Raw genomic sequence first — 72,089 nt, 5'->3', positions numbered from 1 at the left:
TTTTACTTTGCTGGTGGGGATGCTGAGCCCTGCCAGCCAAGTAAATAGACTACTGCTGCTCCCCTCTCCTTGTTTCCAGCTCTGAGCAGCAGGCTGGGACTTCTCCAGCATGTGTGAGAAGTTTCAGCATGCTGCTCAGAGCAAGATGTTGGGAGTGGTGGCAGTCCATTTATTGGCTGCCAGCAAAGGTATGCCTAGCGCAAGTGTTGCGCCCTCCCCCCCTGGCCACCCCAGGCCCTTCCAACTGCAGAGCTGGCTACAGTCCGGAAAAAGAGCCTGTTGTTAAAAATTTACCAGCACACCCCTGAGTGAAAGTCTAATAGTGCTGAGGAAATGATAAGTAGTAGTAATTATAATAGCCTTTCCTTTGAAGCTGTTCACAAATCAAAGCTCAGCTAGCTGGAAAAATCAATTTTCCTCGTCAAGACATGTTAACAATATAGAAAGCAAATATCTGCTTCACTGCTCTCAATCTGCCCAATACTTCTTTTGCCGTTACCTTTCAGCTTTATTTTTCCTCCTATTAAAAAGGGAAAGGAGATGAGATTTGATATACCACATTTCTGTAGTTACAATCAATGGCGTAACCAGAGGGGGAGGGGGTCCAGAGTTAACATGGGGGGGGGGGGGGGGGGGAGACACTATCCAGCTTATTTTCGAAAGAGAAAGACGACCATATTTCGACCCAAATCGGGAGATGGGCGTCTTTCTCCTGTGGGCGAACAAATCGGTATAATCGAAAGCCGATTTTGGTCGTCTTCAACTGCACTCCGTCGCAGGAACGAACAAAGTTGATGGGGGCGTGTCAGAGGTGTGGCGAAGGCGGGGCTGGGGTGTGGTTATCGGCCGAGGAGAGATGGGCGTCTTTAGCTGATAATCGAAACAAGAAGGGCGTTTTTGACGAGAATTTGGTCCGCTTTATTTGGACCCTTTTTTTTCAGGTCCAAGTCCCAAAAAAGTGCCCCAACTGACCAGGTGACCACTGGAGGGAATCGGGGATGACCTCCCCTGACTCCCCCAGTGGTCACTAACCCCCTCCCACCGAAAAAACCCCCACTTTACAAACTTTTTTTCCCAGCCTGTATGCCAGCCTCAAATGCCGTACCCACCTCCATGACAGCAGAATGTGTTCTATCCTTTGACAGCCTTTCCCTGGTTCTGATAAGGGTCTCGGGTGAGTGTGACACCTTTTCTGTTAAGGGCACTGCAAAGTCACATCAGCAATGCATTGTGGTGGGTGTAGGGTATTGGGCTCCGTGATTCCACTAGCTTGTGTTACATGCTCATGATGTTGGTAGTTGGTAGGCTCTACTCCCATGGTGCTTTCCCCCCTGCTTACTGGGTCAGAATGTGCCCTGTTTTGTTTCCGGTAGTCCACGAGGTAGTGGCCATTTTTGTAAGACAGTTTTAGATCCCTTTCATGTGTTAGCCATGTTACAGAACTTAGTTCTTACCTTGAATGTTGCTGAAAGAGGGCATTGTACACCATTCTGCCAGCTCGGACTTACTGCTAATCTCAGTACCAGCGAGACTCATTGCCAGTGGGGCACAACCTCTGATCTGCAGTTAACTGTGAGTAAACGTGCTTATTCCAATAAAGGATGTTTTCTGAGACATTAGTCTTCAGGTGTCAACTGGTATACCAAGATTATACAGCAGCAACAAGTCCTAGAGGCCTGCATGTACTGTATGCAGGTCCCTGGGGCACTTTTAGTGGGTACCGCAGTGCACTTCAGGCAGGCGGACCCAGGCCCATCCCCCCTACCTGTAACACTTGTGCTGGTAAATGGGAGGCCTCCAAAACCCACTGTACCCACATGTAGGTGCCCCCTTCACCCCTAAGAGCTATGGCAGTGTTGTACATTTGTGGGTAGTGGGTTTTGAGGGAGGGAGGTTGAGGGCTCAGCACCCGTGGTAAGGGACCTATGCATGTGGGAGCGTTGTCTGAAGTCCACCGCACTGACCTCTAAGGTGTCCAGTTGGTGTCCTGGCATGTCAGGGGGGCGAGTGTACTACGAATCCTGGCCCCTCCCACGGCCAAATGGCTTGGATTGGGACGTTTTTGAGCTGGGCGTTTTTAGTTTCCATTATCACTAAAAAAAACAAACGCCCAGCTTGGAAACGACTAAATCCATGGCATTTTGGCCCGTTCAAATCGTATTTTCGAAGCGGAAGATGGACGCCCATTTTTTTCGAAAATACGGTCTGTCCCACCCCTTCACGTACCCGTTCTTAGACATAGCCGCCCATGGAGATGGGCGTTTGCGTTCGATTATGCCCCTCCATGCATATAGGTGTGAGTAGTTCTTGATATACTCGTAAATAATGCTGTAGAGTACACTTGATGATGGATTTCTAAGTTAACAGTCAGTCCTGCATCAACATAAAACCTAACCACAGGAGTGGAAAGAACAATAATGTCCCAAGCAAAATCAAAGCAGCAGGAGGGGAGTGGGAACAGAATCAGGCTCTTCAAGGAACAGACCAAGGACGTCCTTTTTATGTAGAAGTTAAGTTTATTAAAAGAAGATTCTACAAGGTACCATGTTTCGGCACTGTAAGTGCCTTCTTCAGGAGTCTCGGTAAACGTGTACAAAAAGTCCTAGTGGACCAAGGCTTCAGAAGTAATTCTTTAAATTAATTTAATAAAGTTTCCTTTATTTTTTCTTAGTTTTCTCATCTTTTTAAGGTTCTTTTCTTTTTCGTCGCGGCCGCGTTCCTTTTTCCCTTTTTTAGTGCCTTTTTCTTTAGCATAATCGCGTCGTTTAATTTCACAGATGCTATATTCCTGCCCATGTCCTCGAAGACTCCCAGTGGCTTCAAACGCTGTACTCACTGCAACCGGACTATTTCGTGTACCGACCCTCACGCGTGGTGTCTCCAGTGCCTCGGGCCCGATCATCTTCCAGCTGCTTGCAAGCTGTGTAAGTTAATGAAGAAGAGGACCCAGGTGGCTTGAGAGACTTTTTCGGATCGGTCCGGTCCTTCGACGTCGGCATCGACATCGGTACCGAGGTTGGCGGTGTCGACGTCGAGGGAAGCAGCACCGAGAGTCCAGGTAATTGGCTGCCGAGAGACCACTTCGAGCTGGGAGCAGCGAGGCATTGAGTGGGTCTCCACCCCTGGACATCCTCAGCATTAGCCAGGTAGTGCCATGGTGGTCAAGCGTGATATTTAGCAGCTCTATCCAGTTAGGTGCCACTGAATTTCATGTTGTGACCCAGTCAGCAGGAGTTAACTGGACAAGAGCTGTTTCAGCCTGATTCACTGCCACTGAATATCGACCCCAAAGGATTCTAAACTGAGGCATAATATAAGGGGTAAATTTTGGTATAGGAAGGACGGGAGTTACCTAGAATAACTTCTCAACGGAGGTGGTAGAGAACATAATACTAACAAACTAGAAAGGAAAATGAAAGAACAACAGATCTCTGGATGTGAAATGAGGGAACAGCTGGAGGTCAGGTGTGTTTTGTGGATTTACATCAGGGATAGGTATACTAGGCAAGGTTTTTACCTGCAGCCATTTCTACGTAATTTCTTTCTGTAAGTAAAATGATTTTATTTGGTTTTACACCCTTTTCAGTAGTAGCTCAATGCATTTTCCTATAGTTTCTGAAGTCTGCTAAATATTTGATTATTTCTTTTATGTCTCCCTGTTCCCTTCCTTTTACACCGGAGTTCCTTGAGGCCCTCCAAGATTTATATATTGCGGGCGCCTCACTATTCTTGGTAGCCCTTCTCTGAACTGCTTCCACTCTTACGAACGTATGGCCTCCAGAAATTAAACAGTACAGGTGGTGGTGGAGGGGGTCTCACTGGTGTCTTATACCAAACCAATATCACCTCGTTTATTATTTATTACATTTATACCCCGCGCTTTCCCACATGTCGCAGGCTCAGTGCGGTGGTGGTGCCTCCGTTTATGCTCTCCAAAGACAAGAGAGCAGACACACTACTGAAACTATACGGAAAGATGATAAAATTCCTCATAAATTCTACGTAACACTCATTTAGACGTTACTCTGCTTTCTGCGCCTTTCTTTCTCTGTGGCAAAGACCTGAACGCTGGGCTTGATTTGTGGATACAGTCAGAAATATTGGCATCCAGATAGCAAAGCTCCTTGTCAAGATGATTAAACCTGTCTTGAGGGTTGCACATTAATATGTCAGGACTGACCTATCAGAAATGTCATGGAAAGGAAACGTCTGCATGTAAATAGAAAAAGAGGCAATAGATGCAAATGATATAATTAATGATCTTTTTACAGTTCCAAGCATTAAGCTGATTTATGGCTCACCCAAATGTTGGAGGAGGGGAGCAGAGCTGAGCTTTTCTTGCTTTCTTTCTTCCCTTGATAGTCGTGCTAAGCAAGCCAAAGACCCGATCTGCTGATGTTGTTTACAGGAAATTTCTGTTCTGATTTTAACTCTCTAATGCTGCTTTTATGTTTAAGTCCACCCTAAATGTAATAGCTTCAGATCTCTAATCATCATCCAAATGTATTGTACATAAGTACATAAGTAATGCCACACTGGGAAACGACCAAGGGTCCATCGAGCCCAGCATCCTGTCCACGACAGCGGCCAATCCAGGCCAAGGGCACCTGGCGAGCTTCCCAAATGTACAAACATTCTATACAATCAAGCCATTGTGACATCACTAATGAGGTTGGCTCTTATTGGTGGAATAAGCCACTATGACATCACAATAGGTTAAATCACTGCTCTATGTAATAAAAGTGTGCCAAGTAGAGGATATAAGTACATAAGTAATGCCACACTGGGAAAAGACCAAGGGTCCATCGAGCCCAGCATCCTGTCTACGACAGCGGCCAATACAGGCCAAGGGCACCTGGCAAGCTTCCCAAACGTACAAACATTCTATACATGTTATTCCTGGGATTTTGGATTTTTCCAAGTCCGTTTAGTAGCAGTTTATGGACTTGTCCTTTAGGAAACCGTCCAACCCCTTTTAAAACTCTGCTAAGCTAACCGCCTTCACTACTTTCTCCGGCAACGAATTCCAGAGTTTAATTACACGTTGGGTGAAGAAACATTTTCTCCGATTTGTTTTAAATTTACTACACTGTAGTTTCATCGCATGCCCCCTAGTCCTAGTATTTTTGGAAAGCGTGAACAGACGCTTCACATCCACCCGTTCCACTTCACTCATTATTTTATATACCTCTATCATGTCTCCCCTCAGCCGTCTCTTCTCCAAGCTGAATAGCCCTAGTCTCCTTAGTCTTGCTTCATAGGGAAGTCGTCCCATCCCCGCTATCATTTTAGTCGCCCTTCGCTGCACCTTTTCCAATTCTACTATATCTTTCTTGAGATGTGGCGACCAGAATTGAACACAATACTCAAGGTGCGGTTGCACCATGGAGCGATACAACGGCATTATAACATCCTCACACCTGTTTTCCATACCTTTCCTAATAATCCCCAACATTCTATTTGCTTTCCTAGCAGCAGCAGCACACTGAGCAGAAGGTTTCAGTGTATTATCGACGACGACACCCAGATCCCTTTCTTGGTCCGTAACTCCTAACGTGGAACCTTGCATGACGTAGCTATAATTCGGGTTCTTTTTTCCCACATGCATCACCTTGCACTTGCTCACATTAAACGTCATCTGCCATTTAGCCGCCCAGTCTCCTAGTCTTGTAAGGTCCTCTTGTAATTTTTCACAATCCTGTCGCGAGTTAACGACTTTGAATAACTTTGTGTCATCAGCAAATTTAATTACCTTGCTAGTTACTCCCATCTCTAAATCATTTATAAATATATTAAAAAGCAGTGGTCCTAGCACAGACCCCTGAGGAACCCCACTAACTACCCTTCTCCATTGTGAATACTGCCCATTTAACCCCACTCTCTGTTTCCTATCCTTCAACCAGTTTTTAATCCACAATAGGACATTTCCTCCTATCCCATGACCCTCCAATTTCCTTTGTAGCCTTTCATGAGGCACCTACATGACTCAAAATTTGTTTGCTCTAAAGCAGAAGTCCCCAAACCTATCCTGAAGGACCCCCAGCTACCCACAGTAAATACTGGTGAGATAGATCTGTGTACAGTGGAGGCAGATTTGCATGCGCTATCTCATGAATATTCATTTTGGATATCCTAAACGTCTCTGGCTGTGAGTGTCCCAGGACAGGGTTGGGAACCTGCTCTAAAACGTAGGCAGTGATTATAGAAGGCTTGAACATCATTTGCATGTGGGAGTAGCATATTTTTACATGCAGATAGCCCTATGAGGTGAAGGCGGTTAGCTTGGCAGAGTTTAAAAAGGGGTTGGACGGTTTCCTAAAGGACAAGTCCATAAACCACTACTAAATGGACTTGGGAAAAATCCACAATTCCAGGAATAACATGTATAGAATGTTTGTATGTTTGGGAAGCTCGCCAGGTGCCCTTGCCGCTGTCGTGGACAAGATGCTTGGCTCAATGGACCCTTGATCTTTTCCCAGTGTGGCATTACTTATGTACTTCTAAGGGGACAACTAGATTTAGGTGGTAGAAAAGCACTTATTTCAAGTAGGCTTACTGAGAGGGGGCAAGATTCCCTGGGCACGGCCTCCAAGGGGGTCCTGGCTGACCCAGTGGCATGGGGGGTCTGGGCCCCTCCACTTTGGGCTCAGGCCCCCCAACTGCAGAACTTGAGTGGCTGTTGGGGATGCCTAAGCTCTGCCAGCCAAACAGCTCCATGAATGGAACATTCCCTGGTGTGAGGAAGTCAGCAGCATGCTTTCTAGCAGCCGACGCTGGCACTCCGCACATGTTCAGATTGCGCGCATAAACTGAGCATGTGTGAGGAGTGCCGGCATTGGTGGCATCCCCGTTAGCAAAATTTTTAATGGGGGGAGAGTTGGGGAGAAAGCATAAAGGAATGGGTGGCCTCCTGCCTCCCCCCAATGGACTGCTGGCTATGCCCCTGCTTTGCAGTGTGACTGATGGTGGTGCGGTGGCAGGGGGGGCCCTAAGATTGTCTGCCCTGGGCCCAGTTTTGTCTCTTAGTGGCCCTGATTTGAAGCCTATTCTAGAAAGAAAAATAGGTGCCTATTTTTTTTCTTTATCTTCTGTACCACCTGCAAGCTTTCAAAGTGCTGTACATCCAGGTACAGCAGGTATTTTCTGTCTCTGTAGGACTTACGATTTAACTTTGTACCTGAGGAAATGGAGGGTTAAGGGCCTGATGGTACTTCCCACCCACAATGCGCCGTCATACCCAGCGCTACAAAAATATATTTATTTTTGTAGCACCGGTGTGTACCCGGTGGTAATCCTGCCCAGTTACTGCCAGGTTAGCACGGGAGCCCTTACTGCCACCTCCATGGGTGGCGGTAAGGGCTCCCCCCCGGAATGGCTACGTGGTAAGTGCTTCACTTGCCGCATGGCCATTTCTTTAAAAAAAGAAAGATCTACCTTTTACCCGCTGCAGTAAAAGGGGAAATGGAAATGGGACTTGATATACTGCCTTTCTGAGGTTTTTGCAACTACATTCAAAGCGGTTTACATGTATTCAGGTACTTATTTTGTACCAGGGGCAACGGAGGGTTAAGTGACTTGCCCAGAGCCACAAGGAACTGCAGTGGGAATCGAACTCAGTTTCCCAGAATCAAAGTCCACTGCACTAACCACTAGGCTACTCCTCCACTAGCAACATTCCATGTAGAAGCCTGCCCTTGCAGATCAGCAATGTGGCTGCACAGGCTTCTGTTTCTGTGAGTGTACATGCAGGACGTCAGACGACAGAAACAGAAGCCTGCGCGGCCGCGCTGCTGATCTGCAAGGGCAGGCTTCTACATGGAATGTTGCTAGTGGAATAGCAACATTAACATTCCATGTAGAATCTCAAATAGGGAAATGGAATGGGACTTGATATATTGCCTTTTTGTGGTATTTTGCAACTACATTCAAAGCAGTTTATGTATATACAGGTACTTATTTTGTACCAGGGAGGGTTAAGTGACTTGCCCAGAGTCACAAGGAGCTGCAGTGGGAATCGAGCCCAGTTCCCCAGGATCCAAGTCTGCTGCACTAACCACAAGGCTACTCCTCCACACGCATCAAAAACACGCTCTGACATCAGCACAGGCCCCCTTTTGCCGCAGCTTAGTAAAAGGGGCCCTAAGTGACTTGGAGCCACGGTGGGATTTGAATCAGGCTCCCCTTGATCTCACCTCATTGCTCTAACCATCAGGCCACTCCTTCACTCCATTCTTTACAGAATACTAACATAAGAGCCTAAAAATGCACCTATATTTCAGATGCGATCAACACAGCCGCAGATCTGGTCAAAATGTTCACGCCAATATTGCAAAAGACCACACACAGATTACAAGATTTTATAATCTATGCGAGTTATTTTATTTATTTATTTATTACATTTGTACCCCGCGCTTTCCCGCTCATCGCAGGCTCAACGCGGCTTACACAGCAACAAGAGAATACAATCTGTAGTATCAGAATCAACAAAGGAGCTATGTGATAGGACAAATGAACAAGGAGTAAATGGGATAGAAGAGATGTGAGGGAAAGGATAGGGATAGGTAAGGAGGTGGGGCGATAAAGAAGTTGAGGAAGAGCATGGAGGGTAAGAAGGTTGGCAGGAGATGTTTTCTGAGTCATTGTTGTTAATAATTAGTTGATTAGTTATTAAACACCCACCTATATTCCACCCAAGCTCTGTCCATGAGAACGCAAACCCATCCGCAAAGTATGTGCCACTGCATGTAGGTGCATACTTATAGAATCTGCTTAACTGGAAATTGCTCATTTATGCCCATATGGGATAGTGATGTAGCCACGGGGGGGGGGGGGGGGGGGGGGGGCTTGGGGGCCCTCACCTTTGACTTGGGAGTCGGGACCCATCTGCCTTCATGGCCAGCGGGGATGGCAAATCCCACCAGCTGAAGACTCCGCCTACCTGATTCTCATCTGCAGCAACACTTAATTCCCTCGGTCTCGCTTTGGCCACTATCTCTGCCTCTCTCGTGCATGTTCAGGTCTAACAGCTTGCAAGGGAGAGCCAGCATTAGTGGCCAAAGCAAGCCTGAATGAATTGCCGCTGCAGGTGTGACCCAGGTGAGAGATGTTTTTGGTTGGCATTGCTATGTAATATTGTACGCCGCCTAGAATGGTAGATTGTATGGTATAGAAATGTGAGAAATAAATAAATAAATAAACCCCCTCCTCCAAAGGTAATACTGTGGTGGCTGGGCAGCCGGGTTTGGGAGGGGGGGGGGGGGAGAGAATATCAGGACTTTGCCCCTGATATAAGGCTATGCCCTTGATATGGGACTGGCTTTTAATTTGTTTTTATGGAGTCTTTGAGATAATCACAATACCTTACTTTATAATCTGAAAATAACAATTGAATTGAAATAAAACTATGCATAAAAAGAAACTCATATCACCTTTTTTTGAAAAACTTTTAGGTTGAAAAGCTCAGAATATTAAAAAGCCCTTAAATGTTGAAAGATACAATACATTCAGATTCAAAGCAGGGGAAGAAGTAATTGTTGACGCACTGCTTCTGTTTATCGAGCAATACTGAGGAAACTCTTTTTCCAGATCTCTCTAGTCCAGACTAGAATCAGCAACCGGAGAACAGGGGGAGGAAATGGTGGATAAAATTTAATCAAACAGAAATCAATAAGCTGGAAATTATAATGTTAGAGCGACAGCTGCACAAACATTTCAGGGAAGGTTGAAAGGGCCACCATCACAGTCTAACACTAATTGAAGTCATGGTTGCCAGCCTCAGCAGAGATGCCAAAAGTTAGACATACTAATAGACTGAATTACCCTACAGATGTAGTCTGTCAAGAATATGGCTGAAGTTCATTGGCAGGGCAGCGTGTGGAAATTTGTGTTCAGATTTCTTGATTCATTTTTAAACAATCCTATATAATAATTTGCACCTCCAACGTTCCATCACTGTCTGGCTGCCTGGGTTCGTAACATCTCATGACGTCAGCCAGCCTCCAGCGTTCCATTCCCCCTCACTGCCGCGCCCTCGTGTCAAAACGTAATGACGTCAGTGGGCGGAACAGTGAGAGGGAAGGGAACGCTGGAGGCGAGCTGACGTCAGGATGTTACCAATGGAAGGGAAGCCAGCCAGGCCAGCCAGAAAACGATGAGGTACAAAGGAAGAGAGAATCGCGGCATATCAAGGGGAGGGCAGGGCAGAACAGAGCAGAGCAGAATCGATGGACATGGATGGGATGGGATGGGAGGAGAGGACAGGAGAGAAGAGAATCGCAGGACACGGATGGGAGGGCAGGGAAGAGGAGAATCGCTGGACATGGAGGGAAGGGGAGGGAAGAATCGCTGGACATGGAGGGGAGGGCAGGGGAGAGACAAAAAATTGCTTACAAGAGAGCCTTTCTAGGGCCCATTTCATTGTTGAGGAAACGGGCTGGGTTCCACTAGTAATACAATAAATCGCAAACATTATAACTACAGCTATGGAACGTGGTTATGAATTCCTCACTCACTTTGAAGCATTGACACATACATGTCCAACTTTTCCATCTTCGCTGACTGCTACTCACCGAGTTCTTTTTCTCTTCTTTCAGGCTTTCATATTTATGATATAAACATAATGCATTCCACCATTGATTAACAGTGAAAAGGGCAATACTTTCCCAATCATTAACAATAAGTTTCAAGGCCACAGTTATCATAAAGTCTAGGAGGTGGATATTCATTTATTTTGTTAGGGTTTATTTACTGCCTTTTTGAAGGAATTCACTCAAGACAGTGTACAGTAAGAATAGATCAAACATGAGCAATAGACAATTTCAGCTGTAAAAATATTCAAATAACAATAGAAAGTACGGCATAGCATACTACTTACAATGTCAGCACAATACGTAATAGAACATTTTAATTGATAGTCGAGGATAAAGCAAAGATGGAACATATAGATAGGTAAAAGAGTAAGAAGAGTTAGAAAGTAAGGTGACTAATTTAAAGAAAGTTGCACATGAGGTCAGAGAGATGGTTAAATATTATCTCAGCTAGGGTAGGAGTGGCTAAACATGTCCTGCTGCAGTATCTTCAACTGATAATGTAATCTCTAGGCCTATAGACTTTCATATTCTAATTTTGTACATGACAGACAAGTCCAAAATTTGAGAAATTTTCACCCAGATGTCTAACCAATACCTTGGTGCGCAATAATAGAGGTTCAACATCTGTTATCTCCCCCCCCCCCCCCCCCCCCCCACTGCTACAACATTGGACTTCCTAAGAGGGTTCAAATTGAGTAATTGACACAGATAACGAGGTGCACAATTCCACTTCTCTACAGCAAGTGGACTCTCTAGTTCCATTTCTCACACTCTTTCTACACCTACATATTTCTTATTCAACTATTAGCTTGATTATGCTCTGGGGAGTGAGCCTATCTTATGTTATTGATATCATTTTCCAGCAACCAATCTGTTGGGAGATCAGCTAATTGAATATCACTTTATTTGTTGGGAATGCTGCAGCTGTAACCAGATAAAATATTGCATAGCAGGCAAGTTATGTTTTCTAAGCATTTATTTATTTATTTTCAGCACTTGATCTACCACAAATGATCCCTGAGGTGACACGTGGTTTACAATTTCTATAACAGGTACTTTGCACTGTCCCTAATGGGCTCACAATCTGTTGTACATTGTACATGGGGCAATAGAGGGCTGAGGGGGTATTTTACTAAGGTACGCTAGCGTTTTTAGCCTGTGCTAATATTTAGGGTGCGCTAAATGTTAGAGACGTCCACATATTCATCGGTTGCAAAACCCAAATCACGAAAAAACTCCAAACTGCCCAAAACACAGCAGCCAGACTCATTTTTGGCAAATCACGATTTGAAAGTGCAACACCACTTCGTGAAAAACTTCACTGGCTCCCTATCAAGGAACGCATAAACTTCAAAGCCCACACAATGGCCCACACAATGGCGAATCTCCAAGCTACATGACCAACTTGATCAATCTTCCAGCCAGGAACGGGTCCAAATCTTCTCGAACATATCTCAATCTTCATCTTCCCAATTGCAAAGGCCTCAAATACAAAACCTACTACTCATCCAACTTCTCCATTATAGGCAGCCAACTTTGGAACGAAATACCTCGACACATCCGAACAACCAATGAACACCTACCCTTCCGAAAGCTGCTGAAAACTTACCTCTTCAAACAAGCCTACCCAAACAACCCAACTTAAATTGCGAACCTAATCCACACCACTAGCACCACCCATACTCCAATCCTCTCCCCACGTCTCTCCTACTGTCCAACTCTATATAAATGGGTTATCTCTGTGATACTGTGTACCATACCTTGTAAGCCACACTGAACCTGCTATCGAGCAGGAAAGAGCAGGGTATAAATGCTATAAATAAATAAATATTCCTTAGTAAAAGAGGTCCTAAGTGACTTACCCGGAGCTGCAGAGAGAATGGAACCTGGTTCTCCAGGATCTCAACCCACTGCTAACTGTCAGGCAGCAGAGGGAATCAAACCAGGTCCCCCAGGTCTGCAACCCACTGCACTAACCATTAGCCCACTCCTCCATTCCATGGACTGAAGTGACTTTGTTTTACCGTTTGCCGCTGGCTTCTTTCTCACCCTAATCATCTCTATGTACCAAGGAGGCATTTTTAATGCTTATGTGTCACAAGCGTCAAAACACTGTCAATTTTTGGAAGGCTCTGATGGTAGCTACAATCTGCATAAAGTCATTGGAGTTGATATTTATGGCTGGGTAAGAACATCTGCTACTTAGGTAACTTACTCCAGGGGGAATTCTGTGAAAAAAAAACAACACAAAAAAATAAAACATTGACAATTCTGCACAATGTAATTTTTTTGTGTGCTGCATTCCCCTATTATAAGGGCTGGCATCTCCCCCAGGAATGAAATCACTCCCACCTCCACTGCAGTTTTCCACGCACTTTCATGTAGACCTCTACCCTATTACCATGGCACACACACACATCTTATCCATCTTTTTCCAGCCCCCACACTTCACATTTTTTTCAGCACCCTCCCTGCATCCACACTCCATCCATATAAGTACATAAGTATTGCCATACTGGGAAAGAGCAAAGGTCCATCGAGCCCAGCATCCTGTTTCCAACAGTGGCCAATCCAGGTCACAAATACCTGGCAAGATCCCAAAAAAGTACAAAACATTTTATACTGCTTATCCCAGAAATAGTGGATTTTCCCGAAGTCCATTTAATAACGGTCTATGGACTTTTCCTTTAGGAAGCCGGCCAAAACCTTTTTTAAACTCCGCTAAGCCAACCGCCTTTATCACATTCTCTGGCAACGAATTCCAGAGTTTAATTATACGTTGAGTGAAGAAACATTTTCTCCGATTCGTTTTAAATTTACTACATTGTAGCTTCATCGCATGCCCCCTAGTCCTAGTATTTTTGGAAAGCGTAAACAGACGCTTCACATCTACCCGTTCAACTCCACTCATTATTTTATAGACCTCTATCATATCTCCCCTCAGCCGCCTTTTCTCCAAGCTGAAGAGCCCTAGCCGCTTTAGCCTTTCCTCACAGGGAAGTCGTCCCATCCCCTTTATCATTTTCGTCGCCCTTCTCTGCACCTTTTCTAATTCCACTATATCTTTTTTGAGATACGGCGACCAGAATTGAACACAATATTCGAGGTGCGGTCGCACCATGGAGCAATCTTTTTTCTAGTCCCCCCCTTCATGTACACTCCATTCACCTTTTTTCCAGGCCTCTCCCCCCCACACACTATCTTATTTTCCAGCCTCCTCCCACACCCACACTCCAGCTGCCTTTTTTACAGCCCTGCTCCCTGCACCCACATTCCATCCACCCTTTTTTCAGGCACCCCCAGCACACCCCCTCCATATTTTTTCCAGTCCCCTGGCACCCACACACCATTCACATTTTTCCAGACCTCCTCCCTGCACCCACACTCTATCCACCTTTTTTTCCAGCACCCTCCCTGCACCCACATTCTACATTTTTCCAGAGCCCCCCCCCCCAGCACACCCACTGGTCTAATACTGTAGGAGGAGAGGGAGGAACTACAAAGCCACTGGTCTGCTTTCTGCTCCTCTGCTGTCCTAGGCCGAAATGTTCCTTTGAGCTGCATGGGCCTCCGAGGAGGGAGGGCAGGGCAGGGAGGGAGTCATGGAATCACTTTCCGGTTACCTTTATCTGTGCTGCTGCAGACTGCATGGGAAAGGCAGAATTCTGTGCAGTCTGTGTGTGTGTGTGTGGGTGTTCGGAATTCTGTACAAATTCTGCATTGCGCAGCAGCACAAAATTCCCCCAGGATTAATAACTAGTGCTCACTGGGCCCAGGCAATGATATTCAGCAACATTATGTGGATAATACCACTAAATATCATGTCTGATTTCCTCGGCATTATTTGTTTAGTGGTGGGGCAGTCTGGGAGTGGAGCTAAGATGGAGCCAGACTTTATCCAGGTACTACTGGTATTCATTTTCCGCTAAAGTCGCTATGCTCACATTAGCCCTCTCCTTAAGTCACTTCACTGGCTCCCTATCCGTTTCCGCATTCAATTCAACCTTCTCTTATTGACCTATAAGTGCATTCACTCTGCCACTCCCCAGTACCTCTCCACTCTTGTCTCTCCCTATGCCCCCCCTCGGGTACTCCGTTCTGTAGATAAATCTCTCTTATCTGTCCCCTTCTCCTCTACTGCTAATTCCAGATTACGTTCCTTTTATCTTGCTGCACCTCACGCCTGGAATAGACTTCCCGAGCCTCTACGTCTAGCCCCGTCTTTGGCCGTTTTCAAGTCCAGATTAAAAGCCCACCTCTTTGCTGCTGCTTTTGACTCCTAACCTCTATTCCCTTGCCCTGTCCTTTTATCCCACCTTCTTATTCCCTTGCCCCTTGGTTGTTCTGTCTGTTTGCCTGTCTTATCTAGATTGTAAGCTCTTTGAGCAGGGACTGTCTTTTTGTGTTTGATGTACAGCGCCGCGTATGCCTTGTAGCGCTATAGAAGTGACTAGTAGTAGTAGGGGGGGGGGGGGGGGGGAATCCAGTATATGTTAGTGTAACCCCCTGGTGGCAGCATCTGGTATTACATCACACAACAGATTAATGATAAGGAGTTGTGACCGAAAGGGTAAGAGTTCCCAGACAAATTTGACACCCACCAGAGAATTAAACATTAAAATAGATAACCTTTATTTCTCTGATGAATAATTAAATTGTTAAAACATTCCAAATTGTCACAAGGAACAGTATTTCTATTTTTCTTATTGCAGGGTTGAAGACCATAAGATCTCGTCACAACTTTCAGATAAGTACATACAGTTTAAGAATTAAAGTCACATCCTTCTTTTTCATTTGTTTGGCTATCTTAACTTTCATTAAGAACTTGACTCTTTGTTATCACTTCTTATCTTTCAGAACATACAGGACCTTGGGTGCAGGATCTCAAACAGGTAAGTATGTCCCTCTCTTTCTCTCCTCACTCTACTGGCCCCAAATACCTAAGTCCAATTCTTTTTAGAAGGATATGTTGCCCGGAGATGGGAAGGCAGTAGAACGAGAGGGCATGAAATAAGATTGAAGGGGGGGGGGGCAGACTCAAGAAGAATGTCAGGAAGTATTTTTTCACGGAGAGGGTGGTGGATGCTTGGAATGCCCTCCCGCGGGAGGTGGTGGAGATGAAAACAGTAACAGAATTCAAACATGCGTGGGATAAACATAAAGGAATCCTGTGCAGAAGGAAAGGATCCTCAGGAGCTTAGCCTAGAATGGGTGGCAGAGCTGGTGGTGGGAGGCGGGGGTGGGGGTTGGGAGGCGGGGATAGGGCTGGCCAGACTTATACGGTCTGTGCTAGGGCTGGTGGTTGGGAGGCGGGACTAGTGCTGGGCAGACTTATATGGTCTGTGCCGGGGCTGGTGGTTGGGCGGCGGGGATACTGCTGGGCAGACTTATACGGTCTGTGCCAGAGCTGGTGGTGGGAGGCGGGACTGGTAGTTGGGAGGTGAGGATAGTGCTGGGCAGACTTATACAGTCTGTGCCAGAGCTGGTGGTGGGAGGCGGGGGTGGGGGTTGGGAGGCGGGGATAGGGCTGGCCAGACTTATACGGTCTGTGCCCTGAAGAGGACAGTACAAATAAAAAAGTAGCACATATGAATTTATCTTCTTGGGCAGACTGGATGGACCATGCAGGTCTTTTTCTGCCGTCATCTACTATGTTACTATGTTTACTATGGCTTGAATAATCTTTGGTGCCACAGGACTGGCTTTCTTCTGATACCTACTCCCTATCTTAACAAACTCAAAGAAATAAATCCTAAACCCTAGAGCTGTAGAAAGGACATATAGGATGCAGTCACTTTCCTATCTAGCTTTTCCCAAAAATCAATAGAATAATTAGTATCCCTGCCTAAACCAACCAACCAACCCCCATGTATCCATCCACACCACAGCACTTACTTGTACCATCTGTTTCCCTTCAGAGCATCAACTCAGCTCACACAAATAAATTTCGTGTCAGCACACACCTGTCACGTTTTCCAGACACTGAGTACAAATACACCCAGCTTGAAGCCACAAATACCCGCGGGCTTCACAATTAGCAAAACCAAACCAATTCACAGCTGTCATGACTGAATTCATGTAATATTCCTTCTGTCATTCACAGCAGTCTGACACCCATCCTTTTCCTTTCATGCTACCCACCCCACTTTCCTGGGAGATTCCAAAGGTTCACTGTTCAGCATGAGCTGCATCTCAGCTCCTGCTCTAGAACCCTAACATAACCCTTAAAAACCTCCAGATGGCAGGAAAAAAATTACTCTCCCCTTAACCTTTGCCAGAGTCTTCTCTTACAGCAAACTCTCCAATTTCTATTTGCTTTAAGCCACCTTCTGCTGCATGGCTCTGCTTTCAAGCCAGCAGCTCTCTGCACTCAACGCTGTCCCCATGACAGCCAGCGCTTCCTGTGTGCATGCTCGCTCAGATGTTCTGGGCTGTACCGATCCGAACTTTAAAAACCCTTGGGGAGGCTGTCTGGAGCGCTACCCAGTACTGCCCTCAACTTCCATGACTGTCTTCCCTCTACCAGCACTGGCCCTACTCTTCAAATCAGGCCGGTGTTGCTCAGACCTGAACCCTGGTGATTCTGTGCATGCACAAGGAAAATCGTGCATATGCAGAACAGCCCCGAGCAGGCCCAGCTTAGTCTGCCCCTCTGCCCTGCACAAGCTCAACACATGCACAGAAAACTGCACATGCATCCCGACAGCCCGGACCTCTGCCCTACTTCTCCGTTGCCACGGATGTGGCCCCCTGAGCCTCGAGGCACTTCGGCTTGATGTCTGGGCTCAGTTGCCGCTGCAGTCACAGTCCAGCACTGCTGACACCGCCGTGGCTCTCCAGTACCTCAAACTAAACAGCCCTCACTAGGCCCCAGACCCGGATGAAATCTGCCACAGCCCTGGACCTGGACCCGGTACCTGCACAGGTATTTATTTATTTTATTTTCACATTTCCCCACACATTTGCAGGCTCAATGTGGCTTACATAATACCGTGAAGGCATTCGCCAAGTCCGGTATGGGAATAGTACAAAATCAAAATGTTATATATATTTAAACATTTTAACCCACTGGTTACATTAGGCACCAGGAAGATCTGCAAAGGGCGCTCTGTACAGGACATCAGCTTAGCACGGATCTCGTGCCTAACTTTGGGTGTGAGCACTTAACACCTGTTGAAACCTGGTGGAAATGCTGGTGCACAACTAATGGTGGCTGGACATGTAAATGACACTATTCTAGAATTCCTGGGATGTCCCAAGCCGCCCATGCCCCTCCCGTGGCCACACCCCCTTTTGTGTTACACATCGTAAAATGTAGACATGCATGTCATAGAATAAAGTGCAAGGCAGATCCATGTATACTCCAAATGAGTGCCAATTAAAGACGATTATTGATTGTTATGCGCTCTTTAATTAATTAGTCTGCGCGCGGATCTGGGATCTGTGCTCTCAACTTCTCCACTTGTAATAAGAACCAGCTATCTCCACTCTGCACATGGGCTTGTTCTAAAGTCTGGATGTCATTCTCTAATTGCTCTAATATTTCATTTGTTTTCAAAACACTACTGAGGAAGATACTTCGGCTCCTCTTATTTATAGCTTTAAAAGCATCCCACCCATTAAAAATAGATGTAATAGCACTGCCATTCTCCTGAAATAGGCCACAGCAGCTGATCTAATAGTCTCCTGAAATCCTGGAACACTCAGGAGTCCTGCATTTAATGTCCACTGGCCCGGAGGGTTTTTTCTCTGCTCAGCACCTTAATGGACAAGTAATTGCTGCATGGTCAGAGTGTGTGATAGAGCATATGTCTGTACTTAAAACATTGCACTTTAGATAACGTGGAGGGGCATAATTGAACGAAAACGTCTATCTCCATGGGCGTTTATCTCCGAGAACGGGTCCGTGAAGGGGCGGACCGAACCGTAGTTTCGAAAAAAAATAGACATCCATGTTTTATTCGACAATTTGTGAGCTGGGCGTTTTTGTTTTTCAGTGATAATGGAAAATGAAAGCGCCCAGCTCAAAAACGAATAAATCCAAGGCATTTGCTCGTGGGAGGGGCCAGGAGTCGTAGTGCACTGGTCCCCCTCACATGCCAGGACACCAACCGGGCACCCTAGAGGGCACTTTTACAAAAACAAAAAAAAAGGTAAAAGAGCTCCCAGGTGCATAGCACCCTTCCCTTGTGTGTTGAGCCCCCCAAATCCCCCTCAAAACCCACTGCCCACAAGTCTACACCATTACTATAGCCCTAAGGGGTGAAGGGGGGCACCTACATGTGGGTACAGTGAGTTTGGGGGGGTTGGACGACTAAGCATTAAGCAGCACAATTGTAACAGGTGGGGGGGGGGGATGGGCCTGGGTCCACCTGCCTGAAGTCCACTGCACCCCCTAACAACTGCTCCAGGGACCTGCATACTGCTGCCAGGGAGGTGGGTATGACATTTGAGGATGAAAATAAAAAGTTGTGAAACATCATTTTTTGTGGTGGGAGGGGGTTAGTGACCACTGGGGGAGTCAGGGGAGGTCATCCCCGAATCCCTCTGGTGGTAATCTGGTCATTTAGGGCACTTTTTGGGGCCTTATTCGTGAAAAAACAGGGTCCAGGAAAAGTGCCCTAAATTCTAGCTACAAACGCATACTTTTTTTCCATTATCGGCGAAAGGCGCCCATCTCTCCTCGGCCGATAACCACGCCCCAGTTCCACCTTCGCCACGCCTCCGACACGCCCCCATCAACTTTGTACGCTTCCGCGATGGAGTGCAGTTGAAAACGTCCAAAATCGGCTTTCCATTATACCGATTTATTCGTTTTTGTGAGATAAACGTCTATCTCACGATTTGGGTCGAAATCTAGGCGTTTTTCTCTTTCAATTATAAGCTGGATAGGCAACCGAGACCCCTCGGGCCTAAGGGTATTCGTGACATTGCATAATAACAAACGAGACACATGGTATTTTCTTAGCATGGCACAACTTGGCCGCAGCTTTATTTTAAATACAAACAACATCATGAACATTATAACCCTGGGTATACCCAAGCCAATCACCTTCCGGCTTAGTAGCCAACCCAGTCCGCCGTCATAGTAAGACTGACCAATCGTAAACAGAGCTCCCCGCCATACAGCAAGGGAGCTCAACCGTAAGCGCAGCTATCCCAGCTGCCTAGCTTACACCATCGGGCTTGGGTACCCCGCCACCAGCCCGGGGTAGCACCGCTTGCTCTGCAGGCTGCTGCCCGGACGCTGGAAGAGGGCGTCCGGGCTCCGCCGGGGGGTTTTTAAACCCCCTTTTCTTCCAGCCCTTCTCAGCGGGGAGTGTCTCGCGAGGCGGGAACTAGCCCACCGCGCCTCGCTCGCTCCTCCCACTGTCTTTGGCGCGCAGGCCCGTCGGGGCACGGCGCCATGTTAGTGGCGGCTCCGTGCACCCGGGGGGCACTGCGCCTTGCTTTTCTGAGGGCCTGATATTTAAAACCGTTTAACAGGGCAGGAGAGACTCCTCATCACCCCGGCCACCGATATTTAACAGCAGGCAGCGTCACTGAACAGGACCATAGGGAGCTATGTGCGGGCAGTGCGGCCGCACCGGGCACAAGGGAGGCAGGGGCTCCAAAATTGTGGCGGAGTAGGTCTAGTTGTTAGTGCAGCGGGCTTTGATTCTGGTGAACTGGGGTTCAATTCCCACTGCAGCTCCTTGTAACTCTGGCAAGTCACTTAACCCGTGTTCCACATCCATACAGCAAAATCACTTGTGAATAACAAAATAAAGAGCTGAAAATTCAACCTTGTTTTGCGTTTCTCTCCCTGTGAATCATAGACTATCAAATTTAAACGGAAGAAAAGACCTCGGATGTCTTGGCTCAGCAGCAAGTATAATATCTTAGTGCCAGCTCATCCTAGACTCCAGTCATATCATTGGTCAAAAAACCCTCCAAATTTACAATTCTTTGATTCTGCTATTGTGCACTCTTAATGCATAATTTTTTATCATATCATATTTATCATATATTTTTTATATCTATCTATCTACACAAAAGCTTGCACTGTGACTCATTCATTTCTTCATCAGGGGACTCAGTGCTCCTAGAATCTGTAAAATATTTTTATAATATCATCCAACAGTGCCATTAATGTATATTCTTGACACAAGCCACAGTAGAGTATATTGCACGCTTACTATGCTCTCCTGCTCGCCGAACTTCAAATATGGCGCTAAGAGGCTACAAGACGCTTAACCCTCCATTGCCCCAGGTACCTTATATAATATGTAAACCACTTTGATTGTAACCACAGAAAGGTAGTATACCAAAGCCCATCCCTTATCCATTGCTTTTCCTGCATGGCTGCAACACAGTGGGCAGGATAGGAGCTCTAGGGAGCATGATGCACAGGGCACGTTTCTGGCTTGGGATGGTCCAGCTGTTGAATATTGGCTCTAAGGGTCGGTTTGTGGGTGGAGCTGGTTAGCGGTGATATTCAGTCTGCTAACTGGTCAAGTAAGAGGATAAAGTTAGGATGGCAAAGAGGCTATCTTGACTTTGTCCCCCAAGCTAACCATGTACCACTATGAATATTGACCGGTACATGGTTAGCTTCCGGATAGCTGCTGTGACTCATTCTGTTTATGGCGCCCAGAACTGAATGGCCAATATTTGGGCACAGATTCAAGAAGTGTGACCAACTAACTTGGCCAATAAGCCAATTAGTGCCAATAATTGGGTGCTGATTGACATTAATTGGCAAACCAGGTGTAATTCCCAGCACCATTTACTAAATCTAGTCCGTTCTGTGTCTTCTATTGTTTGATCCAGCACAGTCAAGCAAATCAAGCATAATTATGTCAGCTTTCTATATCCATACACATGCCTTTGCCATAGTCGTAACCAAGAAACTGCAGCAACCAGCTGCTTATAATCTAAAACTACCAATTGTAACTCAGTGAGCATAATCCTTAGATCTATTGCATACCCATAGGTATATCCATGTTAATCATCAACATAATACCCTATTCATTCTATACCCCACAGCTTCCAACTAGATTCTTATATCCTTATCTGGCAGTTTTCATCACTCGTTCACTTATTCTAATTCATTCACACAATAGCCACTTGCATTCTCATTTACAAACAATCTCATACTATAGCTTAGATTCCCGCCGGCATTGAATATCCAAGTCTCATTGGAATTCTCCTGACTGCCAGAACATATACAAATTACAGAAGGACCTTACGAGACTGGGAGACTGGCATTGGATTATTCCTGTGTGTCCTGGCTTGGAGCAGACATTGTAGCTGGTCACAGAAGTGCTGTATGGTAGTCCTATCAAAGTGGTACCAAGTAAGGCATTGCTGGTCAGTGAGGTCCATGGAGTGGGTCCTGGGCCTAAATACTTTGGGATTGGGGCTTCCCTTCCAAACTCTCATCCACATCCAACAAAGTGTCGGCCTCTGACGTGCAGGTGTCCCACCACCACCACAGGTGCAACCTACTAAGCCCAGTAACACCACTGCACCCCTCCACCTACTGTACCCAGTGAGACCCAGCACCCAGCACTCACTCTCCCAGCACCAGCAAACAGTCCTCACATAAACAGCAGCAACACACAGCACAGTGACAAACTACCGTGTTTCCCCGAAAATAGGACATCCTCCGAAAGTAAGACCTAGTAGAGGTCTTGCTGCAATTTGAAAATATAAGGCCTCCCCCGAAAATAAGACCTAGCAGGGGAGGCCTTATTTTTCGGGGAAACATCGGGGTCACCCACCCACCCGAGATCGGCGGCTCCCCCCCTCGATCAGCGGCTCCCCCCGCCCTCAGTCGCTCCCGGAACTAACCTCTTAAACGCTTCCTTTCATCTTCACACTCGCCGCAAGCAGCAGGGCTGGCCACTCCTTCCTTCCGTGTCCCGCCCTCGCCTGACGTTACGTTACGTCAGGTGAGGGCGGGACACGGAAGGAAGGAATGGCCTGCCCTGCTGCTTGCGGCGAGTGCGAAGATGAATGGTGAAAGGAAGCGTTTAAGAGGTTAGTTCCGGGAGCGACTGAGGGCGGGGGGAGCCGGCGATCTCGGGTGGGGGGGGGGGGGGGCGACCCGATGTTTCCCCGAAAAATAAGGCCTCCCCTGAAAATAAGACCTAGCAGGTCTTGGGGAGCAAAATTTAATATAAGACAGTGTCTTATTTTCGGGGAAACACGGTATGAGTGGACGGTAGGGGGTTTGAATGGGAGGTGTGGGGGTTTGGGGACACTGAGGGTTTGGTGGGGGAAGGGGGTGAGGTACAGAGCATGAGATGGGTGTGGCTTGGGGCTGGCAGGTGTGGGCAAGGACTTGAGGAGGTGAGACACAGAGAAGGCAAGGGAGAAAATGTGAGGGTTCAATGATTCAGACTGGCAAAGAAATAAAGGTGACAGACCATTCAGCAATTCTCCACTCTTTTTCACAAACCAATTCCATCTCTCCACACTCCATCTCAGCAAAATCACAAATTGGTCAAAGACAAGTTTGGTCATGAGCTAGTTGCTTTTAAAGCAGGTCTAATTCACAATGTTTTTCTTTCTGGCACAAGGAAATCGTTTTACTATCCATTATGACATAAAAATGTACATCATGCAACAATGCCCATCTCATGCCCACTCTCAAAATACTTTTGTTTCGGCGAATATCGGACTTAAACATTTTTGTTTTTTGTTTGATTATATGGTTTTAAACAATTTCATGTTAGAAACACATCCATTTGCTTCTTACGCCACTTTTTGCACATTCTTGTCTTTTGAAAATGAGCCCCATTGCTTCCTTGGCAAGCTTCTTTTCAAATTCTTTTTTTTTTTTAATTTGCCTGCCTGATCAGTACTTTTAATCTAACTTGCCAGTGCTTATGATTGTTCCTATTTTTTTTTTCATTTGCATCCGTTTGCATTTTTTGAAAGATGTTCTTTTGGCTGTAATAATCTCTTTTACCTCACCTTTTAGCCATGCCAGCAGTTTTTTTTTCTGCCTTTTTAAAAATGTGTACATTACATCTGGTCTGGGCTTCTAGGATATTTTTAAACAATGTCCATGCCTGAAGCAAACTCTTAACCTTTGCAGCTGCTCCTTTTAGTTTTTTTTTTCTAAACATTTGCCTCATCTATATATATAAAAGGCACCACTGAAGCCTCCAGCCGGAAGTGTGAAGCGCCAGAGATATCCGGTTTCCCCATGAGTGAAGGAAAACAGCACAGCACGAAATCCCCAGTGAAGGACTCAGAGGGGGGAGGGGAGAGAGATGCCCTCACTCTCTCTGTAACACAAACACAGAACAGCAGGAAACAACACTGAAGGACTGGACTCGGAGGGGGGAGGGGAGGGAGAGAGGGCAGAGGGCAGGGACACACACACTCCCACATGCACACTCTGAAGAAAACCTTGCTAGCCCCCGTTTCATTTGCATCAGAAACGGGGCTTTTTTACTAGTTTTATCATAGTTTCCTTTTTTGAAAGATAAATGCTTGAACGGTAGATTTCCTTATTGTCTTCCCTCCAGTTATTAAATTGAATTTAATTGTGTTATGATCACTATTGCCAAGTAGCCCCAATGTCTTTATCTCTGGCACCAAATCATGCTTTTCATTAAGGACTAGGTCTAAAATAGCTCCCCATCTTGTTGGTTCCTGAACCAGCTGCTCCATGAAACAGTCATTTATTTCACTTAAAATCTTTATGTCCCTAGCATGTCCTGATGTGACATTTATCCAGTCAGTACTAGAGTTTGGAATCATTTTGAGACTATAGGAATTAATGAAGTTAAGCGATTATTGAATTGTTATGCAAACACTACATGTTTTTTAGATCCTCCCTCTCCTTCTCTGCGCATATCCAACAGACTGCCAAGACCTGTCGCTTCTTCCTCTTCAACATCAGCAAAATTCGCCCTTTCCTCTCTGAGCATACCACCAGAACTCTCGTTCACGCTCTCATTACCTCTTGCCTTGATTACTGCAACTTACTCCTTACCGGCCTCCCACTCGGCCACCTATCCCCCCTTCAATCCGTTCAGAACGCTGCTGCACGTCTTATATTCCGCCAAAACCGATATACTCATATCACCCCTCTCCTCAAATCACTTCATTGGCTTCCGATCAGATATCGCATACAATTCAAGCTCCTCCTCCTTACCTACAAATGCACTCAGTCTGCGGCTCCTCACTACCTTTCCACCCTCATCTCCCCCTATGTTCCCGCCCGCAACCTCCGCTCACAGGACAAAGCCCTTCTCTCAGTACCCTTCTCCACTACTGCCAACTCCAGGCTCCGCTCATTCTGCCTTGCCTCACCGTATGCCTGGAACAATCTTCCTTTACCCATACACCATGCCCCCTCCCTACCCATCTTCAAATCTCTGCTTAAAACTCACCTTTTCAATGCTGCCTTCGGCGCCTAACCGCTCTAGAAATATGAAATGGCCCAATCTATCCACCCTATCAGATTAACTGTTCACTCGTCCTCTAGATTGTTCACTTGTCTTTAAATTGTTCTCTTGTCTTTTAGATTGTAAGCTCTTTGAGCAGGGACTGTCCTTATATGTTTAAATTGTACAGCGCTGCGTAACCCTAGTAGCGCTTTAGAAATGTTAGTTAGTAGTAGTAGTAGTAGTAGTAGTACTGTAAGCAGAGGCAGAGCTAGGTGGGGAGCCAGGGGAATGATCACTCACCCAAATGGACTTTGGATGGCACCAGCGCCTATTTTTCATGTGGTGCGTCGCATCTAAGCAGTGCGCGCATGCGCCTATCTGTTCCCCCTCTCCATTCCCTCTAGTGTCACAACCTGGCTACGCTTCTGCTTGTAAGGTTAATGAAGTGTGCTTCTACATTGTTTTTGGGTGTGTTTACTGCTTGGCTTAATCATCATTTAGGTGAAGGTATTTTTCCTAACACTGGTGGTGAAATAATTTTGACTACTATACCAAAAAATCCTACAGGAAATTTCAAATTATAGGCCGGTAGCCTCTGTACTAAGATTATGGAGGGACGGGTCATGAAACAGCTGACATGTTATATTGAGAAATATGATTTGTTATATCTGTCTCAGTTGGGATTTTGGAAAGGGTACAGCCCGGAGACTGTTTTAGGATCTCTGGTGGCACATGGGAAACATCAGTTAAATTTCGGTCAAAGTGCTACTACTATTCAGTTTGATCTATCAAGTGCCTTTGACCTGGTCTGTTACACTCTGTTCCACTCCTCCAGAGGTGGAGCCTGCTTGCGCAGGGTATGGGCATTCAAGGATGTGGCGGCCATCTTGGATGTGGTATCTCCAGGATAGGACGACCATCTTGGAGATGGGCGTCTCAGGTTGTGGCAGCCATCTTGGAGATGGGCAGCTTCAGGAAGGAAGTCCATATTTGGGCCTAGGGCATCTCTTCCGATGGAGGCAGCCATCTTGGATCAGCTGCACATGTTTGAACCTAATTTCCTACACTATTTAAAGCCCTGCCTCCAGTCCTTCCTTGCTTCGGCTTCTAGTGCTTAGAGGTCATGGTCTATGTCTGTGTTCTACAGCTGGCTATCTTTGTTTCTGTGATTCCTGTGTACCAGACCCTGGATTGTTGCCTGACTACGCACTGTGTTGCTGCCTGCCTAGACCTTGGACTGTTTCTCTGACTATTCGCTGCGCTGCTGATTCCTTGGCTCCTGGATGGTGTCTGCTCTCCCTGTCGGGTCAGTGGCCGTGCAACCCCGCTGGTTCCGGAAGTCCTGGTGGCCTCCTGCACCTGGGGAATCAACTCTCAGGGAACGGCGGTCGCTTCCCAGGTGAAGCTAGGATTGTCTGGCTGCCTGACCGAGTGCGGTGCCACTCCATCTTCGCTGTCAGGGCCGTGCCGATGCGGTAAGCGAGGTAAGCGCCGCAGGGGGGCGCCCACCTCTGGAGGGCGCCGCCGCGGTGCTTACCCTCACCCCGGCGCCCCAGCCCAATCGTCGACTTCGGATGTCCCTGCTGCCCTCACAAGCGTAGCGCTTTTGCGAGGCAGCTCGGGCTCTCCCTCCTTCCTTCCTTAGTTCCCGCTCTGGCTCCCCGATCAGCAGCCCCCCCCCGCGTGTTTTAACCTTTACGCGATGTCAATCAATGAAGAACGCACACCAGATTCGTTTCCAGCTTCTCTCTTCACACAGTGTCCCGCCTTCAGCGTCAGCGATGATGCATTTCCTGTTCCCGCGAGGGCGGGACACTGTGTGAAGAGAGAAGCTGGAAACGAGTCTGGTGTGCGTTCTTCATTGATTGACATCGCGTAAAGGTTAAAACACGCGGGGGGGGGGGGGGGCTGCTGATCGGGGAGCCAGAGCGGGAACTAAGGAAGGAAGGAGGGAGAGCCAGAGCTGCCTCGCAAAAATGCTGCAGCCTGCCACATGTAGGGGGGAGGGCAGGGGAGAGGAGAATTGTTGGCCATGTATGGATGCAGGGCGGGGAGAGAGAAGAAATCACTGGACAGAAGGGGAGAGGGCAGAGCAGGGGAGAGAATTGCTGACAGGCATGGATGGGAGGGCAGAGAGGCATGAATGGGAGGGCAGCAGCAGGGCCCAGGGAGAGGACAAATTGCTGGAAGGGGAGGGGAGAGAGGAGGATTGCTGGCTATGGATGGAGGAGGAGGGAAGCGCAGAGAGGGACAAGGATGGACATGGGGGCCCAGGGAGAGGACAAATTGCTGGAAATGGAGGGGAGGGGAGAGAGGAGGATTGCTGGCTATGGATGGAGGAGGGAAGGGCAGAGAGGGACAAGGATGGACATGGGGGCCCAGGGAGAGGACAAATTGCTGGAAATGGAGGGGAGGGGAGAGAGGAGGATTGCTGGCTATGGATGGAGGAGGGAAGGGCAGAGAGGGACAAGAATGGACATGGATGGGAGGGCAGGACCCAGGGAGAGAGAAGAAATTGCTGGAAATGGATATAGAGCAAGAAATGAAGAAGAAAGGAGGAAAGTAAAGAAATAAATGGAAAGGAAGCCCTGGAAATGGAGTTAAGAGGACAGATAGCAGCAGAATCAGATACTGGGCCAGCATGATCGGAAAAAGAAAGTCACCAGACAACAAAGGTAAAAAAAAAATCATTTTATTTTCATTTTAGCGTTTGGAATATGTCCACTTTGAGAATTTACATCTGCTATCTTATTTTGCAATGTATAGCAATTTGTTTCTAAGAATATTGCTGACAGTTCCTGTCAGTGTGGCAAGTGGTGAGCGATCATTTTCACCGGGGGGGGGGGGGGGGGGGGGGGCGTGATCATTTTCCCGGGGGGGGGGGGGGCGCCAACTGATAGTCTGCAGGGGGGCGCCAGAGACCCTAGGCACGGCCCTGTTCGCTGTGCTCAGTTGGGGCACAAGGGCTCACATTCCCAGACATAACATGGTCGACCACGATTTAGTCTTGCTTATGTTGGATAGCTTTGGCATACAAGGTGCAGTGTTGAACTGGTTTAGGGGATTTTTGACTGGTCACAGTTATAGAGTTAAGATCCAGGGTGACCTATCTGAAGTTTGGTTTCCAACATGTTGGGTCCCACAGGGATCATCACTTTCACCAATTTTATTTAATCTGTTGTTACAGTTACTTGGTAAGGTCCTAGATGGTTTAAAGTTATATACCTTTACCTATGCAGATGACATTACTATTCTGATGCCTTTTTCAAATAGTTATTATTATTTGTTACATTTGCATCCCACATTTTCTCACATATTTGCAGGCTCAATGTGGCTTACAAAATACCGTGAAGGCATTCGCCAAATCTGGTACGGGATAGGTACAAAATGTTGTATTGGGATAGGGAAGATAAGATTCAATCAAATTGGGTTGAGGTAAAAGAGTTCATTAATGTCCAATACGATCTTTAATAGTGAAGTGTTGCAGTGTTGAGTCATTTAAGTTGGGTCATTCGGATATGCCCTTCTGAATAGGTGAGTATTTAATGACTTTCTGAATTTAGGTAATCATAAGTAGTTTTCACCACTTGTGGCAATGCGTTCCAGAGGCGCGTGCCTATGTAAGAGAAGTTGGATGCATGAAGAGATAAGGGATATTCAAAATTGTGTGGCGGCTATAGAAGGGTGGGCTTCATGTTTTACGCTTGAAACTTAATCAAGGTAAAACAAAATTTCTTTGACTCGGTCCACCTAAGAATATAAAAGGTAAAGAGGCTTTTGTTATTGAGAGTAATACTTTTAAGCTTGAGTTCACCACTCGCATATTAGGAGTTGACGTGGATAGTCATCTAACTATATTAAATTAGATTAATAAGGTAGTGAAGAGCTCCTTCATTTTATTTAGAAAATTAAGAACAATACATAGAAATTTTGGATTACATTGTTTTAGGCTCATAGTACAATCTTTGTTGCTTTCCAAGTTGGATTATTGCAACATAGTTTATGTTGGTTGCACAAATGAGGTCCTAAAAAAGCTTCAGACGATTCAAGATCTTGCAGTTACAGTTATCGTTTCTCTGAGTAGGGAAGAGCATATATCGCCTTACCTTGCTAAACTTCATTGGTCACCAGTAGCCGATGGGTCTCATTTTAAATTATGCACTAAGGTTCTTGTATGAGGATCTTCCATTATATTTGGCTGAGTTTTTCTCTTTGTTGAGCACACAATTAGATAGGGATAGTGGCTTAGCGAGGGCGGCTGACACCCGGGGCGGGTCGCCGATGCACACCTCCCCGGGTACAGCACGGCGCCCCCCCCTCTGGAGCGCATTTTTAATTGATTTAAAAGCGAGAGGCGGGCGGGAGGGCTGATCCGCTCCTGAGTCCACGTCGCTGGGATCTGCGTCGGCTCCGTTGGTTCCTTGCTCTCTTTGCCCCATAACAGTAAGTAACCTGTTCCGGGGCAGAGGGAGCAAGGAACCAATGGAGCGGACACCCCCCAGCTGGTGCACCTGGATAGGGGCCAGATAGTTTTGAGATTTCCTTTTATGGCTATGAATAACTTAGGAAACAGCTGGCTTCATGCCTATTGTATAAGGCTGCTTCAGTTTGGAATTCACTTTCCACGGAATCAGGTCATCTAAGGACTATTTAACTTTTAGAAAACAATTGAAAACAATTCTTTTTAAGAAATAAGTTGGTTGAATTTTTTAACGTACTGTACTCAAACTATAAATTCCCCAAAACAAAGGGGTCCTTTTACTAAGTCACGTGAGTATCTATGTGCACCCTATGCACGCCAAAATGGCGTTACCGCCCAGCTACTGCGTGGCTCTTGTGGTAATTTCATTTTTGGCGCGCATCCAATACGCGCGTCCAAAAAATATTTTTTTATTTTCGGACACGCGTATTGGACACGCGCTAAGTGGCATTTGACGTTCGTAGGTCATTATCGCCCGGTTACCATGTGAGTCTTTACCGCTAGGTTAATGGCTGGTGGTAAGGTCTCAGACCCAAAATGGACATGCGGCAATTTTGATTTTGCCGTACGTCCATTTTCAGCAAAAATCAAAAAAAGACCTTTTGTACAAGCGCGCTGAAAAATGGATTGGCGTGTGGCCAAAACCCGCACTTTCACTACCGCAAGCCATATTTCAGCCCACCATTGTGAGCCTACTAGGGACAGGGAAAGTACCTGCCTATAATCTACTTTGGTTGTACCACAGATGGGCAGTATATCAAATTCATGACGCTACGTTTATTGCAGGGGTTCTCAACCCTCTCCTCTGGAAATCCAGCCAGTCAGGTTTTCAGGGCATCCACAATGAATATCCAAAATAAGATACATTTAATTACCTTACCTCTTCTGTATGCAAATCTATCTCACGCACATTCATTGTGGGTATTCTGAAAACCTGACTGGCTGGGTGTGTCCCGAGGACTGGGTTGAGAACGAGAACCCCTGCCTTTATTGCAATGCCCTAACTTCTCTGACTTGTCAGAATCCACTGAAAATACCTTACTCTGAATTATGCCCTCCTGTGTGACTGTCAGCTTTTCCTGAACTGGATCAGCCTGTATGATTGACCTGGAGTGAGTTTGAGTCCTGATGGTTGGGCGGCTTTGAATACTGCTTCTGTGCACACATCACACATTGTAGCATAGTGTGCTGCTGCGGCTCGGAAAGCAAATAGAATGTTGGGTATTATTAGGAAAGGTATGGAAAACAGGTGTGAAGATGTTATAATGCCGTTGTATCGCTCCATGGTGCGACCGCACCTTGAGTATTGTGTTCAATACTGGTCGCCGCATCTCAAGAAAGATATAGTGGAATTGGAAAAGGTGCAGTGAAGGGCGACTAAAATGATAGTGGGGATGGGACGACTTCCCTATGAAGAAAGACTAAGGAGGCTAGGGCTATTCAGCTTGGAGAAGAGACGGCTGAGGGGAGACATGATAGAGGTATATAAAATAATGAGTGGAGTGGAACAGGTGGATGTGAAGCGTCTGTTCATGCTTTCCAAAAATACTAGGACTAGGGGGCATGCGATGAAACTACAATGTAGTAAATTTAAAACAAATCGGAGAAAATATTTCTTCACCCAACGCATAATTAAACTCTGGAATTCGTTGCCGGAGAACGTGGTGAAGGCGGTTAGCTTGGCAGAGTTTAAAAAGGGGTTAGACGGTTTCCTAAAGGACAAGTCCATAAACCACTACTAAATGGACTTGGGAAAAAATCCACAATTCCAGGAATAACCTGTATAGACTGTTTGTACGTTTGGGAAGCTTGCCAGGTGCCCTTGGCCTGGATTGGCCGCTGTCGTGGACAGGATGCTGGGCTCGATGGACCCTTGGTCTTTTCCCAGTGTGGCATTACTTATGAACTTATATGAAGGATTATTTTTATGGGGGAGACCTAGGGCAGGGGTGGGCAACCCAGTTGGATTTTCAGGATTTCCTTTAATGAATATGCATGAGATCTATTTGCAGCCCTCGAGGACAGAGAGGTTGCCCACCCTGACCTAGGGGATGTATGTGGGGGAACTGAGAGTGGGACTGTGCCTTAAAGGGGACTGAAGAGTCAGGCCTTTGTAGCTCTTTAATGAAGCCTACACCACTACACGAGAGGGTGAAGTGGACGGTTTTCCCGCTTTCAAAAAATGAGCAACCCTAGTGCTCCGTTTACTAAGGTGCGCTAGCGTTTTTAGCACGTGCACAAAATTAGCACGCGCTGTGTAGTCGCCCATAGGAATATTGTGGGCGCCTACACGGGTAGCGCATGCTAATAGTTAGCATGTGCTAAAAGCACTAACAAGCCTTTAGCGCAGCTTAGTAAATGGGGCCCCTAGACTGATACGATTTCTGATATAAAACGTTTTATATAAGACACTAAGGGGTCCTTTTACTAAGGCATGCTAGCATTTTTAGCGTGCGCTAAAAATTAGCACATGCTAGAGATACCCGTATGAATATATGGGTGTCTCTAGCATTTAGCGTGTGCTAAAAATGCTAGTGCGCCTTTATATAAAACCACCAGAGGGGCATAATCGAACGGCGCCGGCCATCTATATGGTTGGCGACGTAAAGCGGCGCCCCAACCACTTTATCAAAAAAAGATAGCCGGCTATCTTTCGTTTTGATAATATGATTGGACCCAGCCAAATCTCAGCATTTGGGCCGGCTTTAGAGATGGCCGGCATTGGTTTCCGGCGATAATGGAAACTAATGCCGGCGATCTCAAACCCGGCCAAATCCAAAATATTTGGTCGTGGGAGCAGCCAGCATTTATAGTGCACTGGTCCCCCTCACATGCCAGGACACCAACCGGGTACCCTAGGGCGCACTGCAGTGGACTTCAAAAATTGGTCCCAGGTGCATAACTCCCTTACGTTGGGTGTTGAGCCCCCCCCAAATCCCCCTCCCAAAACCCACTCTCCACAACTCTAAACCACTACCATAGCCCTAAGGGGTGAAGGGGGCACCTACATGTGGGTACAGTGGGTTTTGGGGGAGGGGGTTGAAGGGCTTCCATTTACCACCACAAGTGTGACATGTAGGGGGGGATGGGCCTGGGTCCACCTGCCTGAAGTGCACTGCACCCACTAAATACTGCTCTAGGGGCCTGCATACTGCTGTCAGGGAGCTGGGTATGACATTTCAAGCTAGCATAGAGGCTGGCAAAAAATGTTTTTTCATATTTTTTTTGGGTGGGAGGGGGTTAGTGACCACTGGGGGAGTAAAGGGAGGTCATCCCCAATTCCCTCTGGTGGTCATCTGGTCAATTGGGGCACGTTTTTGAGACTTGGTCCTAAAAATAAATGGACCAAGTGAAGCCGGCCAAATGCTCGTCAGAGCCGGCCTTCTTTTTTCCATTATCGGCTGAAGCCGACCATCTCATAACCACGCCCCCGTCCCGCCTTCTATACCCTTCCAAAATGCCCCCTTTAACTTTGGCCGGCTCTGCGACAGAATGGAGAGTGGCCTAGTGCTTAGTGTGGTGGACTTTGGTCCTGGGGAACTGGGTCAATTCCCACTGCAGGCACAGGCAGCTCCTTGTGACTCTGGGCAAGTCACTTAACCCTCCATTGCCCCAGGTACAAATAAGTACCTGTATATAATATGTAAGCCGCATTGAACCTGCTATGAGTGGGAAAGCGTGGGGTACAAATGTAACAAACAAACAATGTTGGTACTATTTGAGATTCTACATGGAATGTTGGTACTATTTGAGATTCTGTTGCTACTATTTGAGATTCTACATGGAATGTTAATGTTGCTATTCCACTAGCAACATTCCATGTAGAAGCCTGCCCATGCAGATCAGCCACGTGGCCGCGCAGGCTTCTGTTTCTGTGAGTCTGACGACTCACAGAAACAGAAGCCTGTGCGGCTGCAAGGGCAGGCTTCTACATGGCATGTTGCTAGTGGAGGAGTGGCCTAGTGGTTAGAGTGGTGGACTTTGGTCCTGGGGAACTGGGTTTGATTCCCACTGAAGGCACAGACAATGCCTTGTGACTCTGGGCAAGTCACTTAACCCTCCATTGCTGCAGGTACAAATAAGTACCTGTATATAATATGTAAGCCGCATTGAACCTGCTATGAGTGGGAAAGTGCAGGGTACAAATGTAACAAAAAACAAAAACGGAGCTGGCCAAAATCGGCTTTCCATTATACCGATTTGGCCGACTTCAGGAGACGGCTGGCCATCTCCCGATTTGTGTCGGAAGATGGCCGGTGATCTCCTTCGAAAATAAGCAGGCCAGTGTACTTTGGTTTCTGTAGCTCACTTATGAGTAAAATTTGCTGGATTTTAGGGACACTAGAGCCTGAAAGGACTTTACAATAGCAAACATCTCTCTAGGCGTGCTTTTCAGTTGCCTAATATGAGTAGACGAGTAATACCTTTTTGCTGCCACAATTTGCTTCATATATCCTGCAGAGAGATTTTGACATTCCAATTTCTCAGTAGCAGACTTAGAATTTTTCCATCTCCTTTCTGGAATCGTTTTATTTTATGTTGTAAGAACACAGATATAAAAGATTTAAGAGTTGTAGAAATGAAAGATGGCATTTACTGTGAAGTATAGTTTTGAGGCATTACATATCTTTTTGATTCTTGCTATGTTTCTACCTTTGTGTAAGGCATTTTTGGCTTCACTTTAGTAAACCACAGGTTCCTTTTTGCTATTTTTCTTCACTAGAGCCATGTCGTGTCAGACAAATCTGATTGATTTCTTTGGGTGACCAAGCAGTTGCACGTGGGAGGGGAGCTAGATGTGGTGTACTTGGATTTTAGCAAAGATTTAATTGTAAGAAATGCAGGGTCATGCACTTGGGGGGACAAGAATCCAAGGGAACGGAATATTATATATTACTAGTAAAAAAGGCCCATTTCTGTAGGCAAGGAAACGGGCCTTAGGCAGGCAATTCCCCCCCCCCCCCATGCTACGGCCCCCTCGAACCCACCCCTTCTGCGAACCTGTTGTTCCCCCCCCCCCGGAACGCCGAACACTGCAGCCACTGCCGCCATTGTTGTGCTACCTTCCCTTCCCGTAGGTTCTTCAATCATCTTCTTAGAAAGTTTAACTCCGTGCGTCTGGACGCACGGAGTTAAACTTTCTAAGAAGATGATTGAAGAACCTACGGGAAAGGGAAGGTAGGACAACAACGGCGGTGGCGGTGGCAGCAGTTTTCGGCGTTCCGGGGGGGGGGGAATCGACAGGTTCGCGGGAGGGGGTGGGTTTCGAGGGGGCCATAGCGCGGGGGGGGGGGGGGTGACAGCTGATTCTGAGGCAGTAGGCTGCACGTGTTTCCCTACTCCTCCCCTTGCCTTGGAATCAGCTGTGTTGACGTCAGTGACGTCCATGCGTGTCTGTCTCGCAGACCACTTGCAGCCAGAGAGCCACGGTCCCAAGCATAGAATGTTGGAGGTGAGAATTATTATATAGGATAGGGGGTGAAGTGCTTCTGTGTATGAAAGAAGAGTGGGATTTGGGGTTGATTGTGTCTGATGACCTTAAGGTGGCCAAACAGGTAGAAAAGGTGACGGCCAAAGCAGTGGCATACCAAGAGGGGGGCGGTGGGGGCGGTCCGCCCTGGGTGCACGCCACTGGGGGGGTGCCGTGCGCCTGTCGGCTCTTCGATTTCATGCTCCCTTTGCCCCGGAACAGGTTACTTCCTGTTCCGGGGCAGAGGGAGCATGAAAACGAAGAGCCGGCAGGCACGCGACCCCCCCCCCAGTGGCGTGCACCCGGGAGGGTTCTTTCACCAGGGGGGGGGGCATCGCGCTGTTCCAGGGGAGCGCTGCACCCGGGGGGCGGGGCGGATCGGGTGTCAGCCCCCCTAGGAACGCCACTGGGCCAAAGCCAGAAAGATGCTTGGGTACATAAGCAGAAGGATGACCAGCAGGAAAAAAAGGTGACAGTTCCCTTGTCGAAGTCTCCAGTGAGGCCCCATATAGAGTACTGCGTGCAATTCTGGAGACCTCACCTATGGAAAGATATAAACAGGATGGAGCTGGTCCACAGGGCAGCCACAAAATTAGTAAACAGTCTCTGTCATAAAACAAAGGGACAGGCTTAAGAACCTCATCACGTATACGCTGGAAGGGAAGCGAGAGAGAGGCGATATGATAGAGACGTTTAAATACCTCAATATACAGGAGGCGAGCCTTTTTCAAATGAAGGAAAACGCTGGAATTAGGGGGCATGTGATGAAGATAAGAGGAAATAGGCTTAGGAGGAATTTAAGAAAATAATCTTTCATGGAAAGGGTGGTGGATTTGTGGAATGGCCTCCCGATGGAGGTTGTGGAGACGAGGACTGTGTCAGAATTTAAGAAAGCATGGGACAGGCATGTGGGATCCCTGAGGAAAGGAAGAGTTAGTGGTTACTGAGGAAGGACAGACTGGATGAGTCATTTGGAGTGGAGGAGTAGCCTAGTGGTTAGTGCAGTGGACTTTGAACCCCCCCCCCCAAAACCCATTGTACCCACATGTAGGTGCCCCCTTCATCCCTTAGGGCTATGGTAATGGTGTAGAGTTGTGGAGAGTGGGTTTTGGGGGGCTCAGCACACAAGGGAAGGGAGCTATGCACCTGGGACCAATTTTTGAAGTCCACTCCAGTGCCCCCTAGGGTGCCCGGTTGGCGTCCTGGCTTGTGAGGGGGACCAGTGCACTACAAATGCTGGCTCCTCCCATGACCAAATACCTTGGATTTGGCCGGGTTTGAGATCGCCGGCATTAGTTTCCATTATCGCTGGAAACCAATGCCGGCCATCTCTAAAGCCGGCTCAAATGCTGAGATTTGGCCTGCTCCAACCATATTATTGAAATGAAAGATAGCCGGCTATCTTTTTTTGATAATATGGTTGGGGCGCCGCTTTACGGAAAAGAGAACAAAGGAAGAAGAGGACCTCGGCTGGCGGGGGTTGGGGTCCCCTGCCGGCAAAGGTAGGCGACGGCGGCGGTGGGGGACGGTTGGCAGCAGGAGGGGTTGGTCGAGAGGGTCGTCGGCAGGGGGGGGGGGGTCAAAGTTGTTGGTGGTGGCGGCAGCGGTGGCGGGGGGGGGGGGGGGTCGGCAATGGCGGGGATGGTGGCGGCGGCACCAGGGGGGCCAAAATGTGCCCCTCACCTCGGGTTCTGGACCCCCCTCCTGCCGAAGTCTGGCTATGCCCCTGGTATGTATTTAAGTACATGTACTTGTACCAGTCATACAGCTGGTGTAAGTGCTCACGGCTAGATTTGGGAGATATAGCTGTAACTCTGCCTATGTGAACAGCCACTTGTAAAGCACACATGATCAAAGATATGTACGTCCTAACAGAATGGAGCGTAGCCTGATCACTGCATTTGTGATTGATCATGTAGGTGTAGAAGTGGCCGGAAGACCAGCATTTTCACGTGCACCAGTTTCATAACTTTAGGCAGTTGCCCTCTTAAACCAATTGCCCTGTTATAAAATGACCCTGGAAGGCACTATACAGACTATTGCAATAGTTGACTCTTGAAGTACCAAAAGCATTTACCAACGTAATGAAATCTTAGTAACATAGTAGATGATGGCAGAAAAAGACCTGCACGGTCCATCCAGTCTGCCCAACAAGATAACTCATATGTGCTACTTTTTGTGTATACCTTACCTTGATTTGTACCTGTCCTTTTCAGGGCACAGACCGTGTAAGTCTGCCCAGCACTATCCCCGCCTCCCAACCACCAGCCCCGCCTCCCAACCACCAGCTCTGGCACAGACCGTATAAGTCTGCTAAGCACTATCCCCGCCCCCCCAACCACCCGCCCCGCCTCCCACCACCGGCTCTGGCACAGACCGTATAAGTCTGCCCAGCACTATCCCCGCCTCCCACCATTATAAGCATTATAAGCATGCACTGAGCACAGTCGAAGCTGCTAAAAAATACATTTGCAGACATGAGAATCCCTTTTCAATCTCAAACAGCACTCCCAAACCGCTAACATCCTCTTGTGCTATCCAGTATGACTATAAGCCTATCCATCCACCATACCCCATGGCTCTTTGCTCATAGACCAAACTTCTGTCTTGGCAGTATTTACACAGTTTATTGGCGAAAGGCCAGTTTCTAATCTGCAGAAGGCTTTCATTAAACTGCCTAATTGTGACATCTCTATTTTGATTAACTGGAATAACAATCTGAACGCCATCTGCGTATATGAGAAAACGTAAACCAAAACCATTAATTAAAGTAGCCAGGGTCTTCAGAAATCTATGACAAAAATAAGGGAGAGAAATTAACCTATCCTTGTGGAATGCCGTATGTTACACTTTTTGAAGAGAAGTCTAAAAATCTCCAAGGACAATCTGCTGCATCTTTTCCCCTCAGAGGGCTTTAAACCCAGGAAGTGCTAAATCTTTCGCTCCAACTCTTCCTGTGTTCTTTCCTGTCAAATGCTGCAGAGAGCTCTAATAGATAACTACTAAGTTATCTGAATCTACTACCATTAATTATTATTTCTATAGCACTTCTAGATGTATGCAATACCATGTTTATTTTATTTCAGGTACCGTTCTCTGTCCCAGTGGGCTCACAATCTAAGGTGGGGTTTTTTTTTGTACCTGGGTAATGGAGGGTTAAATGACTTGTGCAGAGTCACAAGGAGCTGCAGCAAGAATCAAACCCAGTCCCCCAGGATCTTAGCTCACTGCACTAACCATTAGGCTAGTCCTGCCCTAAAGGTGTTTGGGGTCTTTATCTGCCCTCATTTACTATGTAAGGGTGGTGCAAAGAGCTGAGAATCTCTGTCTGCAATGCAGGGCAAACCTACAGGAAAGACTGAGACTAAAACAGCCTCCATATTTTGTTGGGATTGGCTGGTGACTGACCGCTGGTTACTTAACAGCTGAATTTCTTCCACATAAGTGTATATGGGCTCATAGACTGCATGCTTAGCCAGAAAAGATCAAAATTATTACAATCCAGAGAACATTTTTGGGAGTACAAAGGAATGCATTAACGACACACTAGATAAAACCACTGTTGTAAGAAACTAAATTGGGCATTGATCCAAAGGACATGATGTAAAATTAATGTGCTCAAAATTCTGCAACACATCATCTGAATTGATGGCACCAACGGAGCTCAGGGTGGGAGCTACTGGTGCCTAGCAAAGATGACGATACTAGCTTTTAGTTGTTCGATGATGATACTAGCTTTTATGTATTTATTTTGTTACATTTATACCCCACGCTTTCCCACTCATGGCAGGCTCAATGCAGCTTACATATTGTATACAGGTTCTTATTTGTACCTGGGGCAATGGAAGGTTAAGTGACTTGCCCAGAGTCACAAGGAGCTGCCTGTGCCTGAAGTGGGAATTGAACTCAGTTCCTCAGGACCAAAGTCCACCACCCTAACCACTAGGCCAATTGCTCAGAATGTTAGGTATTATTAGGAAAGGGATGGAAAACAAAAATGAGGATATTATAATGCCACTGTATCGGTCCATGGTGCGACCGCACCTAGAGTATTGTGTTCAATTCTGGTCGCCGCACCTCGAAAACGATATAGTGGAATTAGAAAAGGTGCAGAGAAGGGCGACGAAGATGATTAAGTGGATGGGACGGCTTTCCTATGAGGAAAGGCTAAAGCGGCTGGGGCTCTTCAGCTTGGAGAAAAGGAGGCTGAGGGGTGATATGATAGAGGTCTATAAAATAATGAGTGGAGTGGAAAAGATAGATATGGAGCGTCTGTTTACGCTTTCCAAAAACACTAGGACAAGGGGGCATGCGATGAAGCTGGAGTGCAGTAAATTTAAAACAAATAAGAGAAAATGTTTCTTTACTAGGCGTGTAATTCAACTCTTGAATTCATTGCCGGAGAATGTGGTTAAGGCGGTTAGCTTAGCAGAGTTTAAGAAAGGTTTGGACGGCTTCCTGAAGGAAAAGGCCATCAAATGTTATTAAATGGACATAAGGAAAAATCCACTATTCCTGGGACAAGCAGTACAAAATGCTTTGCTCCGTGGACCTTGTCGGGTGATTGTGACCTGGATGGGCCACTGTCGGAGACAGGGTGCTGGGCTAGATGGACCTTTGGTCTGTCCCAGTGTGGCGATGCTTAAGTCTTAATTGTTAGAGGATGATACTAAATTTTATTTGCTGAATTTCATTCAAATCAAAACAATTTAGTGGTTTTCAAAGTGTTCCCACTCCTGTATAGGAGGCTTAACCAGTAAAGCATAAGAGGAGGGTTAATTGAATTAGAGTAAAGGGTCATGGATTTGATATACCACCTTTTTGTAACACAACCAAATCAGTTTACATTTAATATGTGCAGGTACTTTTTTTCTGTCCTTAGTATGTTCACAATCTAAGGGGTCCTTTTACCAAGCTGTGGTAAAAAGGGCCCTGCGGTAGCGATGGGAGCCGTTTTTGCCACACGCCAGGGCCCTTTTTACTGCAGGGGGTAAAAAGCCCCTAAAAAAGACATGGCCATGCGGTACGATTATTCTTACCGTATGGCCATGCGGGGGTGAGGTGGGGGTGGGGGTGGGGGGAGCACTTACTGCCACCCATTGAGGTGGCGGTAAGGGCTCCTGCAGTAACCCGAAGGTAACAGGGCAGTGTGTGGCACTGCCCGATTACCTGCTAGAAATGACAGAACTATTTTCCATAGCACCAGAAATGGCGCACGCTCATAGTAACATAGTAGATGACGGCAGAAAAAGACCTGCACGGTCCATCCAGTCTGCCCAAGAAGATAAATTCATATGTGCTACTTTTTTATTTGTACTGTCCTCTTCAGTGCACAGACCGTATAAGTCTGGCCAGCCCTATCCCCGCCTCCCAACCACCAACCCCGCCTCCCAACCACCAGCTCTGGCACAGACCCTATAAGTCTGCCCAGCACTATCCCTGCCTCCCACCACCGGCTCTGGCACAGACCGTATAAGTCTGCCCAGCACTATCCCTGCCTCCCAACCACCAGCTCTGGCACAGACCCTATAAGTCAGCCCAGCACTATCCCCGCCTCCCAACCACCAACTCCGCCTCCTAACCACCAGCTCTGGCACAGACCCTATAAGTCTGCCCAGCACTATCCCTGCCTCCCACCACCAGCTCTGGCACAGACCGTATAAGTCTGCCCAGCACTATCACCACCGCCCAACCACCAGCCTCGGCACAGACCATGTAAGTCTGCCCAGCACTAGCCCCGCCTCCCAACCACCAGCTCTGCCACCCATTCTAGGTTAAGTTCCTGAGGATCCCTTCAACATGGAACTATTGCTGGCAGCCGCTTTGGGCCGGCGGTAGTTCCAGGTTGCCATATGGCAAGCCTGTTGCTGCACGGCAACCCTTTAGTAAAAGGGAGCCTAAGTTTTTCCACCTGTGGTAGTGGGTTATGAGGGTCTTTTACTAAAGCTTGTCTGCAGCATAGCCCATAGGAAGAAAATGTTCCATTCTATGTGGAAACTTAAGAGAGTAAAACCTTTATTCCCAAGAGATATATTTCGCAGCCTGGTGCAGTCAATGGTGTTGAGTCACTTAGACTATTGCAATGCTCTATACGCTGGCTGTAAAGACCAAGTCAGCAAAAGACTTCAGACTGCCCAGAATACTGCAGCCAGACTCATATTTGGTAAAGCAAAATACGAAAGTGCCACACCCCTTAGAGAGAAACTGCACTGGTTCCCAGCCAAGGAACGCATTGTGTTCAAGATTTGTACCTTGATTCACAAAATCATTCATGGAGATGCTCCGGTCTATATGTCAGACCTCATAGGTCTACCACTCAGGAACTCCAAAAAATCATCTCGCACACTCCTGAATCTCCACTTCCCAAGCTGCAAAGGACTAAAATGTAAACTGACACATGCATCCAGTTTTTCTTACATAGGTACTCAGCTATGGAATGCACTGCTAACTGCCATGAAAAAAATACATGACCTAACCAACTTTCTGAAATCCTTGAAGACCCACCTCTTTAACAGAACATACCATAATGATCCATCATTTGAACTTTAGTAAAGCACCGTCTCATCTGCTATTCTATAATCCACAATCCACTAAAACCACCCATACTCCAATCCTCTCCTCACATCTCTTACAATTGTTCTTACTCTATAAAACTGTATATCTCAAAGATACTCTGTACCATACTTTGTAGTTTCTTTGTGATACCTTGTGTCATACTTTGTAAGCCGCACTGAACCTGCTATCGAGTGGGAAAGAGTGGGGTATAAATGCTAAAAATAAAAATAAAATAAAAAATAAATGTTCTCTCTATACAAAGGATCCTCAGGAGCTTAACCGAGATTGGATAGCAGAGCCGGTAGTGGGAGGCGGGGCTGGAGGTTGGGAGGCGGGGATAGTGCGGGGCAGACTTATAAGGTCTGTGCCAGAGACGGTGGTGGGAGGCGGGGATAGTGCTGGGTAGACTTATACGGTCTGTGCCAGAGCCGGTGGTTGGGAGGCGGGGCTGGTGGTTGGGAGGCGGGGATAGTGCTGGGCAGACTTATACTGTCTGTGCCCTGAAGAGCACAGGTACAAATCAAAGTAGGGTATACACAAAAAGTAGCACACATGAGTTGTCTTGTTGGGCAGACTGGATGGACCGTGCAGGTCTTTTTCTGCCGTCATCTACTATGTTACTATGTTACATGCTACTTTTATACACTATATTTCCCTTGTTTCCTATGTAATTACTAATTGTATATGTTTATTCAGTCATGATGATACCATGATGGAGCAATGTAAGCCACATTGAGCCTGCAAATATGTGGGAAAATGCGGGATATAAATGCAATAAATAAATAAATAAATAAAATAACTCGATCTAAGCTTTAGTAAAAGACCCCCATGTGACTTATCCAGGATCACAAAAACGTGAAATCCAACCCGTTTCCCCAGCTTCCTAGCCCACTGCATTAACCATTCAGCTATTCCTAGACACTGCACCAACCAACTCTTCAGTAGAGCGTTGAGCTAGCATGATATTTGACAAGTAAACTAGCCTTTGGCCTCCACAATAACCGTATTACAGATGTGAATAGTGTAGTTTAAGACTTTTGGTCTACCATCCTCTTTGCCAGACAAGTCAGTGGTTTATAGTATGAAAATTAAAAGAATAGGAAAGCCCAAACATATAAAAAACAAGTTCACACATAAAAATATAAAATAAACATATGAAAAATATGTGTGTGCAGGCCACCTGTCCAGGGGGACAGTCCAAACTCACATCCCAAAACTTCTTTGAAAAAATACGATTTTTTACCTCGTCTTAAATAGTTTATAAGATTGCACATCCTGCAGATCCTGTGGAAGCTGATTTCATAGGAAAGGAGCAAACCAAAAAAAACCCCACAAGCTCTATTAGAAGACAATCTCACCCATTCTTGGGACGGAAGAGGCCAAAAAGTTGTATCCTGAGACCTAAGGGCCCTGGAAGGAACAGTTCCAACAAATACTGAGGCTTCCCTGTATGAAGCACCCAGAACACCATGGTTAAGATCTTAAACATAGGCCTGTATTCCATCGGCAGTCCATATATTTCACATAAAGAGGATCTACACACTATGTTGTCATAGGTGGAGAGGGAAGTTTGCCATTTCCATTGCAGCCTATGCTTCCCTGTTTAAATTGTGTAACTAGCTGTAAAAACCATAGAGTGATCTTAGGTTTCTTCCAAGAGGCAGGTTTTACTAGTACTAGCTTATGGCCTACCCGAGCCAACTCCAGTTCCCAGTCGTTTCTTGACTACTGTGTGGACAGATTTTTCCCAAACCTCCTTTCCCAACAGCAAGAGCATCAACAAACCTTGCCATCTGCACTCTGTTCCATGATCTTTCCATATGTACATTTTCTTGACCATTTCTTATTTTACTGCAGTCAAAAAACCAACTTGCCAGATGGTAGGCCCCAAAGTTGTTAAAAGTTATAATGGGAGGTGTGCACACCAACTGATGCAATAATTTTAATGTGCAAAATTGAACACTTACATTACAAGGCCACTTACCTAGAAATGCATTAAATTTTAGTTTGAATACAGAAACGAATTATCCTGTTGCTTTTGCACATCACCCACCTAAGTACTAAACTGGATTTGCAAAGCTATATGAATAACATACATGCACTAAATAAGCATATATAATCCCCTTTTCCTCATGCCTCTTCCTCCTTATTTAGGGCTCCTTTTACTAAGGTGCACTAACAGATTTATTGAGCGCTAACGGATTTAGGGCCCTGTTTATTAAGGTGTGCTAGCGTTTCTACTGCACACTATTGCCATTTTTGAGATGTTTTTCTTTTTTCAAAATGAGCCCCTAAATGTGATCCTGTCAGACTTATTTTCGAAAGAGAAGGGCGCCCATCTTTCGACACAAATCGAGAGATGGGCGTCCTTCTCCCAGGGTCGCCCAAATCGGCATAATTGAAAGCCGATTTTGGGCGTCCTCAACTGCTTTCCGTCGTGGGGATGACCAAAGTTCACGGGGGCATGTTGGAAGCATAGCGAAGGCGGGACTGGGGCGTGCCTAACACATAGGCGTCCTCGACCAATAATGGAATAAAGAAGGGTGTCCCTGACAAGCACCTCGCCGACTTTACTTGGTCCATTTTTTCTTACGACTAAGCCTCAAAAAGGTGCCCGAACTGACCAGATGACCACTGGAAGGAATTAGGAATGACCTCCTCTTACTCCCCCAGTGGTCACTAACCCCCTCCCACCCTAAAAAAACCTTTTTAAGTATTTTTTGCCAGCCTCAAATGTCATACCCAGCTCCCTGACAGCAGTATGCAGGTCCCTGGAGCAGTTTTAGTGGGTGCAGTGCACTTCAGGCAGGCGGACCCAGGCCCATCCCCCCACCTGTTACACTTGTGGTGGTAAATCTGAGCCCTTCAAAGCCCACCAGAAATCCACTGTACCCACATGTAGGTGCCCCCCCTTCACCCCTTAGGGCTATGGTAGTGGTGTATAGTTGTGGGGAGTGGGTTTGGGGGGGCTCAGCACCCAAGGTAAGGGAGCTGTGCACCTGGGAGCAATTTGTGAAGTCCACTGCAGTGCCCCCTAGGATGCCCGGTTGGTGTCCTGGCATGTGAGGGGGACCAGTGCACTACGAATGCTGGCTCCTCCCATGACCAAATGGCTTGTATTTGGTCGTTTCTGAGATGGGCGTCCTCGGTTTCCATTATCGGCGAAAATCGGGGAGGACCATCTCTAAGGTCGACCTAAATTTCGCGATTTGGGCATCCCCGATCGTATTAACAAAATGAAAGATGGACGCCCATCTTGTTTCGATAATACGGGTTTCCCTGCCACTTCACCAGGATGTCCTACGAGGACGTCCTCAGGAAAACTTGGGCGCCCCTTTCGATTATGCCCCTCCACGCTTCTTTAGACAGCTACCGCACATATCACTGGTGTTATTCTCTTGTTTTCAATGAATAAGTTCTGTTGTTTAGATTCTTGTGAAGTCGTTAACCAGTCTCTGAGCTAGCCTGGAGTTACAATATTTCATCTACAGAGTTCATTTTCCCTGAGACACTGAAATCCGATTGAACTTAGTAAAAAGTTATATTGCTGCTTAACAATGTATTTCTCCAAATGCCCTTTAAAATTACAAGTTTATGACCCAAGCAATGCATTCGGAAGTGGAATTTCTCTGTGTCTCTCAGTACAGCTGGAGGCAGGCTTGAATGTAATTTTGGAAGCTGAAAGCCTGCGCATAGCTTTGTATATATTCGCAGTTAGACGTGCTGGCTGCTCCGTAGATAGCCATTACAAATTCATCTATATTCAAAGGAGCATTTCTGTTTGACCAGTTAATTTCAAAGTCTTGAGCAGGGTAATATAATTTTCTATGCATCCATTTGCAGAGAACTGAATGATAATGACCACTGAAATGGTATGTCATCCGTGTTCAGCGTTACGGACTTCTCTTGTTTGTTTGTGGTTCTGTAAGCTTGTTTTCCTAAAAGACTCATGAGTTTAGGGATTTTATCACATCCTGATTATGTCTACCACTCTCCTTTCAAACTGTCAGGGGTCCGATATTCATTCTCCACCTTCCTTTCAAAAGCCGAGGTCCTAAATTTAGGACTGCTTCAGTATGTATTTGTCTAGATTTAGGGCCCTAGAATCGAAGACCAGTGCTATATTCCTCACATTTTCTCCACCCTAAAATCACACCTGTTACTGTTCACTTTTAAGCCCTCTAAATGTAGGAGCCTCGTAGAGCTAGGGGCAAGGTAGAAGAAATTGTGTCTAGATCCAAGCTGCAGACATTGAGACCTGCTCAAGAGCAGGTATATGTATAGGCCATATGGTCATTATCTGCCTTCATTTTTCTCTGTTTCTATTGGTCTGTAAACAAGGTGGTCAGTATTCAGTGGGAATTAACCAGGCTGGACAGCCTCCTGCTCTGTTCATTCTCACTGTGCAGGTCCCAACATGATATTGAGTGGCATTGAAGTAGATAGGGGTGAATTCTATATATGGTGCCAACAAAAAAAATTTGGCGTTGAAAAAGTCGCTATTCTATAAGCTGCGCTTAAAGTTAGGCACAATTTGTAGAATAGAGCATTTTATTTTGCGTGTCCTCACTTTGGTCTCCGCAAATATGGTAACCCTAAGTACACAAAAGTGTCAAAAATAAAAGCTGCTCCTCCAAATGTTTATAGCATTTATCTCTGTTATTTGTTAACCCCACTTTTGACCTTCTCGCTCAGTGGGTCACATATGATAGCAGTAAGGGGAGGAGGGTGGACAAACAGAACAGCATCCCGTGGAGATAGAAGAGGAAAACACAGTAGCTGTATTCTTGAAAGTATGGGGTAAGCACTACTACTACTACTACTACTTAGCATTTCTATAGCGCTACTAGGGTTACGCAGCACTGTACAAGTTAAAACATGGGGAAGGACAGTCCCTGCTCAAGAGAGCTTACAATCTAAAGGTAACAAACTATGTAGTCAGTGTATCATGAATGGGGAAGGTGGTTAGGCACCAAAAGCAAGGGAGAAGAGATGGGCTTTGAGTAAGGACTTAAAGATGGGCAGGGAGGGCGCATGGCGTATGGGCTCGGGGAGTCTGTTCCAGGCATAAGGTGATGCGAGGCAGAAGGGACGGAGTCTGGAGTTAGCGGTGGTGGAGAAGGGTACCGATAGGAGTGATTTGTCCTGAGAGTGGAGGTTACGGGTGGGGACATAGGGGGAGAGGAGGGTAGAGAGGTAATGGGGGACTGCAGATTGAGTGCATTTGAAGGTCATTAGGAGAAGCTTGAACTGAATAAGGTAGCGAATCGGGAGCCAGTGAAGCGACTTGAGGAGAGGGGTGATATGAGAGTATCGATTCACGCGGTAGATAAGACGTGCAGCGGAATTTTGGACAGATTGAAGGGGGGATAGGTGGCTAAGCGGGAGACCAGCAAGGAGAAGGTTGCAATAGTCAAGACGAGAGGTAACGAGTGAGTGGATGAGGGTTCGGGTGGTCTGTTCAGAGAGGAATGTGACTATGTAAAGTATTAACTGTGCTGCATAGCAAGAGTCAAAACATTCAGTATTTGTGCTGTTTCCAGTCTGACAGTTTACTCATCCATCCTGCTGATCCTCAGTCAGCCATATTTGTATCCCACCTGAGGATGCCGTCATGGGGGAAGAGGCAGGACTGGAGTGCAGCACAATGAGTGAAATGACAGAGCTCAGCAGGCTGCTGCAGGAGCTGGAAACCTCACATGGTCCCTCCAGCTGGGAGTAGCTTAATCTGCTTCAGGGCAGATTAACAGTCTACTCTTCTTCCTCCCACCAGTGGCATAGCCACAGGTGGGCCTGAGTGGGCCAGGGCCCACCCACTTAGGGCTCAGGCCCACCCAACAGTAGCACACGTTTAGTGGTAGCTGGTGGGGATCCCAAGCTCTGCCAGCTGAAGAATTCCCCATGATGGTAACGAAAATGCTACTCTCCACGATACTGGCACCTGCGCATGCTCCGTTTTCAGCGTATCCCTGCTGCAGATTGCCAAGGTGGAAAGAAGCATGTTCCTGCCAGCTGAGATATTTTTTTGGTGGTGGTGGTGGGTAGGGAACATTTACATAAGTACATAAGTAATGCCACACTGGGAAAAGACCAAGGGTCCATCGAGCTTAGCATCCTGTCCACGACAGCGGCCAATCCAGGCCAAGGGCACCTGGCAAGCTTCCCAAACGTACAAACATTCTATACATGTTATTCCTGGAATTGTGGATTTTTCCCAAGTCCATTTAGTAGCGGTTTATGGATTTGTCCTTTAGGAATCCGTGTAACCCCTTTTTAAACTCTGCCAAGCTAACCACCTTCAGCACGTTCTCCGGCAACAAATTCCAGAGTTTAATTACGCGTTGGGTGAAGAAACATTTTCTCCGATTTGTTTTAAATTTACTACACTGTAGTTTCATCACATGCCCCCTAGTCCTAGTATTTTTGGAAAGCGTGAACAGACGCTTCACATCCACCTGTTCCACTCCACTCATTATTTTATATATCTCTGTCTCCCCTCAGCTGTCTCTTCTCCAAGCTGAAAAGCCCTAGCCTCCTTAGTCTTTCTTCATAGGGAAGTCGTCCCATCCCCGCTACCATTTTAGTCGCCCTTCGCTGCACCTTTTCCAATTCTACTATATCTTTCTTGAGATGCGGCGACCAGAATTGAACACAATACTCAAGGTGCGGTCGCACCATAGAGCGATACAACGGCATTATAACATCCTTACACCTGTTTTCCATACCTTTCCTAATAATACCCAACATTCTATTTGCTTTCCTAACCGCAGCAGCACACTGAGCAGAAGGTTTCAGTGTATTATCAACGACGACACCCAGATCCCTTTCTTGGTCCGTAACTCCTAACATGGAACCTTGCACAACGTAGCTATAATTCGGGTTCTTTTTTCCCACGTGCATCACCTTGCACTTGCTCACATTAAACGTCATCTGCCATTTAGCCACCCAGTCTCCCAGTCTCGTAAGGTCCTTCTGTAATTTTTCACCCACTGTCACGGCTGTGCCCATGTTTCATGCTCTCCTTCCTCTCACCACCTGGTGGCCAGACCTGGTGGCTGCAATGGACTGTCTGCTTCCTGTCACCCATTCCAGATTTCAGCCCAGTCCGGTCTGGATCTTCCAGACTGCCAGACTTGCTCTTTCTGTTTGAACCTACACAGCACCTGTAGTTGTCTGATGATTGCTGCAGTGAGCCTCAGCTGCTGCTGGGCTTATTAGCCATTTTGAAACCTTTCTGCTTTGCCTTTGCATCGCCTAAGGCTCTGGTATGTGGGTGTATGCTGTGCACTTCTGACTAGTCCAGTTCTAGTCTGAGTTCCTTGCCTGTTTCTAGTTTGTTTGTGTGTTGTTAGCTTTGATTTTATTGCTTAGGTCCTAGTCTTGTTTCTGGTCTGCCTTTCCTTGTCTTGTGTTTGTGTTTCTTGCTTAGTGGCTGCTTGCAGCTTTCAGCCCTGACTCTCTCCTGTCTGTGGGTCTCTTAGTGGCTGCCTGGCAGCTTTTAGTCCCTACTCTGTTGTGTGTTGCCTGTTGGGATCTAGCTCCTGCCCTGTCCTGCAAGTCCTGCCAGCCACCTGCACTTAGGGGCTCAACTCCTTGGGAAGGGCGGCTAAGTGCAGGTGAAGTCTAGCCGTCCCTGCCAGAGTTCTGTCTTAGTCCTGTGTGGGATGGTTTTGCCTGCCGCTGCCGCTCCTCGGCAGTGGTCCAAGTGCTCACAAACCTAGTTCCAGCTTGGAAAACGTGACACCCACTTCTTGCCAAGGCCCACCCAAACGCCCCTGCCTCCCACAAACACATTTGAGCTTTGAAACCAGCATTCATCAATGAATCCCAGCCTCCAATCTCCCACCAGTTACCCAGATACCCATCCATCTCCCTCCCCCTTCCACAACTCCAAGTGAAGAATTATCACGCTCATCCATGGAGGCATCCATTCAATTATTTATCAAAAATTTAATACTGGTGTAGAGGTACAGACCACCTTCTCGAAACTTCTCCTTACACTCCCCAGCTGAAGTTCTGCTTTTCTATCACCACTTCCATAGTTAAGGAGGATCCATTTTACACTAATTCTGATAGTAACACCCTTATACCCATCATTTTTTTAAAAAATTACATTCATTACATTCTTTTTTGTAATTCCTTACAGAAAGAAAAAACAGTACGCATATTTGGGGTCTTTGGTATTGTAATTGCCAGTATATCATTAATTCCTGCTTTTATGTTAGATCAAAATTACTGGAGACCTGGGCACACATGCATCAGATTTGCTATATCCCCCCCCCCCCAACACACACACACAAATGCTCCAACACAAAATTGACCTTTTGTTATCCATTACTTGCAGCCAGGCAGGAGTCAGATATACTCACTTAATAGCTGTGCCATTACATTATCAGATATAGAATACTTTCACAACCCCTTCCTACATTTCATCCACACCTAATTCACATCCATCTCACCTCCTTCTTTATCTCATTTTTCTTTTGATGGAAAGATGGCAGGAATCCCGCTATATTTAAGATTTTGTATATTAGGACAATATGTCCTTTGAGGTTCCAGTACCTCAACGTCACAAAGTGGAGCTCAAAGCGTCTTTATTTTGTATTTATTTACACATTTTTAGCTCACCCTCCTGCTGATTTTCGAAGGAGATGGCCGGCCATCTTCCGACACATATCGGGAGATGGCCGGCCATCTCCTAAAACCGGCCAAATCGGTATAATCGAAAGCCGATTTTGGCCGGCTTCAACTGCTTTCTGTCGCAGAGCCGGCCAAAGTTAAAGGGGGCATGTTGGCAGGGTATGGAAGGCGGGACGGGGGCGTGGTTATGAGATGGCCGGCTTTGGCTGATAATGGAAAAAAGAAGGGCAGCTCTAACAAGCACTTGGCTGGCTTTACTTGGTCCATTTATTTTTAGGACCAAGCCTCAAAAAAGTGCCCCAATTGACCAGATGACCACTGGAGGGAATCGGGGATGACCTCCCCTTACTCCCCCAGTGGTCACAAACCCCCTATGCCAGCCTCAAATGTCATACCCAGCTCCCTGACAGCACTATACAGGTCCCTGGAGCTGTTTTTAGTGGGTACTGCAGTGCACTTCAGGCAGGCGGACCCAGGCCCAACCCCTCCCCACCTGTTACACTTGTGGTGGTAAATGGGAGCCCTCCAGAACCCACAACAAACCCACTGTACCCACAACTAGGTGCCCCCCTTCACCCATAAGAGCTATAGCAGTGGTGCACAGTTGTGGGTAGTGGGTTTTTGGGAGGGGTTGAGGGGCTCAGCACACAAGGTAAGGGAGCTATGTACCTGGGAGCTTTTTCTGAAGTCCACTGCAGTGCCCTCTAGGGTGCCCGGTTGGTGTCCTGGCATGTGAGGGGGACCAGTGCACTACAAATGCTGGCTCCTTCCATGACCAAATGCATTGGATTTGACCGGGTTTGAGATAGCCGCCATTAGTTTCCATTATCGCCGGAAACCGATGGCGGCCATCTCTAAGGTAGGCCCCGACCGTATTATCAAAACGAAAGATGGCCGGCCATCTTGTTTCGATAATGCGGTCGGGTATGCCGCTTTAAGGGGCCGGCCATAGAGATGGCCTGCCCCGTTCGATTATGCCCCTCCCTATTAACTTGGCGGGTTACAATAAAAACACATAATAAAGCACATCCATAGGATAAGCAAACATGCAGCTCTAAACTATTACAAAGAACCATTGCCACCATGCCTTACAAAGTCGGCATAAAACATAACAAATCAAGAATAAGTCTCAAACAGGGACATTTTCGATATGACATCTAAAGGGGATGGGACAACTTCCCTACGAGGAAAGGCTAAAGCGGCTAGGGCTCTTCAGCTTGGAGAAAAGGCAGCTGAGGGGCGATATGATAGAGGTCTATAAAATAATGAGTGGAGTTGAACGGGTAGATGTGAAGCGTCTGTTCACGCTTTCCAAAAATACTAGGACTAGGGGGCATGCGATGAAACTACAATGTAGTAAATTTAAAACGAATCAGAGAAACGTTTTCTTCACTCAACGTGTAATTAAACTCTGGAATTCATTGCCAGAGAATGTGGTAAAGGCGGTTAGCTTAGCAGAGTTTAAAAAAAGGTTTGGACGGCTTCCTAAAGGAAAAGTCCATAGACCGTTATTCAATGGACTTGGGGAAAATCCACTATTCCTGGGATAAGCAGTATAAAATGTTTTGTACTTTTTTGGGATCTTGCCAGGTATTTGTGACCTGGATTGGCCACTGTTGGAAACAGGATGCTGGGCTTGATGGACCTTTGGTCTTTCCCAGTATGGCAATACTTATGTACTTATGTAACAGCCTCTAGCGCTGGCGTTTGCTTCTGATCATCCCCTTGTCTGAGCAGTCTCTGGATTGCGCTAAGGCAGTGGTTCCCAAACCTGGTCTTGGAGGCACCCCGGCCGGTCAGGTTTTCAGAATACCCATAACGAATATTCATGAGATAGATTTGCATGCAGTGGATGTCTCGCATGAATATTCATTGTGGGTGTCCTGAAAACCTGACTGGCTAGGGTGCCTCCAGAACCAGATTTGGGAAGTGGAGGAGTGGCCTAGTGGTTAGGGTGGTGGACTTTGGTCCTGCGGAACTGAGGAACTGAGTTCACTTCCCACTTCAGGCAGGCACAGGCAGCTCCTTGTGACTCTTGGCAAGTCACTTAACCCTCCATTGCCCCATGTAAGCCGCATTGAGCCTGCCATGAGTGGGAAAGTGCAGGGTACAAATGTAACAAAAATAAAATAGATACTATTGGAGATTCTACATGGAATGTTGCTATTCCACTAGCAACATTCCATGTAGAAGGCTGCGCAGGCTTCTGTTTCTGTGAGTCTGACGTCCTGCATGTACGTGCAGGACGTCAGACTCACAGAAGCAGAAGCCTGCGCGGCCACATTGGTGATCTGCAAGGGCCGACTTCTACATGGAATGTTGCTAGTGGAATAGCAACATTCCATGTAGAATCTCAAATAGTAGCAACAGTGGAGGAGTGGCCTAGTGGTTAGGGTGGTGGACTTTGGTCCTGGGGAACTGAGGAACTGAGTTGGATTCCCACTTCAGGCACAGGCAGCTCCTTGTGACTCTGGGCAAGTCACTTAACCCTCCATTGCCTACCGCATTGAGCCTGCCATGAGTGGGAAAGCGTGGGGTACAAATGTAACAAAAAAACCCCCACTGCACTAAGGCAACCGGAAATGATTCTCAGCCACATTTTAGGGAAATTTAAATTATGTTTGTTTTGTATATGGCACGAGACTCATTTTTATATCGACATACGAGAACAAAAAACCTGGCTATACAGAATCAGATTTTTCCTTATGAATGCTTTTTTTTTGCTATTGAAAAAGGACAACATATCCATATTAATCCTGCTGTCTAGTGACTGGCTTACTCGTGATTGAGGAAATCCTCATGAGAATGATCTACTGAATTAATTAGAAATGGATATGGCTTTTTGAATTAATATGAACCACTTTGATCCGAAGGTTGGGGGAAGAAGGTCTGAGATTAATTCTGTCTAGAAATAATATACATGTCGATGACTACATTGATTTCAAGCCGTGAGTCATGTGGTGAATCAATTTATGTTTTTCGTGATCTGTGAAATCCACCCCTAACAAGACAGAAACATGCATTTGTTCATCACAGGATGGCAGGGTGATAGATTCCGAGGCCTAAGTACCCTCCTTCCCGGTGAAGAGTCCGGGATGGAATTTGACTCCACTGCAGCTGGGAAAGCTCTCATTTGTTGTACAGGAGAGGGATTTTCTAGGTTGGCATATGGCCATGTCCCCTTAGAGGAGGAGAGCATGGGGGGGGGGGATCTCTCTTTGCCCCTTCTGCTATAGAGTCAAGGAGTAGCCTAATGGTTGGTTCAGTAGCCTGAGAACCAGGGGAACGGGATTCAACTTCCACTGCAGCTCCTTGTGTTCTGGGCATGTCACGTAACCCCCCTCCCACCCTAGGAACAGACCGGTCAATATTCAGCCCGAGGGAGGCAGGCTGGCTAAATCCCGTGGTCAACGCTGAGCCTGGATACTCAATGCCAGGCCATTTCTGGTGACCGGCATTGAATACCTGTTTTTTTGGGCCAGTTTAAACTTAACCAGCCAAGTCAATATTCAGTATTGGCCGGTTGTTTATAGCAGCCAAAAATATGCCTGCTATTTGGGTGGACCGATTTGGCCACCAAACGTAGCCGGCAATGCTCTGAATATTCATGGCTAGCCGGTTATAGCACGCAATATAGCTGGTTAGCCGCTATGTGCTAACAGTAATATTCAGTGGAGAAACCGGCTATCTCATACTGAATATTAGTGTTTAGCTGGTTAAGTACTATTTAACCAGCCAGGAGTCTTTATTTGTGAAAAATCATTTATTTTATTTTATTTTATTTATTTTATACAGAACGTATAGCCCACTAATACCATTACAGTTCACTGAGGGTTACAAAATAAGAAGTGAACACAATGTTCAAACTACAATACAATATACCATAATAAACACAAAAAGGTCTTAAGCATCCTTCTGAACTTAAGCAAGACAAGGTGCAGCGAAGGGCGACTAAAATGATAGCGGGGATGGGACGACTTCCCTATGAAGAAAGAATAAGGAGGCTAGGGCTTTTCAGCTTGGAGAAGAGACGGCTGAGGGGAGACATGATAGAGGTATATAAAATAATGAGTGGAGTGGAACAGGTGGATTTGAAGTGTCTGTTCACGCTTTCCAAAAATACTAGGACTAGGGGGCATGCGATGAAATTACAGTGTAGTAAATTTAAAATAAATCACAGAAAAGTTTTCTTCACCCAACGCATAATTAAACTCCGGAATTCGTTGCTGGAGAACGTGGTGAAGGCAGATTTTAAAAAGGGGTTAGACAGTTTCCTAAAGGACAAGTCCATAAACCACTACTAAATGGACTTGGGAATAATCCACAATTCCAGGAATAACATGTATAGAATGTTTGTATGTTTGGGAAGCTTGCCAGGTGCCCTTGGCCTGGATTGGCCGCTGTCGTGGACAGGATGCTGGGCTCGATGGACCCTTGGTCGTTTCCCAGTGTGGCATTACTTATATACTTATGTACTTGCCTCAGCTCCAAAGGCAACAAAGTCCAAAAAACTGGAGCTTGATAAAGAAGAGAAGATAATAAAATTCTTTTATATCTAACATTCCTGACCGATGGAAAAGATAACAAACATTGGGCCCTTTAAACAGTTCAACTTTCCCCCCAATAATTTTTTTTTTGTTACATTTGTACCCTGCACTTTCCTGCTCATGGCAGGCTCAATGCGGCTTACATGGGGCAATGGAGGGTTAAGTGACTTGCCCAGAGTCACAAGGAGCTGCCTGTGCCTGAAGTGGGAATCCAACTCAGTTCCTCAGGACCAAAGTCCACCACCCTAACCACTAGGCCACTCCTCCACTGCTGCTACTATTTGAGATTCTACATGCAGATCACCAATGTGGCCGCGCAGGCTTCTGCTTCTGTGAGTCTGACGTCCTGCACGTACGTGCAGGACGTCAGACTCACAGAAACAGAAGCCTGCGCAGCCTTGTACATGGAATGTTGCTAGTGGAATAGCAACATTCCATGTAGAATCTCCAATAGTAGCAACATTCCATGTAGAATCTCCAATAGTATATATTTTATTTTTGTTACATTTGTACCCTGCGCTTTACATAAGTACATAAGTACATAAGTACATAAGTAGTGCCATACTGGGAAAGACCAAAGGTCCATCTAGCCCAGCATCCTGTCACCGACAGTGGCCAATCCAGGTCAAGGGCACCTGGCACGCTCCCCAAACGTAAAAACATTCCAGACAAGTTATACCTAAAAATGAGGAATTTTTCCAGTCCATTTAATAGCGGTCTATGGACTTGTCCTTTAGGAATCTATCTAACCCCTTTTTAAACTCCGTCAAGCTAACCGCCCGTACCACGTTCTCCGGCAATGAATTCCAGAGTCTAATTACACGTTGGGTGAAGAAAAATTTTCTCCGATTCGTTTTAAATTTACCACACTGTAGCTTCAACTCATGCCCTCTAGTCCTAGTATTTTTGGATAGCGTGAACAGTCGCTTCACATCCACCCGATCCATTCCACTCATTATTTTATACACTTCTATCATATCTCCCCTCAGCCGTCTCTTCTCCAAGCTGAAAAGCCCTAGCCTTCTCAGCCTCTCTTCATAGGAAAGTCGTCCCATCCCCACTATCATTTTCGTCGCCCTTCGCTGTACCTTTTCCAATTCTACTATATCTTTTTTGAGATACGGAGACCAGTACTGAACACAATACTCCAGGTGCGGTCGCACCATGGAGCGATACAACGGCATTATAACATCCGCACACCTGGACTCCATACCCTTCTTAATAACACCCAACATTCTATTCGCTTTCCTAGCCGCAGCAGCACACTGAGCAGAAGGTTTCAGCGTATCATCGACGACGACACCCAGATCCCTTTCTTGATCCGTAACTCCTAACGCGGAACCTTGCAAGACGTAGCTATAATTCGGGTTCCTCTTACCCACATGCATCACTTTGCACTTGTCAACATTGAACTTCATCTGCCACTTGCACGCCCATTCTCCCAGTCTCGCAAGGTCCTCCTGTAATCGTTCACATTCCTCCTGCGACTTGACGACCCTGAATAATTTTGTGTCATCGGCGAATTTAATTACCTCACTAGTTATTCCCATCTCTAGGTCATTTATAAATACATTAAAAAGCAACGGACCCAGCACAGACCCCTGCGGGACCCCACTAACTACCCTCCTCCACTGAGAATACTGGCCACGCAATCCTACTCTCTGCTTCCTATCTTTCAACCAGTTCTTAATCCATAATAATACCCTACCTCCGATTCCATGACTCTGCAATTTGTTCAGGAGTCTTTCGTGCGGCACTTTGTCAAACGCCTTCTGAAAATCCAGATATACAATATCAACCGGCTCCCCATTGTCCACATGTTTGCTTACCCCCTCAAAAAAATGCATTAGATTGGTGAGGCAAGACTTCCCTTCACTAAATCCGTGCTGACTTTGTCTCATCAGTCCATGTTTTTGTATATGCTCTGCAATTTTATTCTTAATAATAGCCTCCACCATCTTGCCCGGCACCGACGTCAGACTCACCGGTCTATAATTTCCCGGATCTCCTCTGGAACCTTTCTTAAAAATCGGAGTAACATTGGCTACCCTCCAGTCTTCCGGTATTACACTCGATTTTAGGGACAGATTGCATATTTCTAACAGTAGCTCCGCAAGTTCATTTTTTAGTTCTATTAATACTCTGGGATGAATACCATCAGGTCCCGGTGATTTACTACTCTTCAGCTTGCTGAACTGACCCATTACATCCTCCAAGGTTACAGAGAATTTGTTTAGTTTCTCCGACTCCCCCGCTTCAAATATTCTTTCCGGCACCGGTGTCCCCCCCAAATCCTCCTCGGTGAAGACCACTCATGGCAGGCTCAATGCGGCTTACATGGGGCAATGGAGGGTTAAGTGACTTGCCCAGAGTCACAAGGAGCTGCCTGAGGTGGGAATCAAACTCTGTTCCTCAGTTCCCCAGGACCAAAGTCCACCACGCTAACCACTAGGCCACTCCTCCACTCCAATGCAGATATTGAGGCAGCCATGGGCATAATATATATAAGAAATCATATTAAGGGTTAATTTTGTTTAAAGGTGCTCAAATACTATTTTAAATTCTCAGTTTTGCAACTAAAATGAAGGAATGCCAGATGGTTCAGGTTAATTACTCAATGTCTAGCTTGCCGAGCCAAAGGTTAGAAAGGTCAGTGAGAAATGAAACTCTCACCCTTGTGAATTGCCAATGCTAGCTCAACATCTGTATACTGTTAGGCATACTGTAGTTTTGTAAGCAGGCATGAGCCAGACATATGACACATTGTAGTTTAAGGAATAGGCTGAAATATTATTTAGAAGTTCTTGATATTTAGAATATGTTTTATAAGGATGCTTATTTTAGAATATGTTTTATTCTGTAATTTCTATGTAGAATATTTGTTCAATTCTTTGTCTGACTTTCTAAGCAAGGACTGCAGTGAAGAGGCCAACATGTGTTTTAAGTTATCTGCAGTTCTGGCTGGTTCAATGTATAAGCTGATAGGTGAAAGAGGTCAGGACTAGTCAGCTCTCTTCTCCTTGATTAATTATAGGTAAAATGTAGAAATGGTCTTGAAAGTAATAACCTGATATGTATGCCATTAAGTAAGACTGGCCCTTGACCCCTTTAATGAATGCCAGAGTTTAGTTAGCAGTTAGTACTAGGAATATGAGAAATCAATCATAATAACATGTAAGAGACTGGAGCCCAAATGTCTGGTGTAAGGGGCCCCAGGTCACAGGTCAGTTTAGGATGTCTGGAACCTATGTAACTGATATTTGTATGGAGCTGATTGGTTGAGGCAAGGTAATCAATCTATTCCTTAACCAATTGGAGAGTAAGGGGGCTAGACTAGGCTAGATAGAACTGTATTTAAGTGGGAGAAGAAGCAGTTTACGTCAGAAGGAGCTCAGAAGAAAGAGAAGGACAGAAGGAACAGACAGAAGAAGGAGAAGACAGCATAAGAAGAGAAGCAGCTGAGACAGAAGCCACAAAGACACAGAGAGCTGAGAGAGAGACAAAGAGAGCTGAGAAAGAGAAGAAGAGACTTAATGCTGATGTTCTACTTTGTTTGCTGGCAAATAAAGAAGATTTCTCTCTCATTCTGGTGTGTGCTGTCTGACTCCTGAAGTATCATAAATTTATGCATCAATTCCTGCAACAATTCTTGGTGGCAGCGGTGGGATTCTGAATCCTGCATTAATCCCAGCACCCAACTGACTGGAGAACATTCGCCGGGTATGTATTCTGTATTCTGTATTGTAATTCTAGCTAGAAAATTGTAAACCAGCCCCTCAAAAATTGGGGGAAGGAGAGCCTGATCAACTCTCAGCGAAGGCCCTAGTACCTTCTAGTCTAGTGGAGATTAGAAGCGAAACCGCTTGAGCTTATCTGTATCTGAGAAATCTGAAATTGTTGGGTGGGATTTTTTGTGCAGAATGTGTGATGCGTGAATGTTAAACGAGTGCGGACTTCTTATAGCTGCATTTCCAATTAACGCGAGTTCAATTGGCCAGCGACGGAAGGAAGCGATTGCTGTCTGTCTACCTAGTGTCTCGAGAGTGCGGACCCCTTACTGCACTTTCAAAAATCCCCCCCCTCTTTGTGTGTTGTAACTGTAAGCATTATGGGTGGGACATCATCTAGACAAATTGCTACCCCCCTAGATTGTATGCTTAAGAATTTTAAAAAAGGATTTTTAATTAATGACTATGGACAGACTTTAAGCTCAAGTACTCTAAGAACCTTGTGTGAAGTTGAGTGGCCATCTATGGGAGTGGGGTGGCCCCCTAGTGGCAGCTTAGATATTGAAGTAATCCGGAAGGTCTACAGCATAGTTGTAGGAGAACCAGAATATTCTGAACAACTCCCTTATATAGATTCCTGGGATAGCCTTGTGACTGACCCTCCCTCTTGGTTGAAAACTTATATGGGATCCCCAGTAAAATTCATGTTAGGCAGTGCTCAAAGAAAGATTAGAAAATCTAAACTAGAAGAGGGAAAGAGCCCCAGGAAGCCTACCACTCAATCGGTGGCTTCCGGCCCTACCCTGCCTGAGAAACCCATACTCTCTGATGACCCCTCAGATCTTGAGCCACCACCTTATGGCCCATTGTTGGGGTTCCGTGCCGCCCCTAGAGATCCACGCCGCCCAGCCCAAGCTTCTCCAGTACAGGCTTCTCCGGATAGTTCCTCCCCCACTGTGCGAACCCCACCACATCCTAGGTTGGACTTTTCAGCCAGTCTCTACCCTCCTCTGCCACATCCTTCCCTGTTAACCTCCGAAGACCCGCTTTGGGCTCCACTCCCTGACTCCTCAACTCCTGACAGCCCAGCCTCTCCCTCTAGTACCCCTACCCACTCATTAGGGGCCCGGCATCCCTTTCAATGGACTGACTCACCTGTGACCACCTCTCAGTCTATGAGTACCCCTTCCCATCCCTCAGGGTTTCAACCTACCTCCCCTGAATGGGTTAGACCTGCTGCAATCACCTTTGAGCATGATAGGAGGGTAGCTCCTAGCTCTACCTCAGATTCCATTCCCACCTCCTCGAGAGTTCTGCCACTCCGTCAGGTAACTACCACTCGACCGGATCCTAATAATCAGGGTCAGGTTATACAGGCACAGGCCTATCAGTATGTACCCTTCACAACCACCGATCTCCTGAATTGGAAGACGCATTACCCCTCTTATACTGAAAAGCCTCAGGCAGTGGTGGACCTAGTGGCTAGCATTATGGCCACCCATAACCCAACCTGGACTGATTGTCAACAACTTCTCCTGACCCTCTTCACAACTGAGGAGAGGCGGAAGATTTTGCAAAATGCTGAGGCCATCACGCGAGCGCGTGCCCCCGAGGGGACACAGAACCTAGAGGAATGGGTTAGAGCTCGGTTTCCTCGCGCAGCTCCAGTTTGGGATCCAAATAATGAGCAGCACTATGAACTGTTGTCTGGCTATTGCCGGGACTTGCTGGAAGGTATGAGGAAAGGCATAAAGAGGCCCATTAATCTGGCAAAGGTCTCTGAAATTCTCCAAGGGGCAACTGAATCCCCTGGGGCCTTTTTAGAGCGACTAATTGAAGCCTACAGAACATACACCCCATTTGACCCTGAAGCCCTAGAAAACCAGAGAATGGTGAATAGCGCATTGGTGGCCCAGAGTATGCCAGATATCCGGAAGAAGTTGCAGCGTCAAGAGGGATTCGCAGGGATGAATACCACCCAGCTAATTGAGATCGCAACCAAGGTTTTCATTAATAGAGATCAGGAGGTGCGTCGAGAGGCTGACAGGAAGATGCAGAAGAAGGCCGACCTTTTAGCGGCAGCCATTACTAATTCCACCCTTAATCGAGGTCGACCTCTAGCTAATGGGAAGCCAAAGTGGGACCCCGGACCACCAGCCAGGCCCCGAGATTCCTTCAATCAATCCCGGCCAAGGGGGGAGAATCCCAGACCAAGATTGGAGAGGGATCAGTGTGCCTACTGTAAGGAAAGAGGGCACTGGAAAGATGAATGCCCCCAGAGGCGCCAGGGACTGAGAAGGGGACCAGGAGATCGAGGAAGCCGAGGCCGAGTTCGAGAGGGAAGATATGAGCCTCCTGAATCTGACATCATCGGGATAGCCGAGATGGCAGAATGGGACGAATAGGACAGACCGGGTTCCTACAAACTGGGCTCCCAGGAACCTATGGTCAAGTTAACTATAGGGAGCCGCTCAATTCCATTCATGATTGATACAGGAGCTGAACATTCTGTTGTGACGGAGCGATTAGCGCCTGTGTCTGGAAAAACTGTCCGAGTGGTGGGAGCCACGGGGGTGCAGAACCGGAGGCCCTTCCTGACGACCCGTAGATGCCAGTTAGGCTCACACACAGTCACTCATGAATTCCTGTATATGCCAGACTGTCCAATCCCTTTGTTGGGTCGAGACCTGCTGTCCAAGCTTAGGGCCCAAATTTCCTTTGACTCTGATGGCCAGACTTCAGTCTCCTTTCGGCCCCCGACATCTAGCCCTAAGGGTATATTGAGTTTCTGCTGCCCCCTTGAAGAAGAATGGCGGCTGCATCAGTCGCAGGGCCAAGTTGACCTACCCCTGGCGGATAGCTTTCAGGTCAGTGGGGTATGGGCAGAAGATAATCCCCCAGGGTTGGCCCGAAATATTCCTCCTGTCCATGTAGACTTACTTCCAAGTGCCCGGCCAATCCATCTTCGCCAATACCCAATTCCCAGAAAGGCTCTGGAAGGGATCCAAGCACACCTGAATCGTCTGTTATCCCATGGAATTATTCGTCCTTGTCAGTCTCCATGGAATACGCCACTGTTGCCAGTTCAGAAGCCAGGGACTGAGGACTACCGGCCAGTTCAAGATTTACGGGTGGTTAACAAATCCACTATCTCATTACACCCTGTAGTGCCTAATCCATATGTCTTGCTAGGATTGATACCTTCTGGAGCTACCCATTTCACGACACTAGACCTAAAAGATGCCTTCTTTTGTATTCGGGTGGCCCCCGCCAGTCAACTGCTTTTTGCCTTTCAATGGGAAAACCCAGTAACAGGAAGGAAGCTTCAGTATACATGGACCTGCCTGCCACAGGGGTTCAAGAACTCCCCCACCATTTTTGGGACAGCCCTAGGGCAAGACCTTAAGACTTTTAAATCTGAGCCTTCCAGGCGAGTTTTACTCCAGTATGTAGATGACCTCCTGATTGCAGCAGTGACTCAGGAAGAGTGTTTTGAGGCTACCAGAGAATTGCTGGAGTTACTCTTGGATGCAGGCTATAAGGTCTCACGCTCAAAGGCCCAACTTTGTCAGTCAGAAGTGAAGTATCTGGGCTTCTGTATTTCCCAGGGAAGTCGGAGACTGGATGTCAGTAGGAAGCAAGCAGTTGCTGCAATTCCCCAACCCAAGTCCAGAAGAGAAGTTAGGGAATTTCTGGGAGCAGCCGGATTCTGCAGAATTTGGATTCCAAATTTTGCATTGATGGCGAAACCCCTTTACCAAGCCACAAAGGGGGGTGAAAAGGAACCATTTGAATGGGGACCTACTGCTCAACAATCCTTCATTGCCATAAAGAAAGCCCTACTCCAAGCCCCTGCGTTAGGCCTTCCTGATGTGGAGAAACCTTTCTCACTGTATGTCCATGAGCGACAGGGGGTTGCTCTGGGAGTGCTGACCCAGATGATGGGATCCTGGCAGAGGCCTGTTGCATACCTGTCTAAACAGCTGGATGGAGTGGCTAAAGGATGGCCAGCCTGCATGAGGGCCATTGCAGCAACAGCCTTACTGGTCCAGGAAGCTGACAAGCTGACCTTGGGGCAAGAACTGGTTGTTAAAGTCCCCCACGCAGTTCTTACCCTCATGGAGTATAAGGGCAACCACTGGTTTACAAATAACCGCATGGTTAAGTACCAAGCTAGCTTGTGTGAGAATCCACGGATACACCTGGAAACAGTGGCTACATTCAATCCCGCCACTCTTTTGCCAGCATCTGAGGGACCACCGGATCATGACTGTATCCAAACCATGGATGAAGTGTACTCCAGTCGACCAGATCTTAAAGATGTTCCGTGGAGGGACCCAGATGTAATTTATTTTACAGATGGAAGCAGTTACGTGGAGAACTCCAAGCGATTGGCAGGCTATGCTGTGGTGACAGAAGACAAGGTGATAGAAGCAAGAGCCCTGCCCCAAGGAACTTCAGCCCAGAAAGCAGGACTAGTGACCAACATTTATACTGATTCCAAGTATGCCTTCACAACTTTACACGCTCATGGAGCTTTGTATAAGGAAAAGGGACTCATAAATGCTGCAGGCCAACCTGTTAAGTATGGACCCGAAATACTTCAGCTGCTAGAGGCTGTGTGGGCCCCTAAGAAGGTAGCTGTTATTCACTGCAGGGGACACCAAAGGGTAGATACTCCAGTGGCCCGAGGGAACCGCCATGCTGATCGGGTGGCCAAGGAAGCTGCTCGAGGACCCCTAGCAAGTACTGTGACTCCCCTGTTCCAGATTCGACTGCAAGAATGGACGCCTATGTACACCCAAATGGAAGAGAAATGGGCTCAAGAGGAAGGTGCAGTAAGGAGACCTGATGGCTGGTTACATCTCCCTGATACCAGAGTTCTGGTGCCACGCCACCTAGCTTGGCCTGTAGTGTCTCAAGCTCATGACCTATCACACTTAGGGAAAACAGCACTAGCCCGCCTACTCAGTCGAGTAGTGGTGCTGGAAGGATTGGATAGTCTGGTTGCCACTGCCTCAGCCCGATGTACTCTCTGTGCCCAGAATAATGCCCGTCAGGGACCCCGTATTCCACCAGGAGTTCAGTCTAGAGGACTAACACCTTTTGAGTCCCTAGTTATAGACTTCACAGAAATGCCCAGGAGCGGTAGGCTCCGATACCTCTTGGTCATGGTCTGTACCTTTTCTGGGTGGGTGGAAGCATATCCTACAGTTACTGAGAAAGCCACAGAAGTAGCTCGAGCCCTCCTTAGGGATGTCATCCCCAGGTATGGACTGCCCCTTGCCATAGGTTCAGATAATGGGCCCGCTTTTGTTGAAGCTACACTTCAGGCCCTGTCCCGCGCATTGCGCATTACCTGGAAATTGCATTGTGCCTATCGTCCCCAGAGTTCAGGGCAGGTTGAGCGGGCAAACAGAACCTTGAAAAATAGCCTAGCAAAGATTTGTCAGGAAACCCAACTGAAATGGCCACAGGCACTGCCACTAGCCCTCTTCCGCCTCCGATGCACTCCAACTAAAGGAACAGCCCTCTCTCCCTTTGAAATTGTGTATGGGAAGCCCCCAGCCATTTTGCAGGGAATTAAGGGAGACATAGGGATTTTAGGGTCTGCCCAGGTACAGGAGCAGGTAGCCCTCTTGGGCAAGATAATTTCTGAGCTTCAGTCTTATGTGAGAGAAATAAACCCTGTCCCCTTCCAGGCTCAGGTACATTCCTTCCTGCCAGGGGATACAGTTTGGGTGAAAGACTGGAGGCTCCAGCCTTTGGGGCCCCGATGGAAAGGACCTTTTACTGTTTTGCTTTCTACCCCTGCAGCTGTGAAGGTCGCAGGGATTACTCCATGGGTCCATTGGTCTCGAATTAAGTCTGCTGATCAGACTGAGCCCAGCACGGATCAGACGGAGCCTAGACAGTGGAGAGCAGAAAGAGATCCAGCGGAGCCATTGAAGTTGCGCTTGACCCGAACCAAAGAATCTACTAGCTGAAAAGAAGGGTCAACTGCATACTGCAGGAGCTGCTGAACTTCGGCTTCACACTGAGACTCTTTCTGTCTAGATTCTGGCTTTCTTGGAATTTGAGAGCTTGATCCTTGTCAGTTGAGGGTCTATCCCAACTGGTATAAGAACTCAAAGACTGAGAACATTATATGAGAGTAATCTGTGATTAGCACAGACTGTTGAAATATTATTGCTTAATTAGTTTGCTGTATTTGTTTTAGATTAGGAAGAAAGAAAATGTTAGTAGTTTGGATGCTTTTGTTGTTTTCTACTCCTTGCCTCCTTGTTCCTAAAACCCCAACTCGCTCCAACCTTTGGTTACACTCTGTCCAGGAACTAATTAGCCAGGCAAAGATTACTTCCCCTTGTATTGTGTGTTCCCGATTTTCTCCTTATACTACAGATGTCCCAGCTGTTCCTGTTCCTGTGCAGCTCCCAGCTCTTATACCTCCCTACTTTTCGAGTTCAGGCCCTTGGAGCCAGGATTATACTTGGTGGTCCTTTTATAATGCTACTTCCCCCTCTGACTCTTCTCTAAGGCCAGTTTTTACGTCTCCCTATCCAGCTTCTGGAGTGTTTTGTTTAACAAGAGACATCTCAACTGTTCTTCCCATTCCCTGTAACTATACTAATGTTCTCCCAGAGAAGGAGGAACCTGTGTGGGTAGTTTCTCCAGGTACTCCTATGTGCCCTACTACCATACCTGTAGATTATGACCAAGGTGATTATCTGGCTCCTAACTATACTACTGAGAAGACTATAGTGTCCCATCCTATTTTCTACTTTCATAAGTCCCCGGGGTATGAAGGGGTTGCATCATATGAGCGGTCTGTTACAATTGGGGATTGGCACCTATGGTGTACAAAGTCTCCATTTCTTCTTCGTTCCCCCTGGGATAGGGGCTCGCATTATGGGCATCCTAATCTCCATCCTGTGCCTACATTTATTGGGAACTTTCGTCGCCCTCTCCTTGGTCATTACTGGCTCTGTGATAATGTCCTCCACATGATTCTTCCCCCCACATATGATTTTTGTGTATTGGTAACCTTGAATTATTTTCCTAAAGTTATTCCTCTTCTCAAGCCACCATCCCCGCACCGCTCTAAGCGAGAGGCCTTGTCCTTACCCTCCTCCGTTGCCACAGAGGATGAGGCGATTGAATTAGCCCTCCAGTATATTAACTCTACTTATCCTCTGACTAAAAAGAGACTTGTAGCCCTTTCTGCCACGGCCTGGATTCCAATTGGGGGCCCGGTAGCGGGTATTACTGAACTAGGTATGGCCACCCGGAGACTTCAATCCCTACTTCATGTTCTAGTTCATGAGCTGAATGTGGTAGTCAATGCATTGCAGGATCAAATTAATGAATTAAGTATAGTTTCTCGGTATAACCGTATGGGTCTTGACTATCTCTTTGCAGCCCAGGGTGGTCTCTGCACAGTGCTAAATTCTTCAGAGTGTTGTACTATTGTCATAAATAGGACGCATGTAGTTAGGCATGCCATGGATAAAGTCCTACAGTTGGCCAGCCTCAATGTGGAGGATTACCGAGGAGGATTAGACCTTACCTCCTGGTGGTGGTCATTGACCTCCTGGATACGTCCTTTGTTCATTTCCCTAATAGTCTTAGTTTTAGCAGGGTTGTTGTTTTGTTTCCTGGCCTCATGTGCTTCGGCAGTATGCCGTCGGACCTTAACAAGTAGGGTAATGGTGGTTCATAAGTCTATTCCTAGTTAGGATCACTATAATCTCCAGAGTTTGAGTTGTGAGACTTATCTCTGCATAAGCTGATTTTAGTCTCAAAGGGGGGAATGAGGCAGCCATGGGCATAATATATATAAGAAATCATATTAAGGGTTAATTTTGTTTAAAGGTGCTCAAATACTATTTTAAATTCTCAGTTTTGCAACTAAAATGAAGGAATGCCAGATGGTTCAGGTTAATTACTCAATGTCTAGCTTGCCGAGCCAAAGGTTAGAAAGGTCAGTGAGAAATGAAACTCTCACCCTTGTGAATTGCCAATGCTAGCTCAACATCTGTATACTGTTAGGCATACTGTAGTTTTGTAAGCAGGCATGAGCCAGACATATGACACATTGTAGTTTAAGGAATAGGCTGAAATATTATTTAGAAGTTCTTGATATTTAGAATATGTTTTATAAGGATGCTTATTTTAGAATATGTTTTATTCTGTAATTTCTATGTAGAATATTTGTTCAATTCTTTGTCTGACTTTCTAAGCAAGGACTGCAGTGAAGAGGCCAACATGTGTTTTAAGTTATCTGCAGTTCTGGCTGGTTCAATGTATAAGCTGATAGGTGAAAGAGGTCAGGACTAGTCAGCTCTCTTCTCCTTGATTAATTATAGGTAAAATGTAGAAATGGTCTTGAAAGTAATAACCTGATATGTATGCCATTAAGTAAGACTGGCCCTTGACCCCTTTAATGAATGCCAGAGTTTAGTTAGCAGTTAGTACTAGGAATATGAGAAATCAATCATAATAACATGTAAGAGACTGGAGCCCAAATGTCTGGTGTAAGGGGCCCCAGGTCACAGGTCAGTTTAGGATGTCTGGAACCTATGTAACTGATATTTGTATGGAGCTGATTGGTTGAGGCAAGGTAATCAATCTATTCCTTAACCAATTGGAGAGTAAGGGGGCTAGACTAGGCTAGATAGAACTGTATTTAAGTGGGAGAAGAAGCAGTTTACGTCAGAAGGAGCTCAGAAGAAAGAGAAGGACAGAAGGAACAGACAGAAGAAGGAGAAGACAGCATAAGAAGAGAAGCAGCTGAGACAGAAGCCACAAAGACACAGAGAGCTGAGAGAGAGACAAAGAGAGCTGAGAAAGAGAAGAAGAGACTTAATGCTGATGTTCTACTTTGTTTGCTGGCAAATAAAGAAGATTTCTCTCTCATTCTGGTGTGTGCTGTCTGACTCCTGAAGTATCATAAATTTATGCATCAATTCCTGCAACAATATCACTTCATAAAATAAAAAGGGACCTCTCCCTGAAGCATCCCGCAGACTGTAATGCCTAACTTAAAGTAAATCCAAGCCTCTACCGGAAGCCAATGGACTTTCAAGTAATAATGCGAAAGAGGCTCAAACTTATTCAAAGAATAAATCAAGCGAAACGGCTGCATTCTGAACTATTTGCAGGCCTTTTAAGGAGGATTTGGCACAGCCCACGTACATAAGGTTACAATAATCAAGAAGAGACGAGATTACTGTTTGCACCACAAGACTGAGATTTCAAAATACTTGCTAATACAACTAAGTTTTTTTCAGTTGATAAAAGGATTTCCTAACAACCGAGTTAATTTGCGGCTTCATACTGTATGTACTATCAATCATCAATCATAAGCCTGAATATCACTGCTATCCTCATGACCATTTGTCTTGCCTTTGGAATGCTCCTGGAACCTTTTAAACTTAAATGGTGAAATTTTGACTCTATATCGACCTATATGGGCAAATCTATTCATTCACCCAGGAAAACATTTAAAACAAAGAATTTACACAGTCAGCACTTGATGCTAACCACATAAGCGCTTTTGAATGTTGGCTCTCCTCAAGTCACTTCACTGGCTTCCTATCCGTTTCCGCATACAGTTCAAACTCCTCTTATTGACCAATAAGTGCATTCACTATGCAGCTCCTCAGTACCTCTCCACTCTCATCTCTCCCTACATTCCTCCCCAGGAACTCAGTTCACTGGGTAAATCTCTCTTATCTGCACCCTTCTCGTCCACTGCTAACTCTAGACTCTGTTCCTTTTATCTTGCTGCACCATATGCCTGGAATAGACTTCCTGAGCTGGTACGTCAAGCTCCATCTCTGGCCATCTTCAAATCTAAGCTAAAAGTCCACCTTTTTGATGCTGCTTTTAACTCCTAACCCTTATTCACTTGTTCAGAACCCTTATTTTATCATCCTCGCTTTAATATTCCCTTATCTCTTGTTTGTCCTGTTTGTCTGTCCTAATTAGATTGTAAGCTCTGTCGGGTAGGGACTGTCTCTTCGTGTTCAAGTGTACAGCGCTGCGTACGTCTAGTAGCGCTTTAGAAATGATAAGTAGTAGTAGTAGTAGTGGCTAGCTGGAGAGTAAATTTTATAAGGAGTCACTCAGTTTAAGAGGCTAAGTAATCACCTACTTAGGTACTATTTTATAAAACCACATTAGTGCGTATTTTATAAATTATTCAAAGCTGTTATATATGGACTGAGTGAAACAAGAACCTCACGTAGGCATAATTCGATACCTTGGTACAATGAAGAACTGAAAAAACTAAAAACACAATCTAGGAAACTCGAATGAGCATGGAAAAAAAATAAAAGAGGCACAGGCACTCAACGAATGGAAACAAACTCACAGAAAATACAAATACGCTGTAAGACAAGCCCAAAAGGTTATACTACAAAACCAAAATAGGGCCAGACTACAAAGACACGAAAAAACTTTACCAACTCATGAACAAACTAATAAACACCACCCCGGTCACCACAACCAATACAGACATTCCATCTGCAGATAAACTTGCCAAATACTTCAATGAAAAAATTGTAAACCTATGCAATACGCTACCTCAGAATAACACCGACATTGAAAACTTCATCGAGTGTATGGACCCAATCACAGGAGAATACCCAGCGGACAGAATCTGGATAAGCTTGGCTCGCCTCGCCGAGGAAACAGTCACCCAAGCGATTAACAGGTTCTCCAAGACCCAATGTAAATTGGATACCTGCCCCAGTTACCTAATAAAATCCGCTCCCCACCGCTTCACAGCATACCTTACATCCCACATAAATTACATACTTCGATATGGCCTCTTCCCTAAGGAAAACGGCAATATCCTACTCACCCCAATACCAAAAGACAACAAGAAAAAAACAAACGACATCACCAACCAGGGGCGTATCTGGACTCTGGCAGTAGGGGGGGCCAGGGCCAGAGGGAGGGGGCACATTTAGCCCCCCCCGGCACCACCGACCCCCCCCACCATTGCCAGAGCCCCCCCTGCCACCAACGACTCCCCCCCGCCATTGCCAGAGCCCCCCCCTGCCACCAACAACTCTCTCCACCTCCTTTCCCGCCGCCAACCCTCCCCCGCTGACGCTGTTTACCTTTGCTGGTGGGGACCCTAACCCCCGCTAGCCGAGGTCCGCTTCCGCCTGCTTTTAAAAATAATTCTTCAGCTGGCGGGGGACCCCAACCCCCGCCAGCCGCCGAGGTCTTCAAAGTTCTTGTTCGTCGTCCTCCTCCGTGGCCATGCTGTACGCTGCTAATTCGGAGTCTGTCTGACGTCGCACCACGTTGTTCGCGCGTACAACGTGGTGCGACGTCAGACAGACTCCGAATCAGCAGCGTACAGCATGGCCACGGAGAACGACGAACAAGAACTTTGAAGACCTCGGTGGCTGGCGGGGGTTGGGGTCCCCCGCCAGCAAAGGTAAACAACATTAGTGGGGGAGGGTTGGCAGCGGGAGGGGGGCCAGGGCGAAATCTGCGGGGGCCCAGGCCCCTGTGGCCCCAAGCAGATACGCCCCTGTCACCAACTACCGTCCAGTAGCATCTATCCCACTGGTAGTCAAACGGATGGAAAGCTTGGGAACCAAACAACTTACGGACTATATAAACAAATTCTCAATACTACATGAATCACAATCAGGATTTCGCTCCACCCACAGCACCGAAACAGTACTAATTACCCTACTAGCCAAATTCAAACAAGAATATATTTACGTTTATAATATATATACCACATCATCCAAAACTGCCCTATGCTGCGTACAAAAAAAGCTTAAATAGCATCATAGGATGACAGATAGTACATGCCAGCTTAACCTCCCTTGTCAAATGTGCATTTAAACAAGAACATACGAATAGCCATGCTGGATCAGTCCAATGGTCCATCTAGCCCAGTATCTTGCTTCCAACAGTGGTCAATCCAGGTCAGTACCTGGCAGAAACCCAAACACTAGCAACATTCCATTCTACCAATCCCAGTGCAAGCAGTGGCTTCCCTCATGTCCATCTCAATAGCAGACTATGGACTTTTCCTCCAGGAACTTGTCCAAATATTTTTTAAATCCAGATATGCTAATTGTTGCTACCATATCCTCCGGCAATGAGTTCCAGAGCTTAACTATGGTTTGAGCGAAATCTTCAAGCCCCTCTTGAAACTACCTTTTCATTCCATATTGCATCAGGAAGTGCATTCTACCACCACGGCGCCTGAACAGAGAAAGCTGTATCCCGATGTCCCCCTAAAATGTCTGTCTCCAACCCATGGCAATAAACTGAATAACAGACTGCCAATCTGAAATTACGCAATTAAAATATAGCAATCAAAATACTGCAATCCGAAATCCAAAAGTCTACATTTTAAATTTGCTCCTGTACACTGTGGGTAACTTCAGTCTCTGTTGTTTAAATTTTTTTGGTTACATTTGTACCCTGCACTTTCCCACTCATTGCAGGCTCAATGCAGCGGGCAGTGGAGGGTTAAGTGACTTGCCCAGAGTCACAAGGAGCTGCCTGTACCAGGAATGAACTCAGTTCCTCAGGACCAAAGTCCACCACCCTAACCACTAGGCCACTCCTCCACTGTTGCTACTAGTTGAGATTCTACATGGAATGTTGCTATTCCACTAGCAACATTCCACTAGAAGTCAGCCCTTGCAGATCACCAATGTGGCCGTGCAGGCTTCTACATGGAATGTTGCTAGTGGAATAGCAACATTCCATGTAGAATCTCCAATAGTAGCAACATTCCATGTAGAATCTCCAATAGTATCTATTTCATTTTCGTTACATTTGTACCCCCTGCGCTTTCCCACTCATGGCAGGCTTACATCGGGCAATGGAGGGTTAAGTGACTTGCCCAGAGTCACAAGGAGCTGCCTGTGCCTGAAGTTGGAATCCAACTCAGTTCCTCAGGACCAAAGTCCACCACCCTAACCACTAGGCCACTCCTCCACTAAAGAGATTAAAAAACTAGAAGTCATAATATTGTAGCGCATAATTCTGTTTACAGAAAAAAAAATTAAAACCTATTTTAACTGAAAGGAAGTAAAAGGAAGGCAACCCAAACAACATTACACACTGCTCAGCTAAAACAATTTATTCATCACATTTGTCAGGCAAACAAAAGCTACAATCTCAGCTTGTTTCGCTATTCCTTTACTCCCTTCAGAGACAGAATATGTTTTGTATAGAAGGCTTCATTTAACATTTAGTAAACAGCAGCTGGCTCAAAAAGCAGTTTGTTTTCTGATTCTGCAAACATTTAAACACCGAGAACACACCAAAAATATAAACCTATTTCCCAAATTCTTTTTGATCTTGAAAAGAAAATGCGGGTAACGCATATTACAGCTGGAAGCTTCTTCTCAGATCTCCATAAACAAATTACCTGCAGAGTTTGGCTCGCAGAAGACACTAGGATCCTCACGATGGGCTTTGAGGGAAATTCAATCAATGGTACCAAATTTGGACACCGGCAGAACTGCTGTTATAGAATACCAGCCTAAGTACAAGAGCTTGTAACACAGTACACAAATGATTAGCTGATAAGAAATCTTTCAATATATGAACAGATTTTAACCTAAAAAATGCCTTCTGAACATTGCTCACTTGTGGTTTGAAAGACAAGGAAAAATCAACAATGACTCCCAAATAATAG

Source organism: Microcaecilia unicolor, chromosome 3 (genome assembly GCF_901765095.1).
Source record: "Microcaecilia unicolor chromosome 3, aMicUni1.1, whole genome shotgun sequence".
NCBI classification, from domain to species: Eukaryota; Metazoa; Chordata; class Amphibia; order Gymnophiona; family Siphonopidae; genus Microcaecilia; species Microcaecilia unicolor.
Note: the sequence above shows the minus strand (reverse complement) of the source record.